General features: G+C 42.1%; 1 long non-coding RNA gene across 1 annotated transcript; it reads right to left on the bottom strand.

Annotated features, from left to right (window-relative positions):
• Positions 1-61610: 61610 nt before the first annotated feature.
• LOC117542653 lies at positions 61611-63835 on the bottom strand. The gene is made up of 2 exons (XR_004568463.1): positions 63798-63835; positions 61611-62322 (listed from the first exon to the last, which is right to left on the bottom strand). It is a non-coding gene; the product is annotated as an uncharacterized LOC117542653 (long non-coding RNA).
• Between the last annotated feature and the right edge of the window lie 8254 nt (positions 63836-72089).

Below are 72089 nucleotides of genomic sequence, written 5' to 3'. Positions count from 1 at the left end.
CCCTTGCTGATGGAAGGAGGTTGTCACTCAAAATCTCACGATACATGGCCCCATTCATTCTTTCCTTTTCACGGATCAGTCGTCCTGGTCCCTTTGCAGAAAAACAGCCCCAAAGCATGATGTTTCCACCCCCATGTTTCACAGTATGGTGTTCTTTGGATGCAACTCAGCATTCTTTCTCCTCCAAACACGTCTAGTTGAGTTTTTACCAAAAAGTTCTATTTTGGTTTCATCTGACCATATGACATTCTCCCAATCCTCTTCTGGATCATCTAAATGCTCTCTAGCAAACTTCAGACAGGCCTGGACATGTACTGGCTTAAGCAGGGGGACACATCTGGCACTGCAGGATTTGAGTCCCTGGCGGCGTAGTGTGTTACTGATGGTAGCCTTTGTTACTTTGGTCCCAGCTCTCTGCAGGTCATTGACTAGGTCCCCCCGTGTGGTTCTGGGATTTTTGCTCACCATTCTTGTGATCATTGTGACCCCACGGGGTGAGATCTTGCGTGGAGCCCCAGATCGAGGGAGATTATCAGTGGTCTTGTATGTCTTCCATTTTCTAATAATTGCTCCCACAGTTGATTTCTTCACACCAAGCTGCTTACCTATTGCAGATTCAGTCTTCCCAGCCTGGTGCAGGTCTACAATGTTGTTTCTGGTGTCCTTTGACAGCTCTTTGGTCTTGGCCATAGTGGAGTTTGGAGTGTGACTGTTTGAGGTTGTGGACAGGTGTCTTTTATACTGATAACAAGTTCAAACAGGTGCCATTAATACAGTTAACAAGTGGAGGACAGAGTAGGCTCTTAAAGAAGAAGTTACAGGTCTGTGAGAGCCAGAAATCTTGTTTGTTTGTAGGTGACCAAATACTTATTTTACCGAGGAATTTACCAATTAATTCATTAAAAATCCTACAATGTGATTTCCTGGATTCTTTCCCCCCATTCTGTCTCTTGAAGTGAAGTGTACCTAGGATGAAAATTACAGGCCTCTCTCATCTTTTTAAGTGGGAGACCTTGCACAATTGGTGGCTGACTAAATACTTTTTTGCCCCACTGTATGCGGGTTATTTCATTGGTTAAACCCAGAGCTGCAATCTCTCTGGTTTGCTTCTGATTGAGTAATGTACTGAAATGCTGATATTATAGGGAGACAGGCATTTACAAGACCACTGAATTCTAACAGCAGTTATTACCCTTTCACATGAGTAAGTACTGTAAGTCAATAGACCAGAGGGATACAACAAGCTTGATTCTGTAGCTTGCCCAGTAAAGGTCAATACTTTGTCACAATATAGTAGGTATTGGACTTGCTGTCGGGTATTGAACACCAACATTTTTCTTTGCACACTTTTAAAAATGCTTGCAGAGAAAAGTGTAGAAATTATAGAGCTCTAGCTTTCGTTCAATTTCCACGTTGTTCTCTTTTCTAGTTACTTATGAACCCGTCTTTTCTCACCTGACATCATTTACTTTCTTTACGTTTCGATGATTTATTTCCTATTCCATTAAAACTAAAAAAATTTATTTATATATTTCCCTGCCTTATAGGGGTAACCGATGACCTCCTCTTAAGCCCCAAGCCTGTTTTTCAGGTTTCAGGCTCAAAAATGACATTCCCAGAACAAATGACTATATCTTCCCTTCTAAAAGGGTTAAATTAATAATCTTTTTTCTCAAAGTAATGATAAACCTGTGAGTTAGATGTAGAAAAGTCAGAATCAATATAGATGTTTTTTATTTTAAAGAAAATTCAGATTGAACATGGTAAAAAACTGTAAATGATAGTGTCCGTCCAAAAAATATGTTGTACTTATAGTGAAAACTAACCTTGGATGATGGGTTAGTAGACTAAAAGCTGTAGGAATCCAAAGTACAACCTATAATAAGTACCCTGTATCAAGATCGATGCAAAACAAGTGATATTTGACCTTTTTAGACAGATTTAGCAAAAAAAACATCTTCTGGGGCCATTTGGGTGGATTTTCCATATCTCTGGCCCCCCTTCTTCGATTTTGACATGTGACATCTCTTTCTGACCGTTAGAGCCAATAGAATCGAAGGGAAATCGTCCCGCACACACTCATGTTAAAAAAAGATGGCGTCTTTGCGCATTCAATCTTGCTACAGGCCTGCTCTACTATTTTACAACGGAATTGCAGTTGTATTGCTTATAGATTATCAGCACATTTCAAAGGGGACACAGCCACATTGGATATTAACCTATGGATTAACTACATCATCGTTGTTATCGTTTTAATGCCATTGAAGACCAGTTTTGACCAGACAAAACCAAGGTAAGACATGTTAGCGTTGTGGGCTACCTAGCGCCACTTGTTTTGATGTACGTTTTTGTTGATAACGTCGCGAGTTTGTATCTTTCAGTGTTGAGGTGGGCACCGTTAGATTCTGTGTCTTTACGATCATAAACGATGTGTTGGATGTGCAGCTAGGATAAGTAATAATGGAGCTAGGAGTGATTTTCGGTGCAGTAATAGATTAGCATTTTTCGCTCGGGGCTAAGAGGCTCACTGTTAGCATTGTGTGTTTTGTTTTTGTTTTTAAATGAAAAAGATCAGTTAAATGAGTTTTTTCCCGTTATATGGATATAAAATATTCATAGTTTATAAAATATTAAGGTTCCTTAGACGTTGTTTCCTGCAAATGACGCGATTTCGGCCCCGGAACCGGGTCCGTGGGGCTTAAGAGGTTTTAAACCACATTTTATGGCTTTCATAATAAAGTACAAAATGACATACAGCCACTGCATACATTATAACGTGTATAATGTAGGTTGACAGACACTGCTGTTTCCAGCTAGAACTTTCTTTCTCTGAAAATATCTCAGTTTCTCTCTCTTTTCCCCTGTGAGATCCGATTAACCTGTCAGATGTGGAAAATCCTCCTGAGAACCGCAGTGACGCGTCCTAAAACCCGGAAGTAAACTCCTTCCGGTTCCTTCGTCAAAAACGCAATGCAATTTCTCCATAGGATTTTGGAAAATAGCTCGAAATAAGGTCTGTGGTTGACACACATTTAAGAGACGGGTCACGTTTTGTTCAGCCGGATAATATCCACATGTCTACCATACTTTTAGAATTTTCGAATCATAAATCTAGTCGCCAGAAGCAAAATGCTAACATTATGCTATAAACGAACTACAGCAGCTTCAACGTCACGCCAACTTAAGATCCATATTCAAAACTACAGATTCAAAATTGTTCAAGTTGAAGCGTTTGTTTTAACAGTTTGCAGGAGGCAGGTACTTGCTTTCAAGCAGAACAGGGCAAACAAATTTAGCGGGAGTGTTTTACGTGTTCGGTGTAATGACGTAAAACGGCCTGAACAACTTCTGTAGTCGGGTCATTCTACAGAAAAGGTGGAATCTGGGTGATACAAATCTGCTGAAATATATTCCTTCTAAAAACATCTAAAACCTGTTAAATAGCAATAACTAACTCTTAACTTGATGAATCCACAACAAGTAGAGCTTAAAATATTTGTATTATTTGTATACTTTATAAAAAGCTTATTTGTATAGGAATGTCACTGGTGTTACGTGTTACCAGGAAGAAGAGTAACACCAGTGACGGTAACACCTGTGACAATTTGGAGAAAACACTACCATTTTAACAAAATGGCTGCAATGTGTCAGACCAAATATGGCTTCAGTCAATATCAAAATCGTTTAACTCTTCAATACAATACATTTTCCCAATTCAATGTTCACCCTATGGGCTATGAAATTAGTAACACTAATGACAGACTTGAAAGACGCACGTACAATTTGAAGATAAAATGACACCTTTAACAAACAAAGTAAGAAGTATCTGACGTTCCTTATGTCTTTGTCCACTGCACTGCCTCTAATGATCTCTTGTTACAGGAGGCACTTCAGAGACATATACATTATTTCAAAATAAAAGCATTTTGTGTAGCAGTAACACCAATGACGTAATTTTGGGTGACTGACATTTATTTGATATTATTAATAATAATTTGCGTTTTTTTTTTACCATTTCAGTGTTATATTTAATGCTTGTAATGTTATGTAAATATAAATTAGATTTATTTATTGAAAAAAAATCTTTTAAATTAAAACTATGGGCTCCACTTCCATGTATGATCAAAGTGACAAGGCAGTTCCTTGAACTTGACATTTTAAATAAATTGCAATTTACGTATAAAACCATTTATTTTTTATTTAGTACCATTGCAAAGACAATCTCTATTTATTCAACATATATAATGAATGTGAGTATTAGGTCAACGTCATGTATTTTGGTGTCTGCAAAAGTAAGTGACAGAACTTCCACCTTTTCTGTAGAATGACCCAGTCCTATTCAGCCACTTGTTAACAACCATCGTTTTTCAGACACGTAAACTCTTCAAAAATCACCAGAGGGGTCACTGCTGATGTATTTAATGTTGTAGAACAAAACGTGATCTGTCTCTTCAATTTGTGTCAAACACAGACCTTATTTGGAGCTATTTTCCAAAATCCTATGGAGAAATTGCATTGCTTTTTGTGGAAGGAACCGGACGTGGTAAAAATGCTAACTTACTTCCGGGTTTTAGGACGCGTCACTGCGGTTCTCTATACAAGTCCTCAAGAATTCAACACCTGCCTCCAGAAAGATCCCTTGTCCCCATGGAAACATAATCAGCTGAGAGAGAGTGACAGAAACGGTAGTATGTGAGACGAGGACGAGGACAAAGACAAACAGACAGACAGATAGGGAGAAGGCTGAAGGTGTTATTGGGAGCTAGGAGAACATGTGTGACACATGTTCACACGTGACGTCTCACCCCACATACTTATGCCCCAGCCACACAAGGACGAAAACGGCCGTTTGCGTTACTGTTTAGTGTCATATAGACCATTCGGCCATACGAGGACGACCGAATACGGCACTAAACGACTGAGGAAACGATAACGGGTCCCAAGGTGGATAGAACGGCATACGCAACGCTCTGGGGGGTCCAACGGCTCCGTGTGTACGCCCTATACGATCATTTTCTGATAATGATGAGGCAATAGCCCCACCTCTCCCCACCTCTGCTGCTCACCCCCGCGTCAAAGTAAACTGCACACTGAATTCAGATTATTTATCTTTCTCTCAATATGGACATAAACACGAGTGAAGTCTAATCTGACAGGACGGAGACACGCAGCTCTGCTCACCTGCAGCTCCTCCCGCTGTGATGCGGCGGTGAACGGAGTAAAACACACACTTCAAGTCAGATCATCACCCTTAGCTATTTTATTTATTACCTCTCAAACTACCTAAACTAGTTATAAATATGTTTATTTTTACTGTCGGCCGAGTCACTCATTACTGGATCAGCTGCTGCATGAAACAGACACTGGCGCGCTGTCCGAAGAGAGGGAGGAAAAAGAGAGGCTCCGTGTATTTTAGTATTATAATATATAGATTCGTTATTCATTTGTTTTAAAGCTCAATAAATAACAAAGAAGACCTTTGACCGGCACTTTTATAATTTTGTCGGAAGATTTAAACTTGAATACACGTTGACTGGCGAAAAACTCTGCCCGGTTCCCTCGGCCCCCCACCGTGGAGAATAAACAGAAGGGCAACCATGACAACCATGCTTCTTCGCTGCTTTTGTGGAGGGAGTTATAGCGCCACGTACAGGCTCCTGCATATGTACTGCAGCTTCTCCAGCGGTTGGAGCTAAACGGAGCGGTCTCGTGTGGGTAGACACTATCCGGATAACTATTGCGTGTGGACGGAAGCTTGTTTGCGATTGCGTTTGCGTTAATCCTATGCGTTTAGCCGCTTTCGTCCTCGTGTGGCCGGGGTCTTAGTTTATCATTCATTCAGACTGTTACAGTATTTAATAAAAAAGATAAAGGGAAAGCCTAGTTTATTGTCTTTTGTTAATCAGGTCAGTGTTATGAAGGCAATTCCTCATACTCCAGCTTTTGATTAGTTGTATTTGAAAAGTTAAAGTCTGTGTTTCAAAAAAGTTGAACAACATTGTAAATATAAAGTCAGGATAAAATGTCAATGTGTTCTTGCTTTTGTACTGAAAATGTACCTTGATGTACAGTGTGGATGTTTATTTTATGTATAGTTTACTTTAAACACTTAAAAGTTACAATGTGTAATGTCCTTAGCATAACCTTGACATATTACAAAATGCAGTTGTTGTTAGCATGTGTTATAAAACAGTTGCATATGTACACATTCAGAAGACATGGAGCTCATTAACAATTATTTGGAATCACGTTTACATAAGTGCATTATTAATTCACCTTTTAAATAACTGGCTCTTGAGTTACTCAATGCTCTGCTGTTTTCACCAGCTAGCCGCAAACTTTAGCCTGTCTGCCATTTGATGCTGAGCAGGTAGCGTATCAGAGCATTTGAGCTGAAAACAGCTGCTTGCTGCACCTAAAAATGAGGCTGATTATGGTACAAGTAATATCATGGGCCATTAAATATAATATGCTAACACGCTGTGTAGAGCTGGGAAATGCAGAGCTGTGTGATTATTCTCAGTTTGTCCATCACAGATGTGTTAAACATTTGATTAATTGTTCACTGTCAAACTCAATGAACGCTAACCATGCAGGTAGACACAGGTGTTATCTGTACACAGTGACACTATCATAAATATTCCCTCAAATGGTCAAATCACACATTATGTCAATATTAAAACAGTAGTGTATTCTTTTCTTTTGTATTCATCACCCTTGGGTGAGTTTAGAGACATTACACTGCCTTCCCGACTTGTATTTATTAAATGGATGTTGATGCATAATGAATATGTTACATAGGGGCTTCTCTGCCAGCGTGCTGCCCTCTTGTCCTTGATGAGCTCTTTGTTTTGATCCCCCGACAGCAAATTCTCATCAACGCTAACTACATGGTTTTCTCTCTCTGCATGGCGTTCCCTCCTCCTCTGCAGCAGCTTTCTATTACTCTTATCACCGCTTTTCTATCAGTATTGCTTGCACAAACTCCACATATTGTCTGTCTCGCCCACCACTTCCGCTCGCTCCCTCCCTCCCTCCCTCCCTGAATCTCTCTCCTTTTGATTTGGCTCTTTTCTCAAAGCCAGGTTTATGTCAGCATAATATGAGGCTGTTTCATTCTACCTTTTACTGAAAGCAATTTCTTCTTGCTTAACTATTTCTCTTTTACACTTGCCTGTCTTTCACAATTGTTTCTGTTGGGCTTTGCTCTTTATGGTCTCTCCTTTGTCATCTGGAAAATCTTTGTCTGAATCCTTTCTCCCTCAGGCGACAGGAACTATCAAGCTGTATGCTGGCCAGACAAACGGAAAAATAACGGATCACCAAGTGTTATTATACCCTCAAAATGGTATAACATTATATTCAATAGCAAAGCAAGCTATCTCATTTTGGTCTCAGTTTTGCCACCATCTTTGCAGCTATTGCAGCCACACAATCTCAACCAATATGTGTTAATCAAGCAAAATCATCCCAAGTTTTTAATAAGAATTATTTTCAAAATAAACAAACATTAGAACTCTTAGACAAATTGACATCAAATAATATGATAGCAAAAGAAAAAAAAGTGTTCTTTGATGACATCTTATGAGGCAGATTACTTTATTTGTATTTACTTTAGATCAAAGATGTTTGATAGTAGCCTAATCAGTATTGATTAATGTTATGAGGTAAACAGGACTTGGTTCATGTTCTTAGGACTTTTTTTGCTTTATTGCCAAGTCAAGTCATACAAAAGTGATGCAATGTATGGACTTACTTGAGTCATTGAAAATATGTATTTTACTTGTTTTATTTAGAAAATAACCATCCCAAAACTGGTGAGGAAGAAACAAAAAGAAAGCAGCTGCAGCAGAGAACCGCCTGCTGCTGTTGGCACTGCACTCAGCTGGCCCTCCGGAAATGATTCATGTTGGATGTTTAATAAGTTCACTGGCACTGAGGCCGTTTCTCAATCTCGAGGATTCTGGCTTCCAAGCCAATATTTCAAGGATGCTACGTCATCGAGTGCCGCCGAAGGACTGTTCCAATCTCCAGCATACTTGGAATTCCACCGAGGCTGCGTCCTTGGTTTGGGGGAAATTTCGAGGCTGCACATGGGTAGACTTCGCGTCCTTAAAATCCCCACAATGCTTTGCGCACGGACCAATTTCAAAAACCCTTGCGGAGAATGGCTTAACCGACGCAGCACACATTTAAATGTTAGTATGTAGTGGCGTAGAACATGTGTTGGTAAATATTTTACTTTGTTACATTTGTTTGTTATCACCAGAAATGTGTTCCGTGAAAGTAAAGCAAGTTCATAATTAGATAGACATCGTGAGGTATTTATTTTCGGTACAGTTTATGTGGAAACCGTTAGAGAGAGTGGCTCACTTGTTAGGCTGTTCCATTCTTCTTCGTTTTCCGAAGCCGTGGCTTGGAAGCATACTTGCTTCGTTTCTGAAGGAAGTGACTTGGAAGTACGCGACTACCAAGCCAGCATCCTCGCGATTGAGAAACACCTGTCGAGTAAAGCTGCTCCAGAGCCACTATTTCAAGCATACTACGTCATCGAGTGCCGCCGAAGTACTGTTCCAATGTCCAGCATACTTGGAATTCTACCGAGCCCGGTGTCCTTCGTAGCGAGACATTTCGAGGCTGCAGTGCACATGTGTAGACTCTGCGGTCTTAAAATCCCCACAATGCTTTGCGCACGGACCAATTTCCCCAAATCTGTGGCGGAAAATGTAAGGCGGGGCCTCTTATATGACGCACACCTAAACACTTGCTCGCCTGTTCCACTCTTCGTTTTCCGAATGCCAGGAAGTATTCTTGCCTCGCTTCTGAAACAAGTGACTCGGAAGACATGTGCTACCAAGCAAGCGTACTCGACATTGAGAAACACCCACACGTGTCAGGAGGGGTGAAGAGCGGGGAAGAGTGTTCTCACTTGTGCGGGCACTTTACACATTAACACCAATGCAATGGCATTAATATCTCGGGGTGTTTCTCAATCTCAAGTAAAGCTGCTCCAGAACCACTATTTCAAGCATACTGCCTGTGCTACCAAGCAAGCGCACTTGACATTGAGAAACACCCTTGTTGTTAAAGTTGCCTTAACTCTAATGAATCCCCAATTTAATGTACCACCCGCCCAGCATGCTAGGTGACATTAACAAACACATCCACGACCTCCTCAGGTAGCCTTCATGTTCAGCTACCATGCTACATGCTAACATGAGGCTATTTGTGACGATAATTCCTCAGTAGGCCAGTGTCTGCATGAACGAGCAGATAAGTTAAACTCTTACAGAGAAGATTGAGGAGGACTTCTCCAGACTCCCAGAAGATGTGCAGGTGAGTACAAAAACAAACTCATGAAACCCTCCCCACATGAGGAAGCTAACAACCTCAGTGTCCTGTGATGTGTTTCCCAATGAGTTGAAACAGTTTTGAGAGTGTGTGTTTGAGAGTGCAGCTGCATTCAAGTTTGGTTTAGTTTAGCTGTAGAACTGACTGTATTTGACTAATGACTGTTGTTGTTGTTTTTGTTACACCCGCTGGTGTGTCCATACCATAGACTGTATGGTACACACATTATTTATTGTAGGGTTTTTTGTTTAAATGTCAGAGTTTTGTATTTGTTCTGGTTAATTATTCTAATGTTACACTTAAGAAGTGGTTACATAATACTAAGGCCTAATTGTACAAACAGGCCGCAAAGTGCTGTCTATAGAAAATCAATGAACAAGTCGATCTGGGTACATGGACTTTTTTGCTAATGGTGTTTCATTAGTGTATCCTTCCTACCTCTCTCCCTTCCTTTTTAAAAAGAGAAATGTGACAGAGGGATGTATACAAATAGTTCTAACTATCCTGTTTTAAAATGTTTATCCAAGTACAGTTTTACGCAAATACTTCTTGCTTTTACATGAGTTCAATATTCTGGTTCTCTTTCGTACCTGCCCTTGCCATGCACATGCATTACTGGACAACATATCATAACAATAAAGAACTAGTGCTGATCTTAAGCACTTTCTCTGTGTGATCTGTGTTTGCAGAGCCTAGGATTCTTCTGATATGTATTGCTAACTTCAATTATAATAAAGAAAAATACATGGGTAGGGCAATGTCTTGTTACACCTCATTCAATCCAGTAGAGTAGATCTGCAACATTTCTTTTTTTTGAGACTGTCCCAGTTGGAAATTGGGATGCATAATTATGTAAAATAGACCTTCTACTCTCCCATCCTGAATTGATTCTCTACTCATTGTAAACACTGACAAAAACAGTGAAAATTGGGGAGAGCTTTCAATAGAGCAGAGTTTAGTGTCTGAAAAATATAATTAAACAGTCAAACCTGTTTTGTAACTGTCTCGCTGTGAATTCAACACTATAAGCTTTCTACAGCACCACTGAATTGAGTTGCATTTCATTGTGCAGTGTTTGTGATATTGTATTGCTATTGTATTAATATTGCGGGTTTGTTGTCATTTTCACTGAGCACGATGGTGTTTTTTAGTGCACCCTAACTTTGCTCTGGACCAACAACAATATGTTTGCAGTAGCTTTACAATTCAATCAAACCTAAAGAAACATCTTATGCCTCTGCTGGATGAATTACCCCTTCATTCATCTTCATCATGTGAAGGTTGCCAGATCAATAGGAATAGTCAGCATTTCAAAAAACATATGTTAGGAGATTTATATATATATATTGTTTATATTCAGTGCAGTTACCAGTAAAAATACACTGGACAATGTTTTGACACAGCCTGGTTTTCTCATTTAATACCAGAAATAAGCATATATGAATAATAAAATAACCAAAAATGTAGCATCCATGACTCAAATAGAATATGTCCTAAGGCACGTGTTCCATCCGACAAGTCTATGATGTTTTTCATTCAAACACATGTGCGTGCATAGCCCCCGCAACCCCCCCCCTGCCTGTATCCGTACCCTGAACTATTTTCAGAAGTGCTATATTTTGATGTTCTAATGGATCTCAACAAGATGTGTATTTACACCATTGCACTTCCTAAAGCACTTTCCCAGGCTGCCAAATGGAGGAAATGAATATCAGATCAAGATAAAGAGTTCATGAGTATAATGGAGCCTCATGTTGGGTTGTTTTTAGTCATTAACACCTACCGTACAGTATGACATGAAGAAGAGTAGTTAACTGAATTACATCATATTTATTGATATGGTGTGCTTCACATTGTCTCTGATTAAGACAGGGGGGGGTAGGGGGTTACATTAATATTTTAAGACGGCTTCTGAAGATGAGTCAGGTCTGAGTGATGGTTGTGTACTGTATGCCTTCTCCTGCCACTACCCACTTTTTCTTCAAGAACAAAACCTACATTTTGTCCCTATGACTGTTTATGAGCGGAAAACACAGTTGACGTCAGTATGATTTACACTTCTATTCCTGTGTAACTAGCCTAATAAAACACTGATGAAGTCATGTGTTTTTTAACAACACAATCAGATTGTGGAGCAGGAGGATCATGTGGCACTACATCAAATTCATCTGAGAGCTACTTTGAAAAAAGGAAAGTGGCAAAGAGCTACTTGCATCACATCGCTTACATTTATTCACATAGCACTCATCAACTGAATTAAGCTACTTTTGTACATGTGTGAAATTGCAATACCCAAAGCTTATCAAAAATCCTAACTTCACATCAAGGTCCAAGAAAACAACAATTTTCATTATTATTAAGGCCCACATAGTAAGTGCATCACCTTAATCACCACCTTACAAGCATCTTATGGCACATGTGTAAAATAAGTGCATTCACTCTTTTTTACACTCCACCTATGGAGTCCACCATAGAGGTGTATGCTGGAGTGTATCCACTTAGGTTCACTCTAATAGAGTCATTTAAATGTTCATCAGTCAGTCTTGTTCTGTATTCAGATGTCATGACATTTATGTCAGAAAAAGCTGCTTCACAAAGGGATGTAGAGCCAAATAAAGCAGACATTTTCAGTGCTGCTTGGTGAATGTTCTTATAGTTTTCTGGGTCTACAAGGCTCCAGAAATGATGTGAGTTTTGCTGAGACTTAAGATGAACAAGATTTTGGAGATTTATAACCTCCATCTCCACAGGATTTAAACTGAACAGTTCAGCCATCTTCTTCGTCTTGACATTCAATTATAAACCATAATACATAAACTGTATAGGTCTAGCCTCCCTATATCTGTGTGTGAAATTGTTCCATCCTCAAAAACAAAAAACGAATACTTCTGCAGTCTCGCTGCAGCTTCTAGAAAGGTCTTCTGTTTAAAAAAAGGACACTGAATGTCCTGAATGTGGCTTCACAAAAAGAATGGAAAGGAAACTGCAAATAACAAGAATCCTGTAAGTACATTAGCTCCTTGTAAAACGATTAACTTAGATTTTTGGTGATTGCAATTGTAGTTGTACTTCAGTTTAAGGGTGACATTTAAAATCACGTTTTTCTAAGTCACGATGTCTAACTACTTGAGGAAAACGGAATAAAGGGCAATTTAGTTCTAGATGCGTTCATTTATGTTTTTGTGTCTTGCAAAAGTTGACGAGCATGTCCATGTGTTAATAAGGTCGGATTTAGATTGTGAAAACACGGTCACAACAACAATTTGTTGCAATAGTACGGGATCATAATGCTCGAGCTGAGACTGAAGGCTAGCCATTAAAACGTCAAACGTCTTTTTGTCTCTGTTACACACCCACATGTAGAGTAGGCTGGCTGTCTGACTAACCTTTGACAAGTTGAGGCTGTTGCTGTGGATGACTAACAGGCTGATAAATAAGCTGATGTTGTGACCATTGCAAACTCTTGTTCTGTATGTCACAAGCTCACTGTATTGTTTGATTTTGTGTGAGGGGTTTTATATTCATCTTGTGAATCTATTGAAACCTACAGCTCTACTGTTCAGAACAGCAGGTGTAGTAAGCAGTCAAGATTTTTCCCATATGGTCAGTCTGAACTTTTACACTTGAGGAGGGTAGTGAACAGCCTGCGAGCTGCAAAGACTTACTCACTGGGAGCAGATTGGGTTAGAGGGTAGTGTGTTAGTGTGTGTGGCATGTGCTGGTCTGCACATATGCATATTCACAGTGAGGCTCATTTGGTCTCACACACACACACACACACACACACACACACACACACACACACACACACACACACAATCATAATCTCTCACACACACTCCCACATACCCTACTTACATGTAGCCTACAATGAGACTCTTACTCACTTCAATGTTCAAGCTACAAAATGTACCTTGCCACATATATCTCTGTCCTTTTAACATACACCATTATTTCCAATATAGCATTGAAGAAGAAACAGAAACATCTTGAACTTCATGTTATATGACATGGTATAGGTCGGAGATATAACATGAAGTTCCTCTCATGATGTCATACGAGTTATGCATATAAAATAGGGACATTAGTAAACAGCTTAATAATCTAGAAAGATGCTGTATGCGTGAGATTGATAGTGTGTCATGGGAAATGTTAATGTATGTGAGTGAATAGTGGTGTCTTTGTGTGTGTGTTTTGTGAAATAGGATGTGAAAGTAGATAGCTGAGTGATAACGGTACAAGTAGTGCATGTAAAATAGTCATTTGTGATATTTGCTTGCAATGTTACGCATTGCAGGATTTTAAAATATTTAAAAAATGTCTAGCAAGATGTTTCATTTGGAAGGACATGCATTAAACACTCATGATCAAGTACTAGAGCTGATAGGATTTGAATATAAAAACATGATTAACGTTGCCAGCATTACTTCCATAGAAATGTGGATAATTTCAGTAAGATTCCTTTTTAACTTTGTTAATTTAATGTTTTTCTTGCTTTTGGCAAATGAACACTTTAAATACAAATGTAGAAAGGAGAGAGCGTATAACCATCACTTTTAAAAAGCATAATAGATTGTGTAAAGGCAACTAAATGAACTGAAACTACAAAAATCATGTGTATTATTTACATGATTTCAAATATATCTTTTGAAGAAACAACTCTAGAAATCAATCCATAATGCATCTATTCAAACATTATCAACTTGGTCATTCATTGCAAAGTGCCTTGCACAAACTGCATTTCCATTCTACAAAACAATACAACGTAATACTGCTAATTTCAATATGATATATATATACAATGTTTGTGAGGGAGATTAAGATGAATAGAATATACCAGTGGTAACAACATTTTAAGTTTGAGGGATCCTTTGAACCAAATGGAAAATGGCCTTTATTTTGCACTCAGAGAAATCCCCAGCCCATTTAACGAGACAAGCTGTTTGTCTGTTGGCTGTTCTATGGAGGTCACATTTTCAGTGGTGCATTGCTAAAAATTCACAGAATCATCTACATCCAGTTTTCCCTACAATATGTTATTTTAGAGGACATGACAATGGGGAAAATCAACCATATCCCACTCGTTAAGTGATTCATGCATATTTATGCATATTTATGAGGGAGTAATCCCATTAAACGCGGTGGCAATGTGCCACTTTGCTATTTTGAATGTATCACAACAAAAAACTGCTTTTCTCCAAGATATGCAGCCTTAATTTTTTACGAGAGCGCATACAGCTGAAGTGATCAGGCTGAAAACTGACACATTGCAGACTCTCTGGCAGGCATTATGTTAATGCTACTAGATCACAAAACAAATTATGTGGCACTATTGAATAATGTGGTTTTCAGCTCGGGTACAACGAGATAAATGATCAGAACGACAACCATGTGTCAGTCTCCACTGGAAGCATTTCATTGAGCTATTTTAATTACTAACTTCAAATTATTCATTTTAATTAATATTTTTTATATAATGTCAAAAATGTAAGGTAACACTCCTAACATTACTTCCTGCGAACAATTTAGAGTTGCGTTCACTTTTTAATTGTGTTGTTGGGCAGTTGTAAACAAACTTGGCAGTTATAAATTACTCACATTAACTTGTTAATCTAGTTGTTTAATACAACAAAGGCTTGAATGTTTGTTTGTCAGGAAATAGTAAGAAAGAAACAAAAATATACATTTATTTTTAACACGCGTTAGATTAAGAATGAGTTGTTATTGTCTCGCTTGTCTTTTTTTATTCCCATTGGACTATGAATATCGCCGAGATGAATGCCAGCTCTCACAATGACGCATGTAAGCTTCGTAGAGCAGTGGGGGAGGTTGGTTGGCAAGCTGATGGTTTCCAGGCTGTAAATGGTAGCTTCAATTTAAATATTGATGCTATTTACTGTTGCCAAACCCAGTTAAAGTGCGTATGTGTGAAGGTTTAAGAGATGATGTAAAAATGTGGGCTAAGATATGTGCTGTTCTTGGCCAAAGCCAATATGCTCTTGGCTGGTATTTGAAAGAGACGCTAAATAGTAAATAGGGTTGATCACAAGGGGGAGATGAAACACACGATTACTGTCAGACATTTATCCATTTAACAAATCTTGTTACTGGAACTGCACCCCATCATTTTATTATTTTGGTAATTTTCAGAAAATTGCAATGACAGCTTTTCATAAAAAACATGTTTTTTTTACACAGCAGCATTTATCTGACTCCCTCATCCAGAGTGACATTAAAACTTTGAAATAAACTAAATATTTGTACGTTCCTAAAACAAAGAACCAATAGAGGAAGTGTTAGTTCTAAAGGAACGTCCTGATCAGCTCACCACTCAAATTTAAAAGTGTATCGGTCAATAGTTATTGGTCAATATTGACCAATATTGGTCTTAATTATTTAGGCGAAAAGGTTAATGATGCAATATAAACGGGTAGGGTAGAGGATAATACATTGACAAATGAATTTTATTTGTTTATCAAGAGGCAATTTGAGTAAATCAAAATACAAACAATTCATTAACGCCAATGAAAACAGTCTAAATATATAAAATAGGATAATATGGAAACGAAGAATGAACTTTAAAGGTTCAAACCAGGATTATTGTGGTCTTTAGTCTTTATGTTATGAGCGTACTGTTCTTACCCAACCACAAAATGTCTAAAGTAGGAAAATAGCTCCCAAGGCAGCTGTTAGGTTCTCATAATTGCAGCACATTATGTGTGAGGATAGGAATATGGGCCAGAAACTTCAATCTTTTCTGATACTTGTTTCATGTTAAAAAAAAAATGAAATCACAGGGAAAAAATCTGGTCCCAACTCTAGAAATCAATCCATAATGCATCTATTAGAACATAATCAATGTGGTCATTCATTACAAAGTTCCTTGCACAAACTGCATTTCCATTCTACAAAACAATAAAACATAATACTGCTAATTTCAATATGATGTATACAATGTTTGTGAGGGAGATTAAGATGAATAGAATATACCAGTGGTAACCACATTTTAAGTTTGAGGGATCCTTTGAACCAAATGGTCTTTATTTTGCACTCAAGTATATCATGTGTCATTTTTCAACAGATTATGTTATGCATTCAAAAACATTATGGCTTAGCAAACATCACATCGATCAGTATCCATGGTGAACAAGGTTTTCTGCTTGGAGTTAGAGAATGGCAATGCATCCCACAGTTTTGCCTTTTTATTCCCACGATCCCTCTTAATGCAGTGTCCTGCATAGCTGTAAGTATGACTTCATGGAGAGAGGCACTTTGCAGAGAAGTGCTGATTAAAGGAACCACATTGCAAACAGAGATTTAAATGATTAGGAACAATTATGGCAGATACATGAAGTAACATTTGAGCATTAACTGTGATCAGCGTTTCCGCCAGGGGTCGTCTTGCCGTCATTTGACGCCCTTATTCCTTTGATTAGCGCCACAGTATTGCCCTCATATTATATTTTTCTAGAAAAACCCCTGCTCTTTAATATTCAATATGTTAGAAATTGCTCGATTTAAGCCCACTTAAACATTTTAAATTACTATCCGAATACAGATGCAGATTAATATAATTGTGTTGGTTGAACAGATACAGATAAGGTAAATAGATAAAGTATTATCTAATACAGACATTAGAGTGTTTTGATCTTGACAGATTATTCTTTGCAAAAATAAATGTAACTATTCCTTTACCAAACATAGTACAGGATCAGAAAAGAAGTACAGTAAATATTGTTTATTCTAAGGATTAAACATGAGCCAAAAGTACAGCAGACGCTTGGAAACAGTGCAAATTAGCAGTCCAAAACATAGTGGACTTTGATTGACCCTTAATGTTATATTACCTCAGTAGTCCACGCATATGCTAATGCTATGATGAGGAAATGGTAACTGATCTTCTTGATCTGCCATTCAGACACTCCTGCTTTGATCTGGGTCCCGCTGAATCTCCCTCTCCTCCCAGCAGTTTATCATTCGACCCTCTTTGTTTCTCCCCTCACAGCCTCCGCTCTCTCCACTTCTCCCACATTGATGCCACTGTTTCCCCCGCTTCTGACTCATCCCATGGCCTGGTGTGTAAGTGTGTACGAGTAGAGAGTATGCATATAAAGTGTCTGCTAGACGAGAGATCAACAAAGTCCACATGGCCACCCACTCTTTGTTATTAGGTTCGGCCGCTTGGGATGAGGCTGGGGTACAGAAGGCTGGTCAGCAAGTGATTGTAAGGGAGGGATCAACAATAAGAGACAGAGAGGAGATGGGTAGAAAGAAAGGTCACATCTACAATTGAGAATTGAGAGGACCGGAAAGAAAGATGGATAGAGAGATACTTTGTGCCTGCGCTGTCACAATCGGGCAGGCACAATTGAATAATGAGTACAAATCGCAGTGGAATACATTAAGGAAACCCATCTATCCCACACACTGCATTTGCTGTGCAGACAAACACACATTATAATGACAAGATAACAAAAGGTAGTGGTCTAGTGTTTTGTCCGGCCAGTGAGGATGTTTAGGGTGTGGGAGCTGGTCATTGAAGAGTGCTTTCTTTGTGTTTTATAAATCATCAAGCCTTCAGCAAAGTCTCTTCCATTTTAAAGGCATACAGTGTGCTCACACAAACTGATTGAATGTGTCAACTTAAAGCTGTGTGCACAGTTTGGCATAATGTATTGTATGCAGCTTTTTCCACATTAAATCCTGATATGATTTAACTGCATAAGTCATCAAATGCATCTCCGCTTAGCTGAAGCAAATCAGCCTTATCCTTAATGAATTGACTTGCAGCATTTGATTTGTCACCCAACAGTTGTTTCTCATTTTGTTTATACTTATTTACAAATGAGTGAGATGATAACGGCTTCACTTTCTTTCATTGAATTCATTACCAGTGGATGCCTTATTGGAGTATATAATGATGCTGTTAGAGGGAATTGGAATAAAAACTTGTATAATTTAAATTTGAAAAAACTCAACTGGGCTATTGTTTAGTCTGAGGTAGATTTCCATGCAACACTCACTACTTTATTATTTCAGCTAAAACTAAAACGTTTTCCCCCTGCCAATCATCACATACTGCCCTCCCTGTTTCTTGTCTAATGTTTTAATACTGTACTCCGACTCCGCTCGTTCTCAACGTGTTCCCTGAGAGATAGTCATCTTCTACTCGAGCCATCTGCTTTCTGTTCATCTCTACTAAGACCCTGACAGTCGGAGCAGACTTTGCGATGAGCCTTAGCGATTTACCAGGGTTAAGTAGGGCCCCGTCTTGTGTATAAAGCTCTTTTATGAAAGTGTTCATGAATGTGAGCGTGCATAAAGGCACGCCTGCTCGAAATGCAGAGGTCAAAAAAGTCAGGCATGAGGTGTAGAAACCACAAACTGTGACAGATTTGAATGATCACATTTGCTATCATCCATAGTTCAGATTGTGGGGGACCTGGACTGTGAGTTTTTAGTGTGATTTTAGGTTGGGGAGGGTGTTGGTTCTACAAGTCCGTGTGATAATTGAGTCTTCTTAATATGCGGGGAGTCTGAAGTCACCAGGCGGAGTGTGAAGGTCTCGTGGGAGTGTGCAGATGTTATGATGAGACTCAACTAATATTTGCATGACATTCAAAGGTCAAATAAGCATGTCTGAAAAAAGAAGATGATGATGAATAAAATGTTGTTTTCTTAGATATCCCTTGGGCTCAGGAGCACAACACTCTTTAAATAATTAAAGACATTATGTGATGTCAGTAAATGTTGTTACCTCAATACTTACTTAGTTGATTAACAGTCAGCAAGGCCTATTTTTTACCCTCTTTCATCCTACATGATCAGCCATAACAATCACATTTACCCACACTGTGCGGGACCAAAGAGGTTTAAAAGAAAATAATGTTGGCAGTCCCAACGAAATGTGTAAATGTAACAGTCTATATGCATACATTGCTGGATTATCACCAACAACATGTACTATCTACTAAATGATGAAACTGATGAGAAGCTGCACAAGGAGATGCCAAGTGTGTGGCAATTTATGTTGATATCCTCAGTCTCTGTGTCTGAAAAAGACTTGTTTGATATCATTTTTACAACATATTCCAAACACAATTTGAGAAAGTTACCTTTGAAACCTGGAAAACTTGTACTACTGTACTGTAGATTGTTGGAATTAGCATGAATTTCAAAGTACAAAGAGGAGACTAATTAACAGGGACCCACTCAAGAGACAGGTTACGGACCCCAAAGTTATCAAAGAGGCTCTTGTCCACCTACGGACTCCCTGAGACTCCATTGTCAAAGTGTGAAAGGTCTCTGATTACACATTTAAATGAATGTACTGCTGTTTGATGATAGGTTCAAGTTTCATTTGCACTCAGGCACTGAATACTTGTTAAAATCACAGCCACCAAAGTAAAGTGAGCAAGCAGGGGAGCATGGATTTGATGTATGATGAAGGAAGCCTGTGAAAAACCACTGCTCCCATAAATCCACTTTCTCTCATCTCTCTCTTTAACTTCCACACAGTTTGCCTAGTGTAGCCCATAGAGGAACACATACATTTAAATGATATTAAGATAAAATCTAATGGATTATGATAACTCTAAATATAAAAGCTGCGTCGTTTGTTATCGATTAGAATTGCATCACTAGCCAGGCCTCAGCCATTCTGCCGCTGATAAGTAGTTTAATCAGAGCACCAAGGACTCCTGTCATACACTGACTCAAGCTAAAGGGCAATATTTCCTAGTAATAATATTGCTGTGAGGCTCAGGGACCCGGCTGACGCCATTCCGACGCAGGTGCAGGGCGTCGTCATGGCGATAAAGGGATTTCCTGTTCACCGCTCAAAGCACAAATAAATAACCATCTGAAGGAACCCTGCTCCTCCACAGGTGATCCCTGAAAATTCTCCTCACGTTCACATGCAGGAACGAAACAGTTCAACATGGACAGTCCTGGTTCGTTGCCATAGAAGTGATGAGTCTAACAAACGACAAAGTTCTAGTTGAATGCATTACCTTACTTCCCTCCCACTTGCCGCGTGTTGACAAGACCAAGGTTCATAATTAAATCATTATTTGTTAATCGTGCTTTAGTCATTCCTACTGAAACACATTGTAGTGATTCACCACTTTGCTGTTAGCTCTGTCACCCTTTGTAACAACAAACAACGGTTCCCTCTTTATGCCAATAATTGCAGAGTAAAGCAACTGAGTGATTGAAGTAAAGCTGGGGTACTGTATGTAACGAAGACCATAAAGGAACATCCTAAATCTTTATCTTCAGTATGATTTCTGTGATGTCAGTATCAACAATATCAAACTGTAATTAATCACAAACATGATCCATTATTATATTACTTGATAAATAAGGTATGCTGAATGTACTTCTTGTACTAAGTAAGATTTTGAAAGCAGGACTTATAATTGTATTTTTCCAGATTTGAAATTACAAACCTTCGGCACAGCTTCCCAGTATGTAATTTAGGCAATATTTTAATTATACTTCAATCCCATTATTGCAGTGAATTTCTCAAGTTTAGTTATTTTTCAGCTTGTGCAACAACTTCAACCCTGATCTTTGTATTCTTGTTAACTGACGTCAGTAGAAGATCCAAAGTTATTTTCTGAGAAAATGTCATTACAATCATCATGCTCTTAACTTGTTCGTCATGAGTGAAAAAAGCTACAGGAAGTGAGTTACGCAGCTGGGTGACATGCACTTAAATCGTAACAGCAGTTTATTCATGCACTTATAGTCAGTCTGAATGCTACATTTGGAAGTACAGTATTCATTATTCACATCAATCTCCTAGCATGTCACATTTGGTAACCAGGACTCCCAATTACCATCCCAGCAACTGTGGAATTCCCTGCTGGCGCTCTGACTGCGTATCACAGATTAACATTTATCTAAGAGGAAAACCCTCTGGTGACATTTGGGGAGCCTTGCATAAGTATGGTGAAATGCCAGGAAGGCGGTGTTGGTGAGGTTATCAGAGATGTTGATTTTGTACCTGTCAAGATGTAGGTGTTTGCATATCTAGTGCCAGAAGATCAGAGATGCTGAAATCCAGACTGTGATCCCAAACACTTGTCTGCAACATCTCACACAGGCACAGACACATTATGTTACTAACACAAGAACATCTAATGACCAGGCAGAAGCCAGGCCTGTGTTCCTGTCTGGTGTTCTCATTAAAGGGAGAGAGTTCAGCCTCCAGACAGCCTGGTGACGAAGCTGTTAACCCTCATCAAAGTCACCAGCTTGCTTATCGAACATTGAATCCAATTGATCATTGTGAAACCCAATAAGGGACAAAACCTACCAATAATGATCAGATGTGGGTTCTCAGCTTTTGGAACATTTTAGGATTTTTAAGCTCCATTTTTGGTTTTCCAGCACAACTTAAATGTTGAGTTCAGAGACACTGCTTGTCCTGCTTGAAGAGGAGATGCAAGTTGCCGTACGTCATAGCAATTTCGTATCCCTTTATAAGCCACCGCGGTTTAAATTCACTGGAGTACAGGAGGCTTGAGGGAAGCAAAAAAGTTCTCAGGAAAAGAGGATAATTGCCGTCTGCTCCTGTGCTGCAGGCAACAAGGCTTTATCAAACCCTGTGGTGTTCTTAGGACCAACAACCCTGAGAAGGGCTTGTGGGACATCGTTTCAGCAAATGTAACTGCCAAGTGATGTAATGTTGCATCGAAAGTAAGCATGTCCAATGTTAAGCAGGTTGGATGTGGAAATCTCAATGGTGGCTTATGTTTTTTAATTGAAAACTCACTTCTATAGATCTTCAATTTTAAGATCAAAGATCTAATTACACCTTATTAGTTTTTAAATAAGTTATTACAAGAAGATCACATGCCTAATTGTATTCTGGTTAAAGGTTGTATAAAGATACTATAGTAATGGGGAATTTGCTTTTTTTCCCACTAGAAGGGAAACTAATAATTGACTCACAAAAATTATGTCACACAGGCATTGCAGGTTAAATTATGTCTATAATTATGTCTATAAGAATAAACTAAGGAGGGGGTAAAAGGGGCACCTTTTTATTTTTGCAGCATTGTCCTGGGGGGGATCTCAGACTTTCAGACCCAACTTATACTGTAGATGAGGTGCATTTTTAAAATGTTGTGAGATTTATCAAACTGGTAAAATGTATTGAAGGTAACATGACAATATGTAACAATATTCATCCACCATACACTGCATATCTACCGCTGCGCCATTGGAAAGGACATTATCTCAGTGTGTGTCTGTAAGTCTCCTCCTTAGAGACTCCACATGAGCCATTGCAGACTGGCCACCAGCAGTATTTTGTCAATACAGGTGTTTTTGTCCCGTACACTCGAGATCTGTTTAGCTTAACTCAATTGACGAACTTCCCTTTTTTTTCTAAGCTGGACATTGTCATGTAGACTGGACACGTCAGCCACGATGTTTACTTAGACCTATTCTAAGCGCTTATGATAAAACCTATGGGGAAACACCTTCGTATTTTTCACAAGTTAACTTTGCTGTTCCAGGAAGCTTTTCCCGCTGACTCATCTCAGTCATCAGGTATTATTTTTACATTATTTTGCTTCGGGTTGGCTGAGCAACTGGGAATATGAATTAACATCCTAGCAGGTTTTTGTTAATGGACCTTCCCCAAATGGTATTATAATGTTGCCTGGCAAGAGGTTTACCAAAAGAGCTAGCAAATCTATTTGTTCTTACCAGACGACCCTCTCTCAATAGTCTCAAGTTTCCAATTCATACATATTTTGTGTCTATTAGTGCATCGAACCAGGGCTGTGAATAGAAAACCCCTGGCTAAAGGACTTTGATGTGTTTAATTTTTAAGGCAAATACCTCTATCTACGCAAATTCTAAATTTGAACACTATGTCTAATATGATGACTGAGATGTAACAAATAGAGACATGGTGGATCAGTGCTGCTGCTTTCCAGCAAGAAAGGCGTCATGTCAAAATGATCTGGACTAAATGGGTGATGAAAACTGCACGGAGAGTGGAAAACAAATCGTCATTTGCGGAAATAGTGAGGCATTTAGCTGCTGAAGGCACAGATATTTATAAATATTCTACCTACATTAAGCAGGTGGGTAACGCTATACAATAAATGCTAACATTGGTCTGTGTTACTATTTGCAACAGTAACACATTCACAACTTTATTTTTTGATAATTTGTCAATGTTATGTTAACAGTATATACCGTAGGGATTTATATATGTCATATTTCAAGAGTTTACACAACCATGTCTTTGTTAACCTCCCCCTGCTGTGACTGCAACAAGAGTCTCCTGTTTTTCAGCATCAATAAAAGGTTACCGGATTCCAATTCCAAAGCTAAATGAAAGCGGTGATTGAAGACGCATCTGAAGGCCGTAAGAATTTTGGGGACAACAGATGTAACAACAGCTTGACACTTTAAAAAGAAGCTGCTATTGGCAGACAAGGTGCTTTTTTAAAGTGTTTTAAAAAGGAATGTCACAATTCGGATGAATGTGAGCTACTAATTCTGAAATGCCTTCTGGGTCTTTTCCACCACAAGCTGCCAGGAAATAACAGAAATTATTCATTCATACTGTAGTGCTGCCAGTTCCTTATAAAAAAAGAATTGTTCCATGCATAGATAGAAGTTGTCATGGAGATGTGAGAATAAAAAATATCTAAAAAATTACAATTGAACATGCCCCGCGTAGAGAACATTGAAAACGGATATCAGGGGGCAGCGAAAAAGGTTATTATCGATGAATCACCAAGAAGCTATCGGTCATTCCAGCTCTGTGAAGGCCCGCTGTGATGTCATTAATGAAGATGACATCACCAGGAGATTCCACGAAAAACTACAGAAGGTCGTCTTCCCTCAGCCTGTCCCTGTTTCAAGTGGTGCTCCACACTACTTCTGCTCCTCTACGCTGATTGCTAGATTGAAGCTGAATCACTGCATGTGGCCCTCGCCTTGAGAAAAATCTAATCACCCTCTCTTTCTCACATTTGTTCTCCACCCCTACATATATCAATAAATAATGTAATTTGTATAGCAACAAATCATAAAATAAATATTCTCAAGACCCTTATCATAGTTTTCAGTTTTCAGTCTTATCTTAACATTATTACATTACATTACATTACATTGCATTTAGCTGACGCTTTTATCCAAAGCGACTTACAATAAGTACATTTGATCAGGAAGACACAACCTTGAAGAAAACAGAATCATATAAGTACATCAGGTTTCATAGAGCCAAACATTTCAAGTGCTACTCAACTGGCTATAGATAAGCCAATCCTTTATTAGTATATAAGTGCTTTGTTAATAATTCTATCGCTCGAAGTGGAGTCGAAAGAGATGAGTTTTCAGTCTGCGCCGGAAGATGTGCAAGCTATCTGCTGTCCTGATGTCAATGGGGAGCTCATTCCACCATCTTGGAGCCAGGATAGCAAACCCACGTGTTTTTGCTGATGGGAACTTGGGTCCCCCTCGCAGCAAGGGTGCAGCGAGTCGTTTGGCTGATGCAGAGCGTAGTGCACGCGCTGGGGGTGTCAGTTTAACCATGTCCTGGATGTACGAAGAGCCAGATCCATTCGCAGCATGGTAAGCAAGTACCAGTGTCTTGAAGTGGATTCTAGCAGTTACCGGAAGCCAGTGAAGGGAGCGGAGGAGCGGAGTTGCGTGAAAAAATTTAGGAAGGTTGAAGACCAGACGAGCCGCTGCATTCTGGGTGAGCTGCAGAGGTCGGATGGCACATGCAGGTAGACCAGCCAGGAGGGAGTTGCAGTAGTCTAGGCGTGAGATGACGAGAGCCTGGACCAGAACCTGCGTCGCTTTCTGGGTCAGCTGGGGACGTATCCTCCTGATGTTGTAAAGCGTGTATCTGCAGCAACGGGTTGTAGCAGCGATGTTTTGGCAGTGAAGGACAGTTTGGTTATCTAGGATCCACACCCAGATTCCTTGCAGTCTGAGTCGGGGAAACACCACAGGTGCCGATGTTGATAGTCAGGTCAAGGGTGGGGACAATCTTTTCCCGGAAGGAAAAGCAGCTCAGTCTTGTCAAGGTTGAGCTTGAGGTGATGAGCAGACATCCACTGAGAGATGTCAGCTAGACAAGCAGAGATGCGTGCGACGACCTGGGTCTCTGAGCGGGGAAAGGACAGAATTAATTGGGTGTCGTCAGCGTAGCAGTGATATGAAAAAACCATGCGGGCTAATGACTGATCCGAGGAGAGTTTGTGTACAGGGAGAAGAGGAGGGGACCAAGAAACAGAGCCCTGAGGAACCCCCGTAGTTAATTGACAAGGGTCGGACTCAGACCCTCTCCAAGTTACCCTGTAGGTACGGTCTTTGAGGTATGAGGTGAGGAAGGGAAAGTGCAGAGCCTGAAACTCCAAGTTTTTGGAGAGTGCGAAGGAGGATCTGATGGTTCACCGTGTCGAATGCAGCAGACAGGTCCAACAGGATGATGACAGAGGCGAGGGATGCTGGCTTTGGGCAGTGTGCAAGTTCCTCAGTGACAGCCAATGAGAGCAGTTCTGTGGAGTGACCTGCCTTGAAACCAGACTGGTGGCGGATCCAGAAGGTTGTTCTGATGGAGATAACAGGAGAGTTATTTAAAGACAGCGCGTTCAAGTGTTTTAGACAGGAACGGGAGTAGAGAGACAGGCATGTAGTTTATAAACATCAGACGGGTTGAGAGTGGGGTTTCTTTAGGAGAGGGTTTACTCTTGCCTCCTTGAGACTGTTTGGAAAGTGACCAGAAGTTAGAGAAGTATTGATGAAATGGGAAGAAACGGTAGATATCAGAGTGATAGTCTGAAGGAGGTTTGAAGGGATAGGGTCCAGAGGACAGGTGGTAGGTCGGGCAGAGGTAATGAGGGTAAGAACCTCACTTGGAGAGAGAGGGGAAAAGGAGGTTAGTGTGTGGGTGGAAGGAGGGTTATCCAGCTCACCTGCTTATCATCTCCATTCATTCATTAAAAAAACAGATAAAGACATCTTTGTACACATAAGACACTGTAACCTTTGTCTGCTGGATATAAAACATGGTCTATATCCACTGCCAACTTCTCGCTTCTACCCATCAAACCTTTGCCTGCCCTCACACTGCATAGTGGGCATCTCATGAAGGAGACCCACACACAAGCCCAAATAAAGTGAGCATACATCTATGACCAATTGCACAACAATCCTTAAGTCACCTAATGATACATGTATGAATGTAGGAGGGCGAGAGGGATTTTATTTAAAAAATGTGAGATGTATCACCCTAGAACTGATAAGAATTTGTGTGAACCGGATGTCTCTTTGTATGGTTGAGTCTCCTACACACATTCTGCTTTTCAATGACTCGCATATTTGTTTGTGTGGGGGGGAGGGATTCCTAAGAGACTATTTTAAGCATGTGTATCAGATTACTCACCAACTCCCTTACTTTATATTTGGGAAAAAGACACATACATTAATATGTCATGAAAAAACATGAATGGGGGGAAAGGAAACATTTTTAACCATAAGAAATTGTGTTATTCAGCTATAATACTGTTAAATGATTTAATATATTTCTCATTTAGCTTCATGAACTTGAATGTATTTGTTCTTATTTACCGTTTTAAAAAACAGTTTGCAAATAGGGAGGAAAAAAACAACCGTGACAGAAAAGGCTGGTATTTGGATGTGTGCTGGTGGTATTATAGAGATAATGTGAGGATCTGCAGTACTTCCTCCTTCTTTTTCTCCTGTCTGTGTTAGGATCTGTCTGTGTTGGTGTTTTTCTTGTCTTTTTCTATCTTTGGGTTTCCTGTTTCATTTTGTAAAGTGTTCAGCCCCGTTTCCTGCCTGTTTGCTTTCTGTCTGTTTCCCTCCCTGATTACCCGATTGTGTTCACCTGGTGCCTCTGTGTTTTCTCCTCCCCTCCTCACCTGTCTCGTGTTTATTGATTAGTCCTGGGTGTATTTAAGTTCTGGGTTTTCTGTCTCTCTTGGTCTGGTTGTCTTGTGTAATGACCAGTTCATCGGTGAGTGTTCCGTTCTGTCTCTGTTTGTTGTAGATTTGTAGCCTTGAAATAAAGGAGTTATTTTCGTTATATCTGCATTTGGGTCCTGATTCCTGCACACCGTAACATTACAACCCGACCAAAATATGGGCCCAGCAGATCCTTTTGAGCAGGAGCTATTGGAGTTTTCCTTGGCGTTGGATGACTGCTCATATCTATGGTTGGGAGCGTCCAGGGTTCAGCAGCGAGAGGCTGTTCTGGCAGAGGCACGCCGGATTACTATGGAGAAGCCAGGCTTGGTTAAATTCTTATCGGGCAGGATTTTGGATTTTCTCACGGTGTGTTATCCCCTGCCTGACAGTCCCAGGCCTCCCAACTCCCGTTTTGATACCACACGCATCGGTGTGGTCCGTCTGGCGTCAGCCCCTGCTTCTCACCAGTGTTTGCTACAGTCCAGGAGCCATTCGCTGGTACTCGTCTGGCCTTTGGAGGTCCACGGAGCCTCCAAACGGCTCCTAAAGGAAGGAGTCGCAAGGCCAGGTTGGCAGCACGAGCCCAAAGGGCCAGGGTTCCAGAACCAGTTTCAGCCCCCAGCAGCCAGGGTCCAGGCTTCTGCTCCGGACCCAACAGCCATGTTTCCGGCTTCAGAACTGGATCATACAGCCATGTTTCCGGCTTCAGAACTGGATCATACAGCCATGTTTCCGGCTTCAGAACTGGATCATACAGCCATGTTTCCGGCTTCAGAACCGGACCTTACAGCCCCCAGTTCTGGCCCCAGCAGCCATGGTCCCGGCCCCAGCAGCCATGGTTCCAGACCAAGTCCCGGCCCCAGCTGCCATAGTCCCTTCCCTAGTCCCTCCTCAGGTCACTTTCCTAGTCCATTCCTCTGTCCCTTCCCGAGCCCCTTCTCTAGTCCCTTCCTAGTCCCTCTCTAGGTCCATTCTCTAGTCCCTTCCCTAGTCCCTCCCAGGTCACTTTCCTAGTCCTTCTCTAGTCCCTACTCAATTCCCTCCTCTAGTCACTTCCCTAGTCCCTTCTCCATCCCCCCTTTAGTCCCTTCTCTAGTCCTTCTCTAGTCCCACCTCTAGTCCCCACCTCTAGTCCCCACCTCGAGTTCCCTCTCGAGTCCCCTCTCCAGTTCCCTCTCAGGTCTCCTCTCGAGTCCCATCTCGAGTCCCCTTTCGAGATCCTCTCAAGTCACCTCTCAAATCAACTCTCAAGTCACCTCTCAAGCCCTCTCTTCCAGTCACCTCTCGAGTCCCCTCTCGAGTCGATGGAGGCCCCGTCGACTACTCCTCTGCCGGGGGTCCTACCATCGTATGTCTGTCCCGTTGGAGGTCCGCCGTCTACTCTCCTGCCGGGGGTCCTGCCAGCTCCTTGTCCTGTCTCGTTGGAGGTCCCGCCGACTACTCTCCTGCCGGGGGTCCTGCCAAACCTGTGTCCTGTCCCGTTGGAGGCCCCACCGACTACTCTCTCTGCCGGGGGTCCTGCTGCCAACCCTTGTCCTGTCTCGTTGGAGGTCCCGCCGTCTACTCTCCTGTCCTGCGGGGGTCCTGCCAATCCCATGTCCTGTGCCGTTGGAGGTCCTGCAGACTACTCTTCTGCCGGGGGTCCTGCCAACCCCATGTCCTGTGCCGTTGGAGGTCCCGGAGACTGCTCTTCTGCCGGGGGTCCTGCCAACCCCATGTCCTGTGCCGTTGGAGGTCCCGCAGACTACTCTTCTGCCGGGGGTCCTGCCAACTCCCATGTCCTGTGCCGTTGGAGGGTCCCGCGACTACTCTTCTGCGCGGGGGTCCTGCCAACTCCCTGTCCCTTGTTCCGTTGGAGGTCCCGCAGACTACTCTTCTGCGGGGGTCCTGCCAACGATCCATGTCCTTGTTCCCGTTTGGAGGGTCCAGCAGACTAGCTCTTCTGCCGGGGGTCCTGTCAATCCCCATGTCCTGGTCCCGTTGGAGGGTCCCTGTCAATCCTATGTTCTGTCCCGTTGGAGGTCCCGCCGACTGCGCTCCTGCCGGGGGTCCTGCCAATCCTGTGTCCTGTCCCGTTGGGGGTCCCGCCGACTGCCCTCCTGCCGGGGGTCCTGCCAACCCTATGTCCTGTCCTGTTGGGGGTCCCGCCGACTGCGCTTCTGCCAGGGGTCCTGCCAATCCTGTGTCCTGTCCTGTTGGAGGTCCCGCCGACTGCGCTCCTGCCGGGGGTCCTGCCAATCCTGTGTCCTGTCCCGTTGGGGGTCCCGCCGACTGCCATCCTGCCGGGGGTCCTGCCAACTCCTGGTCCTCTTCCGTGGGGAATCTTGCCGACACCTGTCCCACCGGCTCCGGATCCTGTTCCGGTCGACACAGGCTCCTGCCCGGCCTCCGGAGCTGTCCGGTCTTCGCCCTCGAGCCCGGCCCCTGAGAGCCGCGGTCTTCGCCCTCGAGCCCGGCCCCCTGAGAGCCACGGTCTTCGCCCTCGAGCCCGGCCCCCTGAGAGCCACGGTCTTCGCCCTCAAGCCCGGCCCCCTGAGAGCCGCGGTCTTCACCCTCGAGCCCGGCCCCCTGAGAGCTGCGGTCTTCGCCCTCGAGCCCGGCCCCCTGAGTGCCGCGGTCCTCGCCCTCAGGCCCGGTCCCCTGACTCTTCCTGCCGTTGCCTTCGCCCTCGGGCCCGGCCCCCTGACTCTTCCTGCCGCTGCCTTCGCCCCTCCATGGTCCCCACCTTGGACTCTGTCTTGCCCCCGGGCCGTCCGCCCGAGTCCCCCTTTTTGGACTCTGCCTTGCCCCCGGGCCGTCCGCCCGAGACCCCTTCCTGGTCCTCTGCCGTGCCCCTGGGCGGTCAGTTCAGTCCCGTCCTCCTGACCCCCTCCACCCACCCTGGTGGCTTAGTGATGCCAGTATTTAAGTTCTGGGTTTTCTGTCCCTCTTGGTCGGGTTGTCTTGTGTAATGACCAGTTCATCGGTGAGTGTTCCGTTCTGTCTCTGTTTGTTGTAGATTTGTAGCCTTGAAATAAAGGAGTTATTTTCGTTATATCTGCATTTGAGTCCTGATTCCTGCACACCGTAACAGTCTGTGTTTGTTTTGTCTATGTGTCTGTCTCCCTGGCTGGGCGTGGTTACCTACATTCCGATTCCCGCCAACTCACCGCCTCAGCTGCTGCTCATCTCACTGATTGCCACTACTCACCTGCACCTGCTTAAAACCCTGGTTCCCATCTTCAGACTTCGCTAGTTCTTCGTTTATTCTTCAGTGGTAAACTATCGTCCAGGCCTACTAGTGTTTTTTCCTAGTGACTTTTTTGATGCTCCTAGTGAAGGGAGATCATTTCCTAATCCTGCTTGTTTTTCCTGTTCCAGATCCACATACTCCAGCCGCTCTGCCTGCCACGTCCAGCCTCCCCTCCAGAGCAGCCCAGCTCTACGTCTTCCCTCTACGTGTGCTTCGTCAACTCATTGTCAGTGTCGTGGACAAAATAAAGCCTTTTTGACACTTCACCACAGTCTCAGTTGTAGTGCTTGCATAGCGGGTTCTCATCTCCAGTCACTTCTCGGGAAACCTAACAGAAGAACTGGCCAATAATGAACCCCGCAGGCACTGGAGCGGATCCCGCCACAGTCCATCATGCCCTGTCTAGTCAGGGTTCCCTTCTGGGTCAACACGACCAACTTATTCGGGCGTTAGTAGAGAGCAATCTATCCATGGCTCATCATGTCTCTGAGTTAGCTTGCCAGATCTCAGCTCTAACTACCTCGGCCACTCCCAATCCAGCTATTTTTCCTACTCCACGCCAGGATTTCCCCATCACCAACCCTGAGCCATTCCACGGAGAGGTAGGAAGATGCAGAGGATTTCTTTTTCAGTGCAACAAGGTTTTTCGCCAGCGTCCTGTTTCGTTTGCCGCTGATGTTACCAGGATTAATTACGTTCTGGGTTTGCTCCGTGGCAAGGCTTTAACCTGGGCAGAGGCTTTGAGCTCTTCAGTGGATTATGACTCTCTGCGTTTTGAATGCTTCTCAGATCGTTTTGCGGGAGCGCCGAGCTGAGCGGACACAGCGGAATCCACCAGTCTCACACAGTAAGCCCAGTTTTTCCGCCTACCCTGTCCCCTCAGTGTTTAAGTCTCCCTCCGTTTTCTCGCCGCCCAGTGTGCGCACTTCTTCTCACGAGGAGGCTATGCAACTGGGGCGTGCTAGACTCTCTCCGGAGGAGCGTCAGCGCCGGATGTGTGCTGGCCAATGCATGTATTGTGGCAATGCCAGGCATGGCATTGCCAACTGTCCAGTAAGCCCAAACGTGGAGGCTCGTCAGTGAGATTGGGGGTCCTGACGAGTTCACAGTCATCATCTTTACCCCCTTCCTTGAGTCGTTTTCTAATACCTGCCAAGATCTGTGTTAACACTATGACTTTGCCTCTACAAGCCCTCATTGATTCTAGTTTTTTGGACCGTGAGCTAGCTGAACAGCTGGGACTCTGTCTGGAGCCTTTAGATCAGGGGTTCTCAAAGTTTTGATGAGTGAGGGCCAATTTAGGTACCCAATATTGGATTGAGGGCCGCCCAAGAAAAAACGGAACACAAAATAATTCCAAAACAAATCCTTTCTTTATTGTAGGCTACTAACCAATTACCGAAACTCGCGAGATGCCTAGTTGCCATGCAACCAGTAGTCTAGCAAACTTTCCACAAGCTGTCATTCATAATTTAGGAATGACAACCCAGGGGGCGCAGTTTTACCATTCTTAACCCTCTGGAGTCTAAGGGTATTTTTAGATGTTTTCTTAAATCACCTTTTAAATGTATTTCTTCTAACATGGCACCCCATGTGTTAAATATCAAAATGTTCAGGACAATCTCTGGTCTTGCTATATATGCATATTGCTCACCTTAGAGCACTGTTTGATGAGATAAGTAGCTTAAAATGTGAAATCTGATTTTTGGAAAATCTTCAAAACTCTTGTGAAAACACACATTTACTCATGTGATCGAATTGTTTTGGTGTTTTAGATTTGGTTACCAAAGTCCTAGGATCACAAAAGCAGTGCAATATTTGAATTACACTGTATATAAATGTGTTATTCATGTCTAAAATGAAAAATATTAAATTCAAATTTTGAGTAAAATAGGTGTTTATCACTCTACTTTCACCACAGCAGGGACTGAGATACATCAGGACTGAATAATGACTTCATATTACATACCAAGGTTCATGTGATGTGTACAAATACAAATTGAGCATTCAACCTTTTTTTTTTTTAACCAACAATTTATTATAAATATGTTTTTTTCAACCAACTATTTATATAAATATAAGAAACTGGAAAATCTCACTATTTACAATATTGAACATCAGAACTTTCAACCAACTATTCATTATAAATGTCAAGACAGTGTCAAGGTCTTTGTCTGTCTTCCAAGACAGTGGGTCTGGCTGCTGTGTAGGTGGGGTGTACAAGTGCTATACGAGACCTCCACGAGACCTCCTTGCTGGCTGGGTTGAAGGTGATGGCTGTGGTGGAGCCTTTGTGCTGAGGTGTATCTTGACCTGGTGGCAGCCGCAGATGGAGGTGGAGGCAGCTGTAGTGATGATGGTGGTCTGCTGGTCCTTGGTGGTGATGGCTCTGGTGAAGGCCCTTGAGCCACGGTAGATCTTGACCTGGGGGCCGGCACAGATGGATGTTGTGGCTGCTGGATAAACGCCGCCTGTGTAGGACAATAATTACAACTAATTTCATTGAAATAAAGTTCAAGTAAAATGTTGCTCAAGCACAAATAACAATGCACACATAAAAATAAAGTTTGGGAGGTTGCAGAAGGAGTCTCTCTCAATCTCTCACACACACACACACACACACACACACAGGTATTTCCAGTTACTTTACATTCAGTATAAAATCACAGACACACATATCAGGGGTAGACATTAAGGGTAAAATTCCACTGGCACTCCGGGCCGGTGGAATTTTATTATCACTGGCCCCACCATTGTAACCACTGGCCCGGAGCATTCGTTAAAAAAAAAATCGACTAATAATGAAGAAAATTAACACATTTGTTGCAATAGTAATTTATGCACTAACTACATTACTACTTGTACTACAACATTTGAACAATCAGTTCTTCCTCATTTTCCTCAATTGTTCATATTTGGTTTATTAAAATAATTATATTGTGGTCATTGTTAAACAATGTCTGCTATTATTATGAGTATTATTATTAGTATAATGCGCTTTCTGCCTTCCTGTCATTATCAGGAGTTAGAAATGTAATGGCTATGTAATAGATTAGAACCTTCATTCTCCTAAACTGTTGGGACATTTCCCTATAGCGAATATACCTTTATATGTTCTACTCTTCACTTACTTGTCAGCATAGGTCGGCATTAATGTACAGAGCCGACAGAAGACCTTGTTAGGTGCAGTGACGCATCCTAAAACCAGGAAGTAAGCTGCTGGTTCCCTCGACAAAAAGCAATGGGATTTCTCCACAGGGTTTTGGAAAATAGCTGGAAATAAGGTCTGTGGAAAACAAACCTGTTTGATAAATGAACGTTTTGTTCAGCCGGATAATCTCCTCATGTCTACCCTACTTTTATAATGTTCTAATCATAAATCGAATCGATAGAGATTATACTGTAAAAGCAGGGTCGGCGTCATGGGGGGTCATTCGCGGGCCATGCCCCCCCAAATGAGTCACTGTGCCCCCCCAACGAGCCTTATTGCCAATTTGCCGTTTAAAAAAAAAATCATATAAGTTAAAACGTTTCCACCAAAAGTTTTTTGTGTGAAATACATCAGAAATAAAGAATACACATTTGTATTCTTTATGTATTCTTTATATGAAACACAGCCTGAGGTGTGCTCACTGCTGCTCTCTGATTGGTGTGTTGCTTGACCAATGACCCCGACTTTTGTTTTGTTATCATTACGTGGCTGTGTGTTTAGATGAAAGCCCAGTGGCGATCTGTCCATCTGTTATACTGATTATACAGTAAAGCCATCGAAAATAATATGATATACAGTACAGTACAAGTACATGGGTCTCTGTGTTTCATTCAAGCTCGGCTCTCTGTGTGTGGCACAAGCGCATTTTGTCAGTGCGCGAGCGGTAACGTGGAATATTGTTGTTAGCATCTGGTTAGCTAGCTATGCTAACGGATATAAAGAGCTGTTTCTACACCAAGGTGGAGGAGAGTCCTCTCCTGTCAGACTGAGAGGATCTTATAATGTCAGCTCAGTGGGGTAAGGACTCTCAGTGTTTAGATAGTTCACTTTAGTGTAAGTTAATATGAATATCCCTGGATTCAGAGAGTCCGCCGACTCGTTGTGGCCCCGCAGTGCTGTCTCACATTTCCCACACAGTTTAATACAGGTGATGATCCGACCAAGCACGTACCTGTTTTCTTCCACCTTCCTATTATGAGAATCAATGCCGCGTCTGTAGGCGCTGTCAATCTGTGCTGCAACATTCACCCTTCCAAGTAATCCCAATTTTACGGCATTTTCCAAATGACTGTTGCTGCTCTCATGCTTCATTGTCCTCTCCGAAAGATGCTTTAAGTCCTTGTAACCTGTCCTCGACCAAGTACCTTGATCTTCACCAAAAAGCAGGCAAGGAAAGCAAAAGAGGGAATTCTTCTGGATGCTCGCCGTTAGCCATTTCTTTTTAGCAAACCACTCAGCGTTAAACCCACGTTTAACTTTGCCCGCAGTCTGGACCATTTGGAAATCCGGTGGATGGTGGGCACCGAGGCGCTTTACCTCCAGTTTCTCTCCGAGACTAAGTGTCTCAAATGTGTGCTCTAGTAAATGGTCAACTTCATTCATTTTCTTTCAGTTTTTTACTTCTTTTAATCGCTGGTGATGTTAGCTATATGCTGCTCTCTCGTCTCCTCTTCAAACTACACGTGACGTTTCGCAGCACTGCACACGTGAGTACTTACAGCCAATCAATTCTGAATTATGTGAGATGACGTATGGTGGGGATGGGAGCACTATGCCCCTACGGTCATTATTTTTTTGCCACACACATTAAATAGAAAAATACTCTGAGCATGCGCAGTGTAGTTTTTACAATCACCGTTCACTTAGACTGTGAGAGGGAGGGGCAGGATCGGGTTTTGTCCCACATGGCTCTAAACAGCTCAAAACGGCACTCTAGACACTAATTAGAAGAACACAGACTAAAACAGAAATGTACAGACGAATCAGATTATTAAAAATGACCTTAAAATATATTTTATATGTTTTTTTATTTATTTTTTTTAATTTTTTTGTAATCATTATTTGTAATACTTTCTTCTGACACTAGGTGGGGCTGTGCCCCACCTGCCCATAATGACCCGCCGCCACTGGCAATGTGTGTGAAAGACAATCAACTTTACAGCATGTTTTTTTTAATTGAAGTTGCGTTGGTGTTTGTGTGTTGGTTGTTGACGGCAGTGTGTGCCCCCCCTTGGTAAATGATTGCCCCCCCATTTGATTTGTTCTAGAGCCAACCCTGTGTAAAAGGGTTTTAGGACTCGTCACTGCACCACTAGAAGCCAACTCCATCGATCAAGCTGGCTGAAACTTTCTCTCCCTCTTCTTCTCATACTCCCTGTCACTCTCCTTTAACTCCTCCGGTGACTTTCTTTTATTTGAAGATCGTTTTTGCCCGGCGCTTGGCCGGTTACCGCTGGTATTAAAAACATTTTGTCGAATGATTAGGTGGCGCGAAAGTCTGTAGTGAAAGAGCGCGCTCCCGCTCACTGGAGCCTGCTCGCGCTGCGCTCCGCAGGAAACAGCTGTTTCGTCTCTTGTTCGTTCTCTCTATGTCTGGTCAGACATCAATCTGTTCCACGTAGCGTGCCCCCTAGAGGCCTGGAGCACTTCCGGAATGTTTTTTTTGTATGTGTTTTGGGATTTATACGTGCTTTGGACTTTGCATATCATTTTGGTATTTGCAGCGTTTTTTTGTTGCGTTTGTTTTCGGGGTTTGTGTGTTGTATTTAGTTTGCAACATTTCTGTAAATGCAGCGTTTTTCTGTTGTATTTGTTTTCAGGGTTTGTTTGTTTTTCATTTCATTATTTGCAGGTGTTTCCTACTTATGTATGCGTTTTGGGCCGTTGTTCCGCGTTTGAACCCTGCCGGCCACCGTACATTTATCGCAAAGAAGTGTAGCAAAAGTCAAGACCGCAGATTCGTAGGTTTATACTGCCACAGAGCAGATTCGTCAAGTTGTAATGACTGATTTGAGAGGTTGTAATAACCAAGTTGCAGTTGTAATGGAAAATATATTTAAAAAATATGTATTTTTCTGCAAGTGAACATTTCATCACTAAGTTCATTTTTTTCTACAAGGTTCAAAACTTTTTTTTTCTTCTGTGACTTCAAATTTGGTTCACAGTTACGTGGATATTTTTTACAAGTGTAAATTTGGTTCACAGTTACGTGGATATTTTTTACAAGTGTAAATTTGGTTCACAGTTACGTGGATATTGTATACAAGTGTATATGTATGCACACAAGCTCAGATTTTTTTTTCTGCAAGTGCTCACATCAGGTTTTACACGCTCTCGCATTTTGCACCATATCTACCTTCATACAAAGGGCCGGTTGTAATTTTAATGATATATAAATATACATATGTAAATATATAATATATATTAAATAATGTATTATATTACATTGTTGGCCCTGCGTTGGATTATTATCAGTTCTCTTAATAACTTCCTAAATAACTACGTCTGAAAGCAGAAGTCTAGGGCAAATAATTGAAAGTAAATATTCAACAATTACACCAATTGTATTGTATATTATATTCTTTGCAAGCTCTTGCGGGCCACATAAAATTAGGTCGCAGGCCGGATTTGGCCCCCGGGCCTTGAGTTTGACACCCCTGCTCTAGGCCTAGGGCTCTGATTTGAGCTAACGAGGTGTGCAGAGATCACAGGTTTCCATTGTTCTGAATGAGAGATAAACCTGTTACATGTGAACGTTTTGTGGAAGAACCGTAAGAGATATCTGTGAAATTTCAAAACGTGAAGCATGTCAAGGAAGTTGAGTATCTGAAGTGTAATTTTTGTGTACTTTTGCCTTTTGGGTTAATAATGTGGCCTTTTTGGCAGTTTAACTAAAGGTGTGCGGCTGCTACCGTGAGGAAATATCAGCCTGAAATTACAATGGGCTTTAATGGAGGAATGTTGAATGTTTTTGTCACTTCATGCCCTCAAGAGGCATTTTGTTTAATTATTTTTGCTTAATTATTTGTCATTTTTCAAGCTACGGGATGTTTTTTTACGTTTGTCATGAAAAATGATGTCTCAGGAATGTAGGGTTTGGGAATTATGGCAGTTTTAAAAAAAGATATGAAGGCAAATTTCAAACTGTCCTCCACTCTAACTCTGACATCACACACTCTGCCTTAACGAGCTGCGCAATGTTAAAGTTCAAATGTTAAAAATGTGATGTATTATGGGATGTATCTCTGGAATTATGAAAGTTATGAATGAGAAAAGTAATAGCCATCGATTCCCGACCGAGCTGAAAGTTTTGATGTTTGAACAGAGTTTCTGCGATGTTCAATGCAGGAAGAGAAGCGCTGCAAAATAAGTCGGCGGAATAATAAACTTTTCGTCCGTAGAATAACAGTTAGTGGGAATGCTGTTAACAGCATTCCCACTAAACTATTGTCTGACCATTCAATGCCCTAAGCAAATGGAGGAAGTTCTCATGGCTTTAATGGCGATGTTGACATGAAAATTATTAGAGCTTTGGACAACCATTTGGCTTTTTCTTTGCGTTGTTTATCCAATAGTGGTGTTAGAAAATGTACCAGTAAACACATTCTAAGATGGTGATATACTGCCTAACCTCTGGCATTTAGACAACTTTAGCAACTCTTCTTTCAAAGTTCATCTTTTACGTTTGTTATTGGGTCCCTCGTGATGCTTTTTAATACAGTCAGACCAATAATGAGTAACTTGCCAATCACAAATGCATCAGGTATTCATTTGGAAAGCGCAAGTTTATTTGCATGCCCAAGATTCATTAAAGGAATGACACATCATGATCTCATTAGGCCAGCCTGTTGTTCACTGCTGGTTAAAGCAGATGGGAAAAGTATAAATGTCAAATTGGGCATTTGATGCACTGAGCACTGCTTATCTCAAACGGCAAAGACGTGTTCCCTACTCCCAAAACTGTGATAAGTGTGATGTTTCTGACACGACTGAGAAGGAGCTTTGCCAAAGGATAACCATGGCAGAGAATTTGACTCATGTCTGAGGTCCCGGTGCTGCTTTATAGCCCGATCAGAAAGACCGTTTATTTTTGTAGACGTGACATTGGTATTGTTTTCACCTTGTGAGTGTGTCATCATGTGCTCCTGGAGACATGTACCCTGGTTTGAGTTATTTCCCAGGTGTTTATATTTCTGTCTTTAACGTTGCTGCTTGAGTGATCCCATTGTAAGATGGTCTCTATATGTAAATGTTTTTAATCTGATTGAAACGTTGAATCCCTTTTAGTAAAAAAAAAAAAAAAAAGCTGCAGCCTTATTTACTTTATAACTGTTAAGGGTTAACATTGAGCAACTGACTGTTAGCTAACATCATGTTTAAACGTTATTGTTAGAGGAGGTGAGATGAGGCTAAGTGATTGCTACAGTATTTTTATAAAGAAGCTGTAGTAGCTTGATTTTTTTTTTTTACTTTATTGTAGGTTTCAAAACCAACCTTGTTTGATCTGGGTCTTAGAAAGGTTTAACTAATTTCACACAGTGGAATAGGAAATGTATCACTCTTCAGTTCAAATCCTGTAAAATAAATTAAACTCTGTCAGAAAGGTTGTATGGAAAGGCTGGCAATGTTATCCTTTATTATTATTATAAAAGATCCATTGGAAATAGCCAAACAAACCAATATTACATTTAAATGTAATAGTTACCCATAAAAGACACGTCTGCAGTTTGGTGAGATATTTGTTAATTTAATGGACCCAAGCAACAGTGACAGCTTACACACAGCTGCCCCCAAGAGATCGGAAATGTTGCAAAAACAACAACAACAATGACCATGTTTATTGTAATTAGGAAATATATCACCTAATAGTAGCATGTATTTTTTAACAGTACTTGGTTGACAGGTGAGTCCATGGCTTTAGCTATATACTTTACACATATTGTGTGTGCAGACAAAGTTTGACAACCAGGATACATTTATTGTTGGTTCTTTTTCCCTCTGGGTACAATACAAACAATAAACAGATCAAATATGGCCAACCTGGTTTGAATTTGAATTTCTTTAAATAAAGACTTTTAGATGTTTCAGTCAATTTAAAACAGATCAATTAACTTCATGTGTGGTGAACGAGCCACACATTTGAAAAGCAATTTAGAGATCCGCCAAGACATTTATCAAAGCTGGAGGAAGTACATTTATTCTTCTAAGATTTGACATTTCTTTGTTGCAATTTCCTCTCTTGGTTCAGTTCTGTACATTCGTAACATGATAATATCAGGTTGACAGCTTTATTATCCTTAAATCAGAGCTGGAGTCAAACGCTGGGAGTGAGTCAAGGTGTCAGCAGATGTGAATGACTCAGGCTTCGGTCAATGGCACATTATGATGTGCATTCGGCTCCCTCATTATCTCTTGATAGGACAGACTTGTTTTTTTGGATAAGGACAGATCTTATCACCGCACAATAATTGTGTTTGTCACATATTAACGCATGGCATGGTTTGGTGATGCATTGACACTAAAAATGGAAAACTATAATAGACAGGACCAAATGGATGGTTCCACATACCATTCAGTAAGGCTCGACTGTCACCAGATTATTTGTAGCAGACCAGCAGCTAAAATCAATGCAGAGAGTAAATCTTTTCTGAAACACTGCACAACTATAGCAATGGTCAACATTCCCAGGGAAAGCTGAAATCAATGTCTGAACCTTGGGAAAGTGGATCGTGATTCCCATTTGGAAATAAACAACTCCATTACAAGAAGCATCACAAAGAGACAAAAGTCACGATTCTGCGAGAGAGTAGGAACCAAGGTTTTGATATTACTCTACGACCTGTAATTGCAGCACACAAAAGCAATATCATTACAGGTAATCTTGATGTTAAACTGAGGCCATCTCAAATTGCTAAATACACTGACTTCATTTTGAATAGATATTATGCACCGGGAAATTAAATACAATCATTGGAATTATCTGTCCTGAGGTTATTTAGTACCGCAATCACTTTGCACCACGTAAAAGAATATAAAAATGTCAAATGTCAGACTGTGCTTCTATAGTAAACTGTTGCACATAAGAAGAGATCTGTTTTTCAGGTACATTTTCTAAACCTAATTTATTATATCTATTAGTTTATTAACTTGTTTTGTATACATCGGCCTATATCAATAGGCGCTTTCACACCAAGTACTTTGCCGTACTTAGTGCTAAAGAGCAGATCGCGTTCACACCGGAATAAATCCCTGACGGAGGATTAGGCAAATGAAGCCGCTGACGTCACTTCTTCTTCTTCTGCTTTGGGTTTATTGGCAGGCCGCAAACAACTCCACGGCGTATACTGCCACCCGAAGTCCCCGGCCGGAAGTTGGGGACTGGCTTCAGTAGAAGCTGCTGGGACTCCCAGCAGCTTCTACTGAAGCCTTCCGAGTAAATCGCCAGAACGCCGACACCTCCTCATCACTCCACCGCTCCCAGGTTTTATTTTGTGTTGCCATAAGTTAGTCTCTCTCTGTTGGTGCGCTGGGCTAATGCTAATGCTAATAATGCGAGCAAATAAAATGGCGGCTTCACACAACTTTTTGGGAGTTTTACGGGGCGTGGTTTGCAATCCGCCCAGCCAATCAGAAATGGGAACCTTTTTCTCCCATGAAAGTACCTGCTCTCTAGCAGGGACTGAAAAGGGGGTGGAAAGGTTCTCATGAACTAAGTTCTAGTTCCGGATTTTTAATCACATAAATATTTGACCTAAGAACAGTGAGAAGCAATTTTTTTTCACATGGATTTTAGTATACCATTAGGCGCATTCACACCGCAGTACTTTTCCCACAAAGGTTCATGAGAACTATTTGAACCTGGGGGAGGATTAGGCAAATGAAGCCGCTGACGTCACTTCTTCTTCTTCTGCTTTGGGTTTACTGGCAGGCCGCAAACCACTTCACGGCGTATACTGCCGCCCAAAGTCCCCGGCCGGAAGTCCCCGGAGTTGGGGACTGGCTTCAGTAGAAGCTGCTGGGACTCCCAGCAGCCTTCCGAGTAAATCGCCAGAACGCCGACAACTCCTCATCTCCACCGCTCCCATGTTTTATTTTGTGTTGCCATAAGTTAGTCTCTCTGCGTTTCTGCGCTGGGCTAATGCTAATAATGCTAATGCGAGGATAATAAAATGGCGGCTTCACAAAACTTTTTGGGAGTTTTACGGGGCGTGGTTTGCAATCCGCCCAGCCAATCAGAAATATAGCTCTTTTCTCACAAGAGAGCCGCACGAAAGTCCCTGCTCTCTAGCAGCTCTCTGCTCTCTAGCAGGGACTTTCGTGGGGGTAAAAAGGTTCTCATGAACTAATTTTAGTACCGGCTCTTTTTGGTGTGAACGCGATAAAAGAGGCTAATGTCCACGCTAGCTTCCACGCTAGCTGCTATATGTTTTGCATTGAGGTGATACTTGAGGCTTGATGTGCTGCGGTGATATGCGAATTCCTTTTTGCATAATTTGCACACAACCGTGCTCTTATCGACGCTTCCATCCGTCCGTTTTTTAAAACAACATTTCCCACTGTTGTTCACTGTGGTTTGTTGTTGTCTGAAGTCATGAACGTTAGTTGGTGCTCCAGTATAATCGGTACGCCTGAAACTCATCCAGTAAGAAACGTTCCGCGGTGCAAAAATAAGTGCGATTAAAATGCGTTAATTTTTGTGTAATTAATTCATCTTAATTAACGCGTTAAAGTCCCGGCCCTAGTGTGAACGTATGGTGTGAACGCACATTTTCGGAACTATATCGGAACTATACTGGGAAAAGTACTCCGGCGTGAAAGCGCCTTATGACTCCTACAAATGCTTTTGCCTGTTTTTTAATGGCAAAGCCGTATGATCAACTTCCATCCACTTTGAAATTCTTCATTTTGGTGAGAGAAGCTAGTGCAAGTGAGGCAGTGAAAACTTGCATACTGTGAAGGAGCCAAAATGATTAAACAGATAAGATGGCTAAGCAGATTCCAACTGCTGCTTATTTTCTCTGTGAAAACAACTGAGTCAAAACTAAGTCTCTCCAGCGATAACCTTGAATCTCAGCTTCAGTGTTTGTCTGAGTTTACATTGTGCTCTGTGTTTGTGGTTAGTTGCACTATTGTTTCCTGAGCGATTTGTGTAGAGCAGGGGTGCCCAACCAGTCGATCGCGATCGACCGGTCGATCGCGGGGAGATTCCCAGTCGATCGCGAGATGTATCTAAAAATAGAACAACAACATTCTGTTGTATCGTTAATGTCCTGTAACATAATCTTCCTGTGCCAGAATAATGCATTTGAACGCATCAAAGCTTTGTGATTGGCCGGCGAGACCCCATGTGTCGGGGCGTGACTGGTGGGCATTGGGCAGTATTTCACTGACGTTGTCCGTGTCAACAGGAGTGACAGTCCGCACACACACAAGACCGCAATTATGGCAGAAGCAAAAAAGCCCAAAATATATAATTTTCACTCCGAGTGGGAGGATAATTATTTTTGTATCTATTCCAATTCAAAGTCCATCTGTCTCATCTACAATGCGAGCGTGGCTTTATCGAAGAAGGGTAATTTAGGAGCGGCATTTCAAAACAGTGCACAAACGCTACGAGACGGAATTCCCTCCTAATTCTGCCCTAGCTCCCAAAAGGGGAGGGGCCTGAAAGGACAGCTAAATGCACAGCAGTCCATTTTCACCAGGCCTAACAACAAGAGCAAGGCTGCTACCATAGCATCTTATCGTGTCATGAAGTCTTTCAAAGACGGCGAAGTTGTGAAAGAAGCTTTCCTGGAGGCTGCCGACGCGCTTTTGGGGGACAGTCAAAATAACAGAATTTCAACAGGTTTTTGATATAATAAAAACTCAAGTTAGATACCGTTATTAATCAGCTGTAAGTTTTAGTTTGTTTGAACTTATTCATTATTGTACAAAATGGTATAAGAATGCAAACATTCAGATCTGTTCTGTTTAAATTGAGTATAGTCTATTATCAATTCAGGTTAAGAAACTAGTGTTGCTTGCATCCTATTTTAAAGGCATTTATTTTTATAATCTACTAAAATGCAACAAAAAAAGGGTTTGATTCTATTAATTTTGTCTTTTTTTATTGCACTTTGGCAGCAGATTCCTGTGTAGCTTCAGATCTGAGTTTTCTTATTAGTAAGCCTAATTTATACTTTTGTAGCAACACTATTTGTATATAATAGCAAAGAAAGGGTTCAGTCTTTTCTTTTTTCCCTGTGTCATATGTGTCAGCACTGTGTCAGCACTGTTCAATGTTTCTTGAAAACATTACCCACTGTAGTGACGTGTGAATAAACTCCAACTCTGTATCAACAACACTGTTGTGTAACTTCAGTTAAATACTTGTATGTGTGTAGATTCGAAAGAGGTAAGATAAAGGATCTGCAGTATTTTATGAAGTATTCATCGTACAAAGGTCAGTTTTATACAAGTAGAAGTGTGTATTTACCTGGTAGTAATGGCTACGCCTCTCTATTTGGACTGGTAGATCTCAGCAGACTGGCAACTTTAAAAGTAGCTCTCGGTTCAAAAAAGGTTGGGCACCCCTGGTGTAGAGTGTATGTATGGGGGTGTGCAAGGTGTGGGTGTGCAGGTACTTTTGTTTGCATGCATCACCCACCTTTTTTTTTTAGCACAAGAGCAAAAACAATCACCATCCCTTTAGCAAATAGTGATGGCCAACCTAAATGAAAAGGTGGATTGTTTTTTATTATAAGACCCAATACAGTTCAAAGACGGATGTCCCCCTTTGGACAGCGGAGTGCTTTGTAGGGTTAGGCTTCGACTTTTCGTTTTTAGAGTAATAGATTGACATTATAGAAAATAGTATTTTATGCTGAGAGTTGGATTGATACCCACATTTCTAGTCTTTATGTTAGGCTAACTAACTTTGCTGTAGGGTCAAAACACAGCACCATCACTGACACAATGAAAGTGGTGAATGATGTGGCGAGTATTTTAGACAATAAGCAGAGCTGTGCAGCTCTATTTATTGACCTGTCCAAAGCGTTTGATACCGTCGATCATCGCATTTTAAAGCAGAGGCTAGCCAGTATAGGCATGTCCAGCCATGCAGTGGGGTGGTTTGAAAACTACCTCTCTGAAAGGTCCCAATGTGTTCACTTTGATGGGCTGTCTTCTGAGTGGTTAAATATTGCTAATGGTGTTCCTCAAGGTTCTGTTTTAGGTCCACTTTTATTCTCCATCTACATCAATAGTTTAGGTGAAAATGTGGATGAAGCTACTTTTCATTTTTATGCGGATGATACCGTGATGTACTGTGCAGGACCCTCCATTAAGGAGGCTGGTGTTAAATTACAGACTGTTTTTAACATTATTCAGACTCAGCTCTCTGAATGAAAGCTTCTTTTAAATATTGAGAAAACCAAGGTAATGCTCTTTTCTAAAGCTAAAAAGACACCAGAGCATGTTTTAGATATTGTAACTACGCAAGGAATAAAACTTGAAGTTGTTGCCTGTTACAAATACCTTGGTATCTGGCTTGATGATTGTCTCACTTTTAAACTTCATGTCAATAACCTGCTTAAAAAGCTGAGGCTTAGGCTAGGTTTCTTTTACAGAAATAAGTCCTGTTTCTCGCTTGAGGCCAGGAAAAGGCTAGTCACTGTGACCTTTTTACCTGTGCTGGACTATGGTGATTCGATTTATATGAATGCACCTGCCAATTGCCTGGTCAAGTTAAATGCTGCGTATCACAGCGCGCTAAGATTTGTGACAAACTGTAAAGCATTAACGCATCACTGTACCCTGTATGCAAGGGCTGGTTTGCTTTCACTAACTGTACGGAGGCTCAGTCACTGGTACATTTTTATATACAAAGCCATGTTAGGGAAACTTCCATCTTATATCTGCTCCCTGATCTCACGGCGAATTGTAAGTGGCTACTGCCTGAGATCGCATGCTGTAGTTTTATTAAATGTGCCAACTGCTAGGACTGTCTTAGGGAAGACAGCTTTTAGATGTGCAGCGCCACTGTCTTGGAATAGTCTGCAACTGAAATGGAAACTGAGCAATCTGGTGCCACTAAATGTTTTTAAAGCTCGGTTGGATGCTACTCAATCGGAAGCTGTTGGTACCTGTACATGTGGATAGTTATGTAAATTGTAATCCCTGTGATGATGATGTAAGATGTCCTTTTGTTGTTCTGTTAATGTTTTTATGTTTCATGTGGAACCTACTTGAGCAGGTCTCCCTTGTAAATGAGTTCAATGATCTCAATGGGATTTATCTGGATAAATAAAGGTTTGAAATTAAATGAAATATACTCTCTGGATGGTCATTTCAGTTTCCTCTTGGCAGGAAGGCAAATAAGAGACTTTCCAAAAATGTTGAATTATTACTTTTAACTTTTATTTGTTTTAAGTGTATTTGATTTTGCAGAGAATATATGCCCTTTTTTTATTCATAATATAACCTCTGACATTTCTACTTTCTGCTTACATCCCACACAAGAAGCAACTTTCATGGCTGAAAAATGAAGCCTATGCGGAAGTGCAAAAAAAACTGCAATTCGGCCACTTGAGGCTGGCTCCAGAAGACAACAACATTTCTTTTTTTCCTTTTAATGAACTTACATGTTATTACCGTTTGCCAGCCATTAGCTGTCTGCTCTACTGCGTCACTATGGGCGTCTTATCTCCACCTCTTTGCCCAATTTTACTTGAGCCCGGTATTTGGCGGTGTTGTTACAGCCAAGATGGCGATGGCCAGAGCCACCCACATTGAGCTTCACATCCGGCTCTTCTAAAACCTCTAAGCGACGTCACACGAGCTACGTACATGTTTCACAGTCCATGGTCCCACTGCGAGAAAAACAGTGGGTAGTAATGGATCAAACTAGTTCAGTTCCCCCCTCCCAAAAAAACCTGCATTAATACAAATAACATGACTGTAAACAGTGGGAGAAAAAGGTGGGTGACTGTGACGTCTACTCAAAGGACTCCATATTGGAGCCACTCATAGTGATTGTGTGGGTGGGGGGCCCTGCCATTGTGTGCCAAACCAACTGATGATTCAATCCTTATGGCACTTTCTTCAAGGGAAACGACTGAGTTAAGAGTGGTCCCCTGTATCTGGGACCTGCTAGCAATCAGCGTCCTGTTCTGGGCATTTGGCCGAGAAATCTGTCAGAGACCACGTGAACAGAGTTATTGCTGCCATGAGATTTATCAAACACGTAAGATGCTGTCAGGCCGTGAGCGTCAGGCAGTGTGGGAAGAGGCGTAAACTGAAGTCATCATTTACTCCCTGCTGTGGTGTTTCATCACCACACGGGGTAGACTTGTTCGTCACTGGTTGTCTGAACAACACCTCCCAGCATGGCCATGTTGTTATTTTGGGCAGTGATAAGAGGATATTGCATTTACATATTGCACAAATAAAAACAACAGTAAAGAGGAGGAATAAACATTTTGGATGATGGTGTAGGAGGGGTCAGAGGAGCTTAGACATCCAGGACCACAAAAATGAGTGGGTAAAAGTGTTATGTTCTGAAGTGTATAACAGTTCTAGTAACAAGTAACAACAACAATGCAAGGATTTGAAGGTTTAAAGGTTTTGATTCCAAAGCTGCATGGAGTGGTTAAAAAATGTTTTTCTGCGGACTAACACAACAATTTCCATTTTTAGAAAACGTTTTAAAATGTCTTGATTATCAATACATTAATCACCTCAACTTTCTAATTAGTATTCATAAAGGGTTTGTTAGTTGTAACTAATCACTCAGCTCATAACCCTCTGATAAGGTTATGAGCTGAGAGAAGCTTCTACTGATTAGAAACACTGCTCCGATTGCACTAAAAGAGAGGAAACAACCCATTGTGGGTTTTTTTTTTTTTCAGGTGTAAGTGGAACTGTCCTGTAAGGAAATGTTGGTCTTGCCACATCCAGTACTTTTACCTTCAGATTTCCATAGAGAAAATCCCAAGTTATTCGATTTGATTAATTTGAATACATTAAAATAAAAAGCAAAACAGATCAAATATTGTTACTTGTATAATAAATATAATGCAATGGCGGTAAAATAGTCGTACAATATCCTCAGAGTTCATTTCTTTCCTTTCTAATTTACAGTAAGTCTCCAAAATAGTCTGGGCTTGATACTGTGAACTTTTCAGAACAAAGTCTCCCTCTGAGAAACTGTCTGTTCAGAAACTGAATGATATTTAAGTGGTTTATGGGTCTGATATTGACTCCCACCAAGCGTGACAATATTAATCAATCCTCTGGCCCTTTTATTTGAGAGGTTTAAGGTATTTTGTGTAAAAGAAATACTGGTCAGGCTTTCAAACCTTTCAGGCACAAGAACTGCAGGAAGTAGGGCTGACCTGCAGACAGGGCCGGACTGGGACAATAAGTCAGGCCGGGAATTATACACCCAGCCAGGCCACTACCAGTTTTCTTTTGTGCCATTTTCCTGGATTTATTTGTCAATATTTACAGCGTTGCTGGCTGCCCATAGTGATAGCCCTAAACTTTAAATCTACTACCCCAGAATAAACATATGGACATGGGTTACTATTTAAAAAAAATATGCAAATCTATTTAGGAACCTATCCATGTGAACATATTTTAAGTGGAGGTGGATCTCAAATCCTCTAGGGCGGTCCGGGAGCATGCCCCAATGCCCCCACCCCCCCGGGTAGGGAAATAAAGAAACTACACCCATATGAAACAGAACTGTATACATTTAAATAATTATAAAATCGTAAGAACATGGCCATAACCAATAACATACCATATCCAATATGAAAAAACATTGAAACTTGTTTATTTGTTTTTGGTTCATTTATAGTGAGTGTGTCTGTGCTCCTGAACCAGCCTCACTCGTCTCCCCCCTCTCCCCCTGCTCCTCTTTGAGGCAGCAGCAAAGACTAGTTTTAGCTCTCCACAAGTTTTTTATTATTATTCATGCATATTTTACTAATCACTCCCCCTTCAAATGGAAATATGTGTTTACATAAATGGTGACCAAACTGTTTGAGACCCACTGAGATAACTCAGACTAAGTTAACTATCCAAACACTCAGAGAGTCCTTTACCTCACCTGAGCTGTAGTTATCAGTCTCTCAGTCTGACAGGAGAGGACTCTCCTCCACCTTGTTGACAGCTCATTATATCCATTAGCGCCGCTAGCTAGCACCAGATGCTAACAACAACAATACACGTAACCGGTGCGCGCGCTTTCTTTCTCGCTCGCTCGCGCCCGCCACACATACACACACCCTCCCGAGCTTGAATGAGAGACCAATCGAGGGCTTTAGTGTATGCTCTGTATGAAAGTGGCCATGTCGGCAGGCCACATCATGTAGACAGCCATTCACCCTCTGTGAGGCAGAGTCAGACCCACATTTGCGCAGCGTTGCGTTCACAATATATAAAAAAAGAAATCCTCAGGCCAGCCGGCCACTTAACAGGCCAGGCCATCGGGAAACCTCCCGGTCCTCCCGATGGCCAGTCCGGGCCTGCCCGCAGAGACACCTTGCAGATAAAAACTATTGGATCAGCGTGTGTGTGAGTGAGGTTTTTTATACTTTTTCACTTTGAAATTGGCCCTTTAATGACGGCATGTCAACTACAGTGCTAAAGCCAGAAGTCAATTAGCGTAGCTGAGCATAAAGAGATGAGCGCTGGAAGTAGGAGGAAACTGCTAATCTGATGGGGAAAGATCAAAAGTGTGCCACTAACAGACAGTTGATATCACTTGTTTTTATCAATAAACAAACATGGGTAAAAGTATTTTTTCAGTAGTACTGCAAGTAGTCACTTATTGTAATAGACTATAAAACCAACATATTGTCTTCTATTCTAATTAATCGTTTTGGGAAACGCTTTTATTGTTCATCCAAATTATTTGTACGTAAACGACGTACACACGTCAATACATGATGAACCCTCATCATGTCAGTAATGACACTAAAGCTATTCCTCTCCTAATGCTCTTTGAACTCTTATACATCTTGAAAACTCTTGTACTGTACTTGTGATGTGTGAGTAATGCACTAACATCACAACATTTATTACAGGCAAAGAAATCTGCCCTTGATGGAAAGTCATGACGCACATTTCCAAAAGCCAGCAATACCTTTTAACACCCTCGTGGCAAGCTACATCTGGCTGCTGAAGTAATTTCCCTCCTCGGCTCATTTAAAAGATGCTGTCATAGTGCTTATTGTTTCTTCCTCTATCAAGTGTGTTAATGGTCATAGCAACTCCCATTCTCTGCAAGCAGGGACGTGCACAGGTACGGGCTAATGTTGCCCGGGCAACAGCCCGTTTGCCATTTTTGTCTGACCTGCCCCTCTGGAGAGAGCGAGTTTTTTTTTGTTTTATTGTGGCCGAATCAACATGATAAGCCCACAATTAGTATTGTAGCGTCTCGCTGCGGGAAACACACCTTGTCAGCGCTGTCATCTGCCCCCAGTCACGTGACTTTGTTTACAATCTGACAGCTGAACGCAAAGAAAAGCCCTCCGAGTCCGGCCTCATATGGCTATGGTGATCACACCAAATGCCTGCCTGGCGTTAGAGTATAGGGACAAACCAGGGGACTTTACTTCCTCTTGACACTGTCGGTTATTTACAAAAAAAAAAACCTAAATATACTTGTTATTGTGCTTCTGTCTTTCTGTGTCTTTTACTCTGCTCTGTAAACTCCCTCAACGCGCCGCTCTCTCTCTTCTCCTGATCGCCCTCGCCCGCTTCATTGTATGATTTCTGTCATGTCTCTACTTTAGTTTGACCATCTCTGTTATGAAGTTATGAAATACTAAATAAATAAGTAATTAGATACCTTACCGTTACTACGCTCATAAAGAATGATAAGAATAAGTATAATGCGTATTGAACTGGTTTAATTAATTAGTGATTTTATTTAAGGTAATTAGATAGAAGCCCAATGTTATCAGTAGCCTATGTCTGCACAGCCGTTACAATGGTCAAGCTACATTAAAACAGGATTGTCCCCATTTTTTCTTTAATAGTTATAACATTAGATATTTTAATGAGATATGGACCACACAACTAAAAATGTGCCTGAATAAAGAATTTAGCAATGGACATAAAAGTCAACTGAGTGTCACTTGCAATGACAGTGTTGTGTTTTTATTTGCACGTCCTTGTCTGCAAGAGCATATGAGCAAGAGAGCAAAGCAATGAATCATTGAGGGACAGGAAGAGCCATTGAGGGAGGAAGTACACTCACTTTCTTCTTTCATTCTAAGATATTATAGTACGCATATTTCCTTCTCATGTGGGTGGACAAAATATCACAAACATTTTTCAATTGAATGACTTCCAGGACACTTCCACAATTAACAACTGTACGGCCTCAAACATTGCTGTAGAATTAAAGGTAAAATGTAGAACTCTTCCGCATTAAAACATCTAAAATGGTGTGAATTATGTCATATTTCTTTAGTTGTATACTTGCAATATCCCAAATAGATCTAACAATTTTCCAACCAATAGAAATCCGTTATTTCAATATAGGTAACAATCAGTTTTATTTGTAATGTAATGTCGAAGTAACCCCTTCGTTCATGCGTCAGAGGCTGAGCTATCGTTGTAAATGTACTTTTTGATCAGTTTTTACAATACACTTTTTTAAAGGACGTACATTATATGATGTCTAAATGAGTTATAAAAGTTATCAGATACAATGTTACTAGAGAAACAAGTCACACTAATTGCTTTTCAGTGTTTTTTATCAATCAAGTATCCCAGCACAGGATTGAACTGTTCGTATGTCAAATTACCCATGAGCAATGAGTGTATAGATGTGTGTGCGAATGAGTGAGGAAGAAGATAATTGGGAAGATGTTAGGCCCTTTCCATTAACAGGGCTTTTACAGGTTATTTGATCATGGGTTTCAGTGGTCAATTTAACATCTGTGTCTGAAGATCCCAATAAATTGACGTTTATAATCATGTGTGGGCTAAAACCTGCAATTATGCACGTGCATTGCAGCCTTTAAAAATTGTTTTTGTATTTCTTCTCTCAATTTCTTCTCATAGCCTGAATGCAGGCTGTTATTAGATTTTACTCATGTGTCTTAATGCACCCTGACATGGTTGAGTGATGAAAAGCTGTTTTAAAATGACAAACATTAATAAATTAACAAATGCAATTACCCTAATTTCAACAGATAGTAAAATAAAATGGTGCTGGCACAGAACCTTTCAAAGTACTATGACGTCTTTTAATTAAAGTATTAGTCCCAAAATGTTAACATCAGGAGTTTCCTTGATTTGATAACTTTTCCTAAAGTGAGGGATGAGCAAAATCATACATTTTGCGTCGTAGGACCGCTAAGCAAAAATCTGTCTTCGTAGTACAGAGGCCTGTAGCCTACTACGAAGCCGGATTTTCACTTAGCGAGCTAACTTCAGGGAAAACTCGGGGTTTCCGGTCCTACGACGCTGGTTCTCTTTTTATGTGAATGAATAGAATATCACCTCCCACCTTCAGAGCAATCGGACTATTATAACATTAGTGTTAAGAAAGCTTACTTAAATATCTGCCACAACATAAGTAACCGGATCAAAGTAACAGTACAGTCCGCGGTACTGTGAGTGCAGACGTCGATGTGTCCCATTGTCATTCATATTACATCATAATGTATCATATATTTCCTTATCTGAGTCAGCTTCTTGAGCCATATCTGGCCGTGCAACACTCAGATCGCATTCACACCGGAATAAGTCCCTGAGGGAGGATTAGGCAAATGAAGCCCCTGACGTCACTTCTTCTTCTTCTGCTTTGGGTTTACTGGCAGGCCGCAAACAACTTGATGGCGTATACTGCCACCCGAAGTCCCTGGCCGGAAGTCCCCGGAGTTCCGAGTAAATCGCCAGAACGCCGACATCTCCTCATCACTCCACCGCTCCCACGTTTTATTTTGTGTTGCCATAAGTTAGTCTCTCTGCGTTTGTGCGCTGGGCTAATGCTAATGCTAATAATGCTAATGCGAGCAAATAAAATGGCGGCTTCACAAAACTTTTTGGGAGTTTTACGGGGCGTGGTTTGCAATCCGCCCAGCCAATCAGAAATGGGAACCTTTTACTCCCATGAAAGTACCTGCTCTCTAGCAGGGACTGAAAAGGGGGTGGAAAGGTTCTCATGAACTAAGTTCTAGTTCCGTATTTTTTGGTGTGAACGCACATTTTCGGGAACTATATCGGAACTCTACTGGGAAAAGTACTCCGGTGTGAAATCGCCTATTGGTGAATGAGCGCAGCAATCCCAAAACCGGAAGCTGGGTTGTAGCTCTCACACACTCTATATGAAAATGGAATGATGGATTATCAGTAATCATTTCAATATGACACAAACACATTGGATTAACCTTCAGCAGCGTTTTTATCGTTTCAATGCCATTGATCACAACTTTTGATCAGAAAACAGCAAATGTAAGACATATTTGCCGTTTTGGCTCTGTAAAGCTACGTTGTGTGTTGTCTTGTTTGTGTAGATCCGATAAGTAATAAAGTATTTCTACCGTGAGTTCTGTGCTAAGTGCGTTAGCATTTTTTCGCTCAGTGCTAATTCAGAGGCTTGGTACTTGTGTTTCGTTTAGCAACATTTTGTTCATATCGTCAGTTAGCTGAGTTTCTTCCCGTTAAGTGGGTATGACACATTAATAGGTTGTTAAATGTTAAGAAGCCCTGAGACACAGTTTCGTGAAAATGTCATGAAAAGCCCCCGCCGGCGGGGTCTATGGGGCTTAACGGAGCGTCCACACAGCAGCGTGCGTTGACGCTTGGCGATGGACGTGTCTGAAGCTTGGGGATTTTTGCCAGCAACGCGACCAACAACCAATCACATGAATCTCCCGCCCCCGACATACAAAGCAATAGCAATGTTAAAACGAAGTAAACTGGATATAAAATCCCCAAACAGGCGAAAACCTACCAGTTTCACCCACTGTCTCTGCCACCTCCCTCCATGCCTCGCTCCTCCGGTTTGTATCCCGGTAGATGAACAGAGACTGATCATACAGCACCGGGTGATTCACTACCGCTATAATGAATTTTCCATCCATTTTTTTGGAATATGAGGAAATGACCTGCGTAGGCTCTCCCTGGCAGATTTGCATAAACAGGATTTCATTGGCTGACGCTTCTGCCGAGGCGCCAAAAGTTGAACATTGCTCAACTAACCCCTAGTTTCCACCTGGTCCGTCTGCGGCATGTTACGGGCGCGTCGCGGCCGCGCCGCGGCGTCTGCAAGGATCGCGGCCACTCTAGTCAATGGGTGCTATTCCACCAGACGCGCCGCGTTACGGCTCAGAAGCGTCCCAGAAGCGTCTCGCCGCTGGGCTCCGCTCTAAATAGGATTGAAGTCTATTTTTCGACGCGACGCAGCCGTAAGGTAATGTCGGGCAGGAAGTGGAATGGTGACAGCATCCGGCCCATCCCCCAAATAAACTAATTTGCAGACCCCCCTTCACATCACTACATCGTCTCCACAACGACACGCACAATGGACGACGAAGTTTTTATATTGGAAGTGGAAAAACACATAAGCATATTTATCAAAAGGCTGCATAATCCCCGCATTTTTCCACACAAAATTGAGGGAAAAAAAAGTTAACTCGTTTAGACGATGCGCGACGTCATCAGCTCGCGCATCAAAGAACGTAAACAACACCGTAGAGTGAACGTGTGGAGCTCACACGAGAGTTTCTCTTCACCAAGATGAAAAAATCGAATCCATCTCATTTACCGACGAACATTTCTGTTAAAGACCGGGCAAAGCAGTACCCCGATGTCTTGCATGAAAGTGGGGGGTGTGTTGGAGCATAAAAGAACATCGACGGTGACGACCCACTTTGATTCATTCAAAGATTCGAAAATGTTTTCTGCTGCTGCGGACAAGAAAGCCAAACAACTCACGTTCACCGAGGCATCAACCTCCAAAACCCTTTCGACGGCTACAAGAAACGAAGTGAGTAGCCTACAAGATCGAAGCTGGTCAGATAACGAACGAGTAAATGAAAACAGAATGAGGCGGAGAAGAGTGTGAGTGTGTGTGTGTGTGTTTAAAATAGCCCAATTGCTTTTACAATAAATAAACATTGAATGTGTTTAATTGAATAGTAAAAGGGTTTAACGTTAGTGGCAGGTTGTGTGTGAGAGAGAATAAATAAATAAGACAGCCCAATATTTATTTTTTCCGCAACTTTCCGCATATTTCGTAACTTCCCGCAATTTCACCGCATAAAATCACATAAAACCCCGCATGTTTGATCGCATAATCAAGGATTTTAGCCCGCATAATTAAGGATTTTAGCCCGCATAATCAAGGATTTTTGCCCGCGTTTTTCTGGAGGGTCTAATAAATATAGATATGTAGAAGTACAAATGTCCAGGAAATATGCCCAAATCAACAAGAACTGCGAGCCGGCATGCACGACGCTCCGCTTCCGTAATGCTTCTGAAACGCTCGTGAAATGCGCCCGGTAGGGTATGACGCCGGAGGAGGCCGGACCAAAACCGCAGCGCAGCCGTAACACGCCGCAGGCGGACCCGGTGGAAACTAGGGGTAACGGAGCGTCCACACTACAGCTTAAAAAAAAGCTTGGAGCTGGGCGTGTCTGAAGCTTGGGGATTTTATTCGAGCGACGCGACCAACAACCAATCACATGTATCTCCCGCCCCCGACATACAAAGCAAAAAACCCCGGGGATTTTATGCGAGCAATATATATATATATAAACTCCCCAAACAGGCGAAAACCTACCAGTTTCACCCACTGTCTCTGCCACTTTCCTCCATGACTGGTTCTTCCGGTTTGTATCCCGGTAGGTGAAGAGGGTCTGGTCATACAAAACCGGGTGATTTGCTACGGCGATAATTAGTTTCTCCTCCATCTTTTTTTGAAATATAGAAATTAACGGCGGGATATCTCTCCCAGCTTAGACGCGGTTTGATTGGCTAGGGCTTGAGCTGTCAGATTTTCAGAAACGGGATTTGATTGGCTGGCGCTGGCTACTAGAATGTTCAACTTCTGACGCCGGAGACGGACCGCTATGCTACCCACAATTCAGTTCGGCGAAAAGCGAGGCAACGTGACGTCACCCCATTCAAAGTGAATGGGCAGACGCGTTGGAAACCGTTTTTGAAGCTGTCGAAGCTGTAGTGTGGACGGCCCGTAACGGCCCCTACACACGGCGGCGTGCGTTGCCGCTTCAACGCTTCTGGCCATTCACTTTGAATGGGGTGACGTCACGATTCGCCAAACTGCATTGTGGGAGCAAAGCGTAGCTTCTCTCGCGGTGCTCTCTGCAAAAGTAGAGCAATGTTCTACTTTTGAAGCTTCGACGGAGGCGTCAGCCAATCGAATCATATGCCAGTACAAGCTCTAGCCAATCAAACCGCGTGCTTGGGTGTCTGGGGCGGGAGATTCATGTGATTGGTTGTTGGTCGAGTTTCAGACCCCCCCGCCGGCAAGCGATAACGCACGCCGCCGTGTGTAGGGGCCGTAAGGGTCTAGCTGCGGCCGCGGACAGCATGCGGACAGTACACGACGGTACACGACATGCCCACCTGACACGACACTACGTGGCTGAGAGGCACTACCGTACATGGCAGATTAAATGCGAATTGCAAATGTTATTGTAGCATTTTAAGCAACTATTAGGCAAATAAATTAATAACCTATCAGTTTGAGAACCCCTTATCCCATTTTGATGGTTGACATCTCATTTGAACAGTGAAAGCCAGAATGACAGCAGGGGTGAATTTTATTTTATAATTTTGCAATAAGTCAAAGATATGTTTACTGTATATTATAAAAATGCTTGTCATGTAGGCATACTGGAGATGGAAAGGCTTTAGTCAGTGTTGTAGCTGAGATTCTTACCGTTCCAATGATGTATTAATAATAATTGGATACTTGGATTTATATAGCGCCTTTCATGAGACCCAAGGTCGCTTTAAAAAGAAGAACAGGAGTAGAAACAAATGTCTGAGAGTGGGGGCTGCCATACTGAAGGCTCTGTCCCCGAAGGATCGCAGGTTGGTGCGGGGGGCCAGAGTCTGAAGACCGCAGGTTCCGGGGTAGGGCATGTGGGAATTGTATTGATTTGATACAAGCAAGCCAATGTTTCATTGTGTACTTTCAACTACAGTATATGGTCCGGCAAGTTCAGCATTCACTGTGATGTATATAAAATAAGACACTGATACCGTTTTCCTCAATGAACATTTATTGAACAGAACATCATGTGGAAAATCAGAGCTGGTCAACTTAAAAAAATATTGACCTGCAGGAGTTTAAAGCTTATTTAAAAACTCCTCGGAATCTTTCACTGAAGTCCTTCAGCCTTTGGTGCACTTCCTCACTCATGTTCTTGGTGAGGTAATGAGAACAAAGTTCCATCTCACTGATAAGACAAGATGGTATAAAGAAGTCATATGTAATATTATAAAATCACATGCATCAGGGGTTGTACACTTTAATGTGTCCATTCACTAACCGACTCTTGAGGAAGGAAGCTGTAAGGCCTCCTGTTATAGGAGTGGTCCTCGTCAGTGTCCAGGGGCATCAGACAGTCAACCATTATTTTGACATGCACGGTTTAACTCCTCCAAAAATGATCCAGGCTCGATTCAGAATGACACAGTACCACACAAAATAAATGTTGCATGTACCATAAGTTCTATGTAGTATGTGTTTTAGGAGTAGTAACCCACTACCATGTCTGTGAGAATCCCTTCATCGTGAACAATAGGTGAATTGGTGGCCAGAGGGCTGTACTGTACGTCAAGGACTGGACATGGACGCAGTCAAACCCGACTAGCCCACTTCTCCGTGCATAGTCATATGCCCTGTTGCACGTTTCCAACTGACAGGTGATACCCAAGTTAGATTTTTGGACATGAATACAGATTTGCTGTGATGTCCGATGTTTTGGATGAGTGGTGCCTTTGTATGTGCATTTGTAGGTTTTTCCTTTTTAGTTGTAGGCTACAAAAACAACATGTTGTGGTTTAGCGCTTTGACATCAATTTTGGGGGCTGTGGAAATATTGTGCCATGTTGCTGCAGCAGCCGGAGCTATCACTGGAGCGGCCGTCTGAGCTATCACTGGAGGAGTCGTTGTGGTTGCTGGGGCCGCCGCCAACGTAGTTGGATGTTCGGTGCAGCAGTTTTGCACCGAACAAGTGACTAAAGAACATCTCCTTTCTCCCAATGATTGTTGGGAAAAAGCCACAGTGATAATGGCTGCTGGCCACACATTTGAGATGGCATTTATAAACATTATAACCTAAAAAAGAGACAGAAAGTGGTTTAGAGGATTCTAGAAACAAACCAAAATGAATTTCTTGTAAATATGCTATTTGAAACAAGGTGTTTGTGCGAGAGCAATACATAATCATGTCACCAACAATAATATTTTTGCCTATAAACTGAATTTTTGCAGATTGAATGTGTGATTATGCTCATATTGTGCCTACCCCAAATAAGGATACTATTCGAGCATTATTAACAATTCATAACCTGAATATAAATCTAATTTTTAATGTTCAATTTCTAATTCAACATTAATTTACACCAAGGATGTCCTGGGGCACAGAAATAACACATGTAATGAGTGAGGCATTAAAAACATCTAACAAGTAACATGTAATGTGATGAAGTATACAATGATCATATAGAATTATAGATTTACTTACCTCCATATTTCACAAGTGACCTCTGGTGGCTCTGCAAATGAGCCATCAGACCAGGGTGTGACCCGGTCCTTTCACAGAATGGACACTGGAAGTTGTCCGAGTCCAATTTGTTGAGCTCTGGGCGTGCTCCATCACGAAGTATTGTGTTGTTTGTCTATAGGTGAATAAAATAGAATACAATTTAAGTGACTTTAATATTGGAAATAGTTAACTCCTTAAACAAGCAACAATGGACTGGCCTGTATAATCCTATGGGACAAAGCTGGTCATACTTCCTCACTTTCAGAAGGTAACCCTTTAACTGCCAGCGCCACCATTTGGTAGAGCACATTTTGTGTCTTGATATCTTGTTGGAAAAAAAAAAAAAAAGTTTAACGCCATCTGATTCAGCCAGTTCTACTCTTTGGTTGATATGTTATGCACAAAACAACCTCTAGATGTCACTGTGGTTCGAACAGAAAGCCCTTCAGCTAGTTTAAATGTCAGGCCTACAGCATGGCCAGATTGGCCACAAACCCCATCTAAAAACAGAGGCTCTGTCCTAATTACCTGACTGTGCATGTAGCCTGTCACTTCCGCATTCTACTCATAGCGGCTGATTCATTTCCTGTTTGAAAATGACGACCTTCTACACCCGCTGCCTACAAGAGCTTCCGAAATTAAAAATGTCAGATGTTCATCGGATTTGCCGGACGACTAAAGCCCCAGCCAGCAAACTCGATAAAGGCTTCAAATTATATACTGCGTCATATATACACAACTATGAAGGTAAGAAGGTAACAGGTACTAACCAGCTAGCTTATGCTCCGGGTTACGCTAACGTTAGCTGTCAAAAGCTAGGTAACGCCAGAGCCCTACGTATAACTACTATTATTATAATAGTAGTTATACTACTATAGTAGACTACTATAGGGCTCTGGGTAACGCTATGTACTATTTCTGGTGTTAATTCTTTAAAACATTAGCCATTTTGCTAAAAAATACTATCGTTTAATAGCCTTATATAGCCTAGCCAACTAGAGGTTGTCTTGTTGTTAGCCACACTGCATAATGGTATCAGCTTTTGTAAAGCAATGTTGCCATAGATGTTTTGACGTGAGTATAGATCTAACGCTGTTGCTCTGTTTTTCTTCATTCAGTGTCCAATAAAGACAGGCTGACAGGGCAGGTCAGCGTGAGAGCCTTGTGCTACAGGTCAATGAGGAAGAGCGAGACAGCACACAGTTTGAGTGTAGGCAGGCAGCATTGACACTGTTCCCCCCTGTTTATTGAGTTTAGTTTACCTTAAGGGAATCTCAACAGTGTCCTACTTCTCCCTGCTTTATCACAGCTGATTGGTCAGATATTATGACATTGATTATGGATGTGTAAGTTTGGGGGTTCAAATATATAGTCAAAACTGCTTTAATACAATTTTCAAGGCATCTTAGTTTCCAAAGAAAGTTCATTGTGGTATTGTAGGGTAAGAGGGTAACACTAAGCATTCAGGAATACATGCTTCTTCTAGGATAATGGGTCAGTAAAAATAACCAATAATTCTACTCCTAATAACCTCCTGGCTGATTTACCACAAGTGAGGTTACTAATCACTAGTATTTATTCTCTCTTTTTTAGATAACGCTTCGTGATTCATCACCAGTGGTGCTCACGCACAACCAGTGCTCCTGTGTTGCAGGAACTGTTTTGTGCAATCACACAGTAGCATTGCTGTTCCAAACAGCACACTACACTGAACTGAACATGCCAGTTGTGCCACCTGTGCATAGCTGTACTGAATCGGAACAGCAATGGCACAAGCCGCAAACAATGGTAATTTCAATGAGGTTCAAATACTTGTAATCTTTCACAGAGTTTTTGTTTTAAAGTGACTCAACGAACAGTAATTGTCTTTTCCTTAAGGGTGTGAAGCCAGGGTCCATTAACTCCATGGTCTTCACCAAGCCTGTACCAAATAGGATGGTGCAGACTGGAGTAAGGTAATTTTAGCTGGAAAATTGTGTTTCCTGTGTTTTTAAAATTCATAATTCTGGTGCTGTATTCCTAACCTTTAATGTCACATTAATGTGCTATATTGTCTGTGACATTCTTTGTAGGAGGGGATTCTACAGAGGCATGGTGGGGCCATTACCAGATCCCTGCCTGTTCAGAGTTACGGAGGCATACTCAGCATTCAGCATTGAAGACAGACCGCTTGTGACCACAATGAACATGAGACCTGACAAGCCCCTTGTGGAAAGTGCCTTCGGGATTGTGCAGGAGGGCAGTGTTCTGTCCTATCAGATGCCTGCTTTGACGTCTCGGTATACCACACTTCACACTGACACACCACCAACACCCCACTTGCCCATAGAGGGGTATGTGATCTTGCCATGTGATTTACCGCTGGTGTGCTCAGAAGAGGAGCAACTACATATGAACAGCTTATCTGTTGATTTGGAAATGTCTCACAAAATTGAGGAGGCTACCCGTGAGCAAAGCTCTAGCTCAGAGTGGCATCTGCTCCGCAAACCCAGGGTTACTGCCTCTAGGTTTAGAGAGATTTGTCACGTCAGAGGTGAGAGCTCTGCTAACTCTCTTGCAGAGCAAATACTCAAAGGTACAAGGCAGACTGCAGAAATGAGGAGAGGTGCAGAGATGGAGCCCACAGTAGCAGCCGAATACAGTAGACTGGCAAACGTGAACTACTCCCCTTGTGGCCTTGTCATTCACCCCTCTACGCCCTGGCTTGGTGCCTCCCCTGATGGAGTTGTTTTTTACCCAACAGAATATCCCCAATTTGGCCTTGTTGAATTCAAATGTCCCAATGTCCCAAATTATGTCGACTGCAAATATGTGCAGATGGAATGTGGCTCCCCTAAGCTCAAGAAAAGCCATGCCTATTACTGTACAGGGTCAACTTCTTGTATCTGGGATGCAGTGGTGTGATTTTGTAGTGTGGGCACAGGAGGACTACCTGGTGCAAAGAATATACACAGATCCAGAAGTGCAAAGAGCAATCAGAGAAAAAGTAGACTTTTTTTTTTACACATACAGTACATGCCGAAGTACCTGTCATTAAAAAAGTAGTGAGCACTGTAGCCATTGTTAACTCTGTAAGCAGTTAGCTGCTAGACCCTGGCTCAGCCGTCATTGTTTTTAGGAGGCAATCCCTCAATCATGTGTTCTGAATGACAACAAAATGTGATTTCAATATTTTGTTTTTGATATATATTGTTTGTCACATTTCATATATGTAAATAAATATACAATTGTATTTAAAAAGACAATAAAGTGAAGTGATTTTTTTGTAATGAATAGTAAATCATTGCATTTGTAAGAAATCATCAACGCATTGTAATTTGCTATTTACCATTTATTCAAACAAAACACTAGCGTGTGTCAGGCAACACAGGATTACGGTGTGCTCACCCAGCTTAATCACAGCTACCTGCACAGGTGTCATCATATTGTCTTATTTCACCCATTTCTTGACCAGTGCTTTGTTCTGATAGTTTGACAGCACACATGCTACTGCAAACAGTTGGTTGATGTTGTAGGCATGGGACAGGAGGATGACACCATCAAAAAGTTTGTTCTCTTTTATCCTCCTGATGACACACTCCACATGAACCCTCAGTCTGGCAATGGCCTGTGTCTCCCTCACCTGATAGGCTGGCATTTGCTTCTGCTTTGACAGAAAAGGTGGGCAGTACACCTTGCATTTGCAGCAATCGCTGATCAGGAAGCCCTTATCTACCATCACTGCCATGTTTTCAGTCAACAACGCAGCTATTCCAGACTGTTTGAAAATCTCCTTGTCGCTGACAGAACCACCATACAGACTGGAAACAAATGTCACTGCGCCATGTGGGGCTATGCCAACCAGGGCTTTCATGGTGCAGTGAGATTTGTATGTAGAATACATTTCACTTTGGAGGAGGAGTGAGGATGGTGTTTGACACCTCAGCTCTGTGCAATCCAGGATCACCTGTGTGTCTGGGAAATCTTTGAATGCCTCTGGGAGGTGGGCTTGAACTTCTGCAGGTGTAAGCCAGATGCACTGTGACCTAGGGCTGAACGATATACCGTGTCATGGCGATAACCGCGGTATGCGCATGCGCGGTATTCACACCACAGGGACGTGCGGTATTATTCATTTAAAAAAAAAAATGCTAACGCACTTTAGCACAGAATTCTAAATAAAGATACCCTTATTACTTATCGAAACTGCACATACAATATATCCGATTAAAGCTGAGACTCCACAGATTATTTAAGTATAGTATCTAAGCGATCCGATCTCGCAACAGGGGAAGCAAACAGACATCACAACACGTACCTTTTACGGGAGATCGTCTCACCGTAGCTGTCAATCTGATCAAAAGACGTGTTCAATGGCATTAAAACGAGAAAGAAAAAACGCGGCTGAATCGGTTGATCCATAGGTTGATAATGTATCTGTGGCTTTGAAGCAATTGTTTATAATCCATAATTCAATTTTTATGTAAAAATCGGATCACAAAAGTTAGCTGCTAATGGTAGCCACCTTGGTGGTATGCAGCTTCCGGTTTTGGCTACGCGTCATCACTCTCACTCCTTATTTGTTCATGTGTTGGTGTGTGTAGAACTTCCCCTGATATTTGACCTTTTTAGACAGATTTAGCACCAAAAAAACCCTCTTTTGGGGCCATTTGGGTGGATTTTCCATATCTCTGGCCCACCTTGCTGGATTTTGACATGTGACATCTCTTTCTCCGTCAGAGCCAATGGAATCGAGGGGAAATCACACAGTCCTTATTTGGTAATGTGTGTGTGAGAGACTTCCGCATCGCCAAGACCGGAAGCAGCAGCCACTATGGTGGCTACCATTAGCAGCTAACTTTTGCTCTGCGATATTTACATAAAAATGGAATTATGGATTATAAATTAAATTATATTTTTATACAGAGACGTTAAAAACCTATGGATTAACCGATTCAGCCGCGTTTTTTCTTTCTCGTTTTAATGCCATTGAACACGTCTTTTGATCAGATTGACAGCTACGGTGAGACATCTCCCCTCGAAGCTACGTAAAGGTACGTGTTGTGATATCTGTGTTTGCTTCCCCTGTCCGAGTTCAGATCACTCAGTGATGATACTATATACCTAAATAATCTGTGGAACCTCAGTTTTAATCGGATATCTTGTAAGTGCAGCTACGATAAGTAATAATAAGGGTACTTTTATCTTGAGTTCTGTGCCAAAGTGCGTTAGCATTTTTCGCTCAGGGGTCATTTAGATGCTTCTTATGAGACTTGTGTTTTGTTTTGGTATAAAATGGTTTGTATCGTCAGTTAGCTGAGATTATTTCCGTTAATCTGGTATAACACATTAATAGGTTCTTAAATATTACGATCCCCTGAGACACTGTCGTGAAAAAAAAAAGTAAAGTACCCGCCGGGACTTTGGGGTTTAACAGGTTAAAAAAAACGCAATATATACCGCAGGGGGGGGGAAAACCGCGATGTCAGTTTTTTTCAATACCGTGCAGCCCTACTGTGACCCCAATAAAGTTGTAAGAAAACTGGTCCATGTTGCAATAAATGCGGCTCACAGTGGACTGGTGTACGTTGAAGCGGTTTGCAAGGTCCCTCTCTTTCAAACCCACCGACAGGAAGCAGAGAAAAAGGAAGAACTCATCAATTGGCTGAAGCGGCTGTCTCTGGAAGATAAAAACAAAAAAAGGGTACTATATTAATGTCATGAGTGTAGCACACCATGGGAAAAACATTAAGTTGTTTTAGTTCTCTGATATATTCAAAAAGGATTGAGTACTATAGCCTTTTAGCCTACACGAAAGCAATGAAATGTCGGAGAAACATTTCCCCTTCAGTTTGTGTTTAGATTGTGTGTTAAAAGAAACATAGCCTACCGTTGATGGACGTGCGTGTGTAACCACTTCTTCATTCCTCTTGGCAGCTGATATCGCTCTTGTAACACGAACCATTTTATAAATGGAAGGCTCAATCAAAAACCAGAAGGCCATCAGGTGGTTATAGCTCGGGAATCTGTACACAAAAGACACGTCAGTCATTAATTGACTCGTTAACTGTAACACATGGGCTAATGCTTTCCTCTTGTTTGCTATTACATTACATTGTATTTAGCTGACGCTTTTATCCAAAGCGACTTACAATAAGTGCGTTCGACCAACAAAATACAAACTTGAAGAAAACAGAATCATATTATCAGGTTTCATAGAGCTAAAACATTTCAAGTGCTACTCAACTGGCTTTAGGTAAGCCAGTCCTTTATTAGTATATAAGTGCTTTGTTAATAGTTATATTGCTCGAAGTGGAGTCGAAAGAGATGAGTTTTCAGTCTGCGTCGGAAGGTGTGTAAGCTATCTGCTGTCCTGATGTCAATGGGGAGCTGATTCCACCATTTTGGAGCCAGGATAGCAAACCCACGTGTTTTTGCTGATGGGAACTTGGGTCCCCTTCGCAGCGAGGGTGCAGCGAGCCGTTTGGTTGATGCAGAGCGGAGTGCATGTGCTGGGGTGTACGGTTTAACCATGTCCTGGATGTAGGAAGGGCCAGATCCATTCGCAGCATGGTACGCAAGTACCATTGTCTTGAAGTGGATTCTAGCAGTTATCGGAAGCCAGTGGAGGGAGCGGAGGAGCGGCGTGGTGTGGGAGAATTTAGGAAGGTTGAAGACCAGACGAGCCGCTGCATTCTGGATGAGCTGCAGAGGTCGGATTGCACATGCAGGTAGACCAGCCAGGAGGTAGTTGCAGTAGTCTAGGCGTGAGATGACGAGAGCCTGGACCAGAACCTGCGTCGCTTTCTGGGTCAGCTGGGGACGTATCCTCCTGATGTTGTAAAGCGTGTATCTGCAGCAGCGGGTTGTAGCAGCGATGTTTGCAGTGAAGGACAGGTTGTTATCTAGGATCACACCCAGATTCCTTGCAGTCTGAGTCGGGGAAACAACAGAGGTGCCGATGTTGATTGTTAGGTCAAGAGTGGGACAATCTTTTCCCGGAAGGAAAAGCAGTTCAGTCTTGTCAAGGTTGAGCTTGAGGTGATGAGCAGACATCCACTGAGAGATGTCAGCTAGACAAGCAGAGATGCGTGCGACGACCTGGGTCTCTGAGCGGGGAAAGGACAGAATTAATTGGGTGTCGTCAGCGTAGCAGTGGTATGAAAAACCATGCGGGCTAATGACAGATCCGAGCGAGTTTGTGTACAAGGAGAAGAGGAGGGGACCAAGAACAGAGCCCTGAGGGACCCCTGTAGTTAATTGACAAGGGTCGGACTCCGACCCTCTCCAAGTAACCCTGTAGGTGCGGTCTTTGAGGTATGAGGTGATGAGGGAAAGTGCAGAGCCTGAAACTCCAAGTTCTTGGAGAGTGCGAAGGAGGATCTGATGATTCACCGTGTCGAATGCAGCAGACAGTTCCAAAAGGATGATGACAGAGGAGAGGGAGGCTGCTTTAGCAGTGTGCAGTTCCTCAGTGACAGCAAGGAGGGCAGTTTCTGTGGAGTGACCTGCCTTGAAACCAGACTGGTGCGGATCCAGAAGGTTGTTCTGATGGAGATAACAGGAGAGTTGTTTAAAGACAGCGCGTTCAAGTGTTTTAGACAGGAACGGGAGGAGAGAGACAGGCCTGTAGTTTATAATATCAGACGGGTTAAGAGTGGGTTTCTTTAGGAGAGGGTTTACTCTTGCCTCCTTGAGACTGTTTGGAAAGTGACCAGAAGTTAGAGAAGTGTTGATGAAATGGGTGAGAAACGGTAGAATATCAGGAGCGATAGTCTGAAGGAGGTTTGAAGGGATAGGGTCCAGAGGACAGGTGGTAGGGCGGGCAGAGGTAATGAGGGTAAGAACCTCACTTGGAGAGAGAGGGGAAAAGGAGGTCAGTGTGTGGGTGAAAGGAGGGTCTGGTGACCCAGTGGTGAGTAAAGGTGAGTCAGAAAAAGAAGAGCGAATATCATCAACCTTTTTTTCAAAGTGGTTAACAAAGTCGCTTGACAGAAGGGAGGAGGGGGAAGGGGCTTTGGGGGGGTCCAGGAGGAGGAGAAGATGGAAAATAGTTTGTTGGGATTGGAATAGGAAGATTGGATCTTATCTTGAAAGAAAGTGCTTTTTGCCTGAGAGATCGAAGCAGAGAAAGAGGAGAGCCTGATAGGTTAGGAGGTCATCATGGTGTTTGGATTTCCACCGTTTCCGCTCTGCTGCCCGAAGGACGGTTCTATTAGCACGCAGTGCGTCATTTAGCCAGGGAGCAGGAGGGGACTTACGAGCCTGCCGAGATGTGAGAGGACAGAGAGAGTCCAGAGAGGATGAGAGAGTAGAGAGGAGAGTTTCTGCAGTAGAGTTTGGAGGTAGGAGTTGGAACGAGTCAGAGGAAGGGAGGGCTGAGAGCACCGATGAGGCAAAGGTAGAGGGGGAGAGGGAACGAAGGCTACGGCGGACAGGTGCAGGATGAGAAGAGATTAGTTTTTTATGTTTGGAAAGGGGTAGAGAGAATGAAATGAAGAAGTGATCGGATGTGTGGAGCGGGTTTACAGAGAGGTTAGAAGTAGTGCAGTTCCTTGAGAATATGAGATCAAGGACATTGCCAGCTTTATGAGTTGGTGGGGATGGAGACAGTGAGAAAGCAAAGGCGGTTAACAGAGATGTTAGTTCATCTATCTTCCCTGTCTGGAGGTTGAAGTCTCCGAGTAGTACAGCGGGAGGGCTAGTTTCAGGGATGTGTGAGAGGAGATGATCTAATTCCTCCAAGAAGTCCCCCAAGGCGCCTGGTGGACGGTAGAGAACAACAATGGTTAATTGTATTGGATGGGTTACTGTGACGGCATGGAATTCAAAGGTGGAAGGAGTGAAGTTAGGTAGCTTGAAGAGGGAAAAGCTCCATTTGGGAGAGAGCAGGAGACCAGTGCCACCTCCTCTGCCAGTGGGTCTGGGTGTATGGGAGAAGGAATATGCTGTGGAGAGAGCTGCTGGGGTGGATGTGTTGGATGGAGTAATCCACGTCTCAGTGAGAGCAAGGAAATCCAGAGACTGCAGGGAAGCGTAGCCAGAGATGAAGTCAGCCTTAGGAACAGCTGACTGGCAGTTCCACAGGCCACCTGAAACTAGATGTTGGATGTCAGTGGAGCATGTGGGATAGACGAGAGCAGGCCGGTTATATCGATTACGAGATACACGGGGCCAGTGATAATTGCGAGAAGACACATAAACAGGAATGGAGAAAATACACATGATTATAGCATGAGGGGCTAAACAACCAACTAAAATAAAACGCCAGCGATACTTAGCTCAATCAAAGTAGGATTTGCCTCCTCTTTGCCACCCTCGTGACTCCAGCAGGACTCTATTGTCTTTGTCAGTCTTTGACTCCAGCAGGACTCTATTGTCTTTGACTCCAGCAGGACTCTATTGTCTTTGTCAGTCTTCGTCAGTCTGACGCTGAAGCTGACGCTCCAGGAAAGTGCTACCTAAAATGGACACCTGATTGCTGAGTTCTCACAGCTGTGGGGCCACGTCCCTTTAATTAGTTAATTCTCTGCAGCTGGTGGCCCTCAAAAGGAAATCTAGACTGGCTCCCTCCTGAGTTGTTATTGTGTCTTTTCAGTGGCCCAATGGTTTTACAATTACATTAAACCCTAAGTTATAAAGTTATGAGTTTAACCCTTAATACAGTTACACCTACTCAATTCAAATAGACTGATTAAGAAGGCACTTGGTGCAGGTATAGTAATATACAGCAGTAAAATGTAACAACTACATTAAAGCAGCAGTAATAATAATCTAAAACATACAGGGAACATTTTACACAGAATGACTACTTTTACTCTTCATTCTTAAGTGTGCAACTGGGGGACACGCAGTGGATATTGACATGTTCTTTTACTTTGGTAAGGTTTTGAAGATTTCCACTTGTAGTAAAGTATTATCAGTATGTTGTTAGTATTAGTATGTTTTACTCCACCACATTTAGTTAACCTTCATAGTTTCTAGTTACTTTTTTTATATGAAAACACATGATTTATGATTCTACATGTTCAGTTCAGGAGTATTTTCAAACCATAGTATTTGTACTTATACTTCAGTTAAGTTGAGTAGCCTACTTATTCCAACACTGCATGCATATCAGCAGTCAAACGGCAGGTAAACAGGATTATTTATAAGCTAACCCATCTCAAAAACTTGGATAGAATTTAGCCAAAACATTACCTGGTATATAATCGGATGTTGTCGTCGGAGCCAGCAAACCGCTGTAAGCAAAACTCTCGCTGGACTCTTAACTCCTGCAGTTGCTTCTGCAGATCCTCCACTGTTTTGGAGTTGTCTTCTGTAGCTTGAGAGGACATGTCCAGTGAAGCTGGTTCAGGGGTTGAGCAGTAATCATGGTCACGGACATCGATGTGCTCTTCCTGCTCCTCCCGAGAGACTGGTTCAGTGGGCCGCTCCCTTCTCTCCCAAACACTAGCCCGCGGTGTTTGAGCAGTAAAGTGATTCCACTCAAACAGAGTTGGTACAGCACCTTTCACAAGCCTCCTACGGCCATCAAGGGTTTTTGGCTCTATTAGTTGATCCGTAGCAAAGTGACGACTGCAGACCTTGGAGTGAGAGGAGATTGTAAAGTTATCGCGTCGTATTTTAACCAGCCACTGTCTTCGCAGCTCGAGTTCGGTCGGAAAGCCATGGAAACTTAGGACGCCGTACAAAGTGGGACACAGCAGTGCTCGGAGTAGTTCTTTACTTGTCTTTGCAAATGCTCCATTTTGAAAATCTTCCATCGACTCATATTTAAACCATAGATTTAAACAGTAAAACATTTGTGGACGCTCAGCTACTCAGACCGGAAGCAAACCGGAAGCTGCCGAGCCGTATTACGGCTAAGGCGGAAGTACGTCTCAGACCCTAGTGCATGTAGCCTATTGCATCCACCTGGGTTTCTTGGCTCTACCCAATAACTACCATTTAACTTTAAACCACACTTAAAATAATAATTATACATATTTACATGTCTACAGTATAGCAGCTAATACATGTTTTAAATAAAAAACATTCAAATGTGAAAGACACCTTCAATTAATATTTAAAACTTACACAAAATCAGATTCTTGTAAAAATTAGAGTACATGCATTGTTCCATCTGTCAAGCTAAGATATATACATATATCTTAGCTTGACATGCTAACTGAACGTTGAGCATGTCAAGCTAAGAGCTAAGAGATATATATATATATATATATATATATATATATATATGTGTGTATTCCATTCCTTTACATTTAATATTTAAAATACAAATCAGCAAAATAAACACAATTACACTGCGCTAAACAGCCACATCGACAAACAAACGAGAACCTAAATAGTATGTAATTATATCTAAAACCACAATACGTTAATTACCTGTATTCGGTGCGCCATATTGTTTGTTGTCTGTAAACCTCCATGTCTCCTTAAATATCCTTGCGTCAACGTCTCACGTGTTGGGCGTGCTCTCTTCTGAGCATATTTGGAAATACAACTTTCGCGGCCGCAGCTAGACCCTTCTCAGCCACCGTAGTGTCGTGTCAGATGGGCGTGTCGTGTAGTGTCGTGTATACTGTCCGCGGCCGCAGCTAGACCATATTGACTTTTGAAGCAAGCAACGCCAGCAACGCCAGCAACGCCAGCAACGCCAGCAACGCCAGCAACGCCAGCAACGCCAGCAACGCCAGCAACGCCAGCAACGCCAGCAACGCCAGCAACGCCAGCAACGCCAGCAACGCCAGCAACGCCAGCAACGCCAGCAACGCTCCACGTCGCTTCCCAAAATGCAGTTCTGCTAAAAGTGACGTCACCCCATTCAAAGTGAATGGGCAGAAGCGTTGGAAGCTTCAACGCACGCCGCTGTGTGGACGGGCCGTCACAGTGTCACATACTGTATGCAGAAGTATTATTTTAAGCAACACATTAAGTTGACGAAACACTCGAGTCAAATGTAATTAAAGTCAGAACCACTCGTGTCTTAGACGGGGCAGTGATATCATAAACCTGTTAATGTACGCATTCAAACACTTTTTCTTTTACCAGCGGGTGCAACTATGTTGCTTTTATCCAGGATAAAGTGTTTAAGTCATGGATCTCCATGTTTGTGATTGGTCAAATGTTGCTAACCCCGCCCTTTTTATGTGAACTCGCACCTACAGTAACTAGATAGGACACAGCTGGCTTGAGCGATCCACTTGATAACCCGCATCGTAGGACCGTTTAGCGAGAGCGCGTATGTTTGGGATTAGGCCAACCGGCTAACTCAAACATATCCAGGTTATGTTGAACCGGCTTCGTAGTACAGGCCTCTGGTGATTATTTTATATTTTCTTCCTGTGTCGACATCCTGACAGTTTTTCAGGTGTTATCTTGAGTACACAGTTTCAAGGAATATGTCTGGCCGTGAAAAGTAAGTATAGATAATAATTGAATTGCACCCACTTTGTGCCATCAAGAATAATGTTTGTTTTTGCTTCTGTAAATAGCGAGTAGAACATAATGAAGTGTTGTTGCCTCCAGAGCTCATGTTGACCAAACTGACCTTGGTTTAGCCATTCAGACGTAAACAAGTTAAATGTATCCAACCTTACTTTTCATTTCACTCTTACCACTCAAGCTTTACTTATTTTTTGTAAATAAGTTATTTTTGTTATAATGCACACTCCAATATGCGCTTGCTTTTTCTTCCCCTTTTACATTGTCTATTTGTGCACACTCAGTGCCAAGCATAGTGGGAGTTAGAATGATGATTACATTATTGTCTTGGTAAAAATAGATGAATCGCATTATACCCAAGTTATGTAAGGCTTGTTAGTTAAAAATAAGTCAAATCAATCAAGGGAACAATCTGAAAGAAATCCCGATAACAATGAACTTAGCTGAGCAGGAGGGAGGAAGACACAAAGAAACATAACAGTGGAAAAAACAACCCTTTTTCAGAACTCATAGATGTTATATGATCTATAACAATCCAGAAAAATCCCAAAGCGAATTGCTCAAAATAATTTTCTCTTCTCTTTTTATATCAAATACATTGGGAAAGATGTTTGAGATGAGAGCAACAATGGGAATGTTCTGTGTTTATACATTATGTTTCAGAACCGATCCCATTATGATAGATTGAAGCTTCCCTTTGAACAAATGCATTGATAGAAGGGGTGTTTCCCACAACAAAGCTGTATCTGAGGTCCACTAATGAGATTATACACTCTGAAAATGATTTCACAAACTAAAACTCAAAATGAATAAACCAAATCTCAAATGATTTGTTGTTTAAAATAGATGTCTGTGTGGTCCCGGTTTGGCGAATGGCGGAGTAAGCTGCCATAATTTTCCTGCTTCTAAGAGTGACTTTGACTTGGTGTCGACTGCACGCGGTTTGTCATGGGGAAGAAGACCAAAAAGAGCGACAACAATGAGAGCGACGGCGGAGGCGAGGAGGGCTGTGGGTTAGCTACAACTCCGCACATGGCGAGGTCGGCAACCAGGCGCTGTCTCTCTCTGACATAAAGAAGCTACTCACCAGCAGAGTTGGGTGTAATGCGTTACTGTAATAATATAATTTTTGTCGGTAACGGAGTAGTGTAACGCGTTACTTTTATAATTCAGTAATCACACTACAGTTACTAACATTGCCCCGACACGCGTTACTCCGTTACTTACTAAAATCAGTCATAATCACACTGACAGACAAGAGGGGTTTCCGCCGCAGGTTTATATGTACGTAATCTGCGCGACTTGCGCGTCCACATCACTACGTGCAGTGCTGCATACACATGGTTGAGTCAGCGATAACTTTCGG

Source organism: Gymnodraco acuticeps, unplaced genomic scaffold (assembly GCF_902827175.1).
Source record: "Gymnodraco acuticeps unplaced genomic scaffold, fGymAcu1.1, whole genome shotgun sequence".
Lineage (NCBI taxonomy): Eukaryota > Metazoa > Chordata > Actinopteri > Perciformes > Bathydraconidae > Gymnodraco > Gymnodraco acuticeps.
The sequence above is the reverse complement of the archived record's forward strand: the minus strand, read 5'-3'. Positions and strand labels throughout refer to the sequence as shown.